Source organism: Montipora foliosa, chromosome 14, assembly GCF_036669935.1.
Source record: "Montipora foliosa isolate CH-2021 chromosome 14, ASM3666993v2, whole genome shotgun sequence".
In the NCBI taxonomy this organism is placed as follows: Eukaryota; Metazoa; Cnidaria; class Anthozoa; order Scleractinia; family Acroporidae; genus Montipora; species Montipora foliosa.
Genome location: NC_090882.1, coordinates 10,348,407 through 10,409,977, shown reverse-complemented (window position 1 = coordinate 10,409,977; position 61,571 = coordinate 10,348,407). Strand labels below are relative to the sequence as shown.

General features: G+C 40.5%; 4 protein-coding genes and 1 pseudogene across 4 annotated transcripts in view; 4 read left to right on the top strand and 1 right to left on the bottom strand.

Moving 5' to 3' along the window:
• Positions 1-2,432: 2,432 nt before the first annotated feature.
• LOC137984589 (death-associated protein kinase 3-like) lies at positions 2,433-13,877 on the top strand. Its single transcript, XM_068831758.1, has 9 exons — positions 2,433-2,604; positions 5,358-5,558; positions 6,199-6,337; positions 7,511-7,631; positions 7,964-8,039; positions 9,318-9,491; positions 9,786-9,831; positions 10,140-10,223; positions 11,245-13,877. The coding sequence occupies exons 1-9, from the start codon at positions 2,546-2,548 to the stop codon at positions 11,362-11,364; spliced, it is 1,020 nt and encodes a 339-aa protein (XP_068687859.1). The 5' UTR covers positions 2,433-2,545; the 3' UTR covers positions 11,365-13,877.
• A 1,232-nt stretch (positions 13,878-15,109) lies between these two features.
• LOC137984585 (phosphatidylinositol N-acetylglucosaminyltransferase subunit A-like) lies at positions 15,110-32,176 on the top strand. The gene is made up of 14 exons (XM_068831753.1): positions 15,110-15,179; positions 15,260-15,350; positions 18,512-18,577; positions 19,618-19,740; positions 19,842-20,017; positions 20,268-20,383; positions 21,393-21,500; positions 22,314-22,420; positions 24,292-24,374; positions 24,682-24,767; positions 27,074-27,201; positions 30,161-30,216; positions 30,311-30,410; positions 31,983-32,176. The coding sequence occupies exons 1-14, from the start codon at positions 15,115-15,117 to the stop codon at positions 32,118-32,120; spliced, it is 1,443 nt and encodes a 480-aa protein (XP_068687854.1). The 5' UTR covers positions 15,110-15,114; the 3' UTR covers positions 32,121-32,176.
• Positions 32,177-37,139: 4,963 nt separating this feature from the next.
• Positions 37,140-40,365, bottom strand: LOC137984771 (uncharacterized). Its single transcript, XM_068832045.1, has one exon. The coding sequence runs from the start codon at positions 40,150-40,152 to the stop codon at positions 38,413-38,415; it is 1,740 nt and encodes a 579-aa protein (XP_068688146.1). The 5' UTR covers positions 40,153-40,365; the 3' UTR covers positions 37,140-38,412.
• A 7,110-nt stretch (positions 40,366-47,475) lies between these two features.
• The window catches only part of LOC137985145 (beta-1,4-galactosyltransferase 1-like), a 35,803-nt gene continuing 21,707 nt past the window's right edge, over positions 47,476-61,571 (top strand). The window contains exon 1 of the mRNA XM_068832643.1: positions 47,476-47,539. The gene's annotated coding sequence lies outside the window, so the exon portion shown is untranslated. The remainder of the gene's footprint in view (positions 47,540-61,571) is intronic.
• On the top strand, positions 49,646-51,970 carry LOC137984420 (uncharacterized; annotated as a pseudogene).

Genomic DNA, 61,571 nt, shown 5'->3' with positions numbered 1-61,571 from the left:
TCATGGTTTACACTTTGTTTGATAAACACGCTAGTTTGCTCACAGAAAGCAACATCAGAGGCTGGACAATCTGCGAGCCAGCGAGTCATGCGAATTTCGCATTTAAGTCTAAGCACCCATTTCAAATAGCGCTGATAAACTGTTATTAAGTCTAAGCACCCATTGATTTTAAAACGGTTAGCTTTCAATACCTGTGTGACTCGTAATTGACTCGCATGATTCGCAGCCATGACTCGCATGGCCCGCTGGCTCGTACATTGCACTCAATCATGCTATTTACAAATTGACTTCAAAAGGTAAAAGAACTTGTTAAACTTAGTGAATGTCCAAGTTTAGGTCTTTTACCTTTGATAACAAGCCGGTTATTAGTCATCAAAAGATACTGAATTCTCAGCTGGCAAAGGCGCCAAAGATTCCATTCATTCTTTGTAAAATTTGGAATATAGGACTTTTTCAACCAACCTCTAGGGACACCAATAACAACAGAGAAATGTACGACTTCTGGTGAACGAACAAAAGAAGTTAAGGAGAGATCTTTTGTTTTCGTCCACCAACATGGCGGCGATGACGTCACTTTAAAACCTCCTATTTAACCATTGTCATTTCTCAGAGATTATCGGGTACATCGGGCTTAAATTTTCAGAGATAGCTCGTTCTGCAATGCACTTCAATAGTGAGTACTTTGCTCTTGGCTGATTAGAAAACGATTATCATACCAAGCCTTGTGCTTATGATCCACGTATAGACTACTTTAACGTAAACCTCACTCAGAAGAGCGAGATAACTTGGCATCGGCATAATGCATCCATAAATTCAAGATTACAACAACAACGACAACACACTGAATCAGTTTTACTTTTCTTCTGGAATATCCTATTTCAAGCTTTTCCTTTTGTCCGGCTTCACTACGAGTTCTGCTCGGTTTTGGTGAGAAAAGGGAGTTTCATCCAGTTTAAGCAAGGGCAACAGCCACTCCAACGAAAACGTCACTAAAAAGCCGATATAAATATATGGTTTAGCACTAACATACGTAAAGATCGTTTCACTGTCACGCACCAAAAAAATAAAGTGGAAACCGTTCAATGAAATAAGATACTTGAAAACTTGGGATGCTGTAGGAGACACATTTATAAATCACCTCACCAATTCTCAGGCCTGTGCCGTACACCGTTTCTGTGTATTTGCATGGAACCACCATGTTGGTTTTGCACTACCGTTGTGCCTCAATATGGCAGCCAGAAATCCACACGAAGATCTGGAATTCACTTTGCGATGAAAGCCCTTACTTTTCGCTCATGAGATAAAATACATGTGTATAAACACATCTCCTAACGTACTTGAAACGTTCAGACTGGTGAGATTCATAGGCATAGACATTTTGTTTCAACCAAATAACTTTGGATCATGCTGTCACGCAAGGTGACAATTCGGAACTTCAAAATGCTGTATTTTCGAAACGAAAACGTCATGGAACTCGAAACTTGAAGAAAGATATATATCTAGGTCAATCATCCTCTCCTCCTCCTAATCTTCTTCACGTTGTACACTACGGGTGAACTATCCGACGGCAAGCACAAGCGCAAAGCATATAAGAGCGCTTATGTCACCGCGAAAACGGGGTTGACGCTAGCGCAAGCACGCGCACAAGGGTCAAAAGTTTTCCTTTCCCTTGTGCTTGCCCTTATGCTTGCGATCGCTTGCGTCGTGTGAAACGGAACGCAGCATAAGCAAAAGAAAACTTGTTGCGTCTGGCCAAATTAAAGCACTCGTTCCAGATTCCCTGCGTCTGATCATTTGAACAAAATGGCGGTTGCCGTGGTTGATTTTGATGCTTATGCCGAAGTTCGTTTTCACTAGCATAAGCTGCGTATGCTTGGTGAAAGCCTAGTAGTAGTAGTAGTAGTAGTAGTAGTAGTAGTAGTAGTAGTAGTAGTAGTAGTAGTAGTAGTAGTAGTAGTAGTAGTAGTAGTAGTAGTAGAAAGTATATTAGTGCCTTGTGAAAACCAGGCTTTTCAGCCATCGACTTCACGATTATACTGTACTAGCTGTGGTTGCTCATTTTCGATTAAATAACCCGTAACTAGCGCCTGGATGACGAGAAAAAATATGAAGCATTATCTGAAACATGATAAACTGCACAAATCAATGAAGAATGCAAAGGAAAACACGCTAGACCGTCACACTGAGATATAATCTCGACTACCATGAATATAGGCATTGTTAGGGTTATATAAACGTTTGCCGGATCTCACATTCCACAATCTAGTTTAATTTGTCCTAAAAGGTTTAACACGTACTTGAATGTAAATAAACATGATTTGAATTTTGTGGATGGAAACTTTACCCTACTGATTGAGATCACGATTTATCTTTCTTTCGTCACTACTTCCCAAACGCTTATTGGATATAGCCAATAGCAAGTCAGTTGATTGATTTCAGTTCTAATGAGGTGTGTACAACGAAGACTGTTTTGTTAGCATCTGATCACGAGTGCCTATTAGAAGGACAAGGAAAACTCTTACCTTTAGGCATTAAACAAAACAATATGGAACTCATAAGAGAAAATCCGGAGAAATATTACACATTTGGAGACGAAATTGGAAGGTAAGGTTTCCCAATCAGGGTACGGTCTGTGTGGTCTAGAAACAGTTAAATGGACTAGACGTGTGATGTCAAAGAATAAGTTTGAGCTACTGCTCCAACTGCGGAACATTTTGCAGAAGCACCTTTTGAGTTTCTTGAGCATTTCACCCATTTCAGGCAGAAGAAGAAGTTTAATTTATTAGAAATTTTAAGACCCTGACATGGTCTGGGATCCGCGCTTGTAAGCATAGTCTATCGAACACTCAATTGAAAGGAATAAAAATATCGAGAAAGTGTTGGGAACAAAGATCAAGCACTTCCCACAAATGGTGCTTCTGTTATCTTTTCACACCTTAGTTACAGAAACCCATTTTTCTTGACTATTGAATTTTTCGTATTTTCAGGTGTGCATGCTTCGAGGGTCGACCTTTAATGACCGATAAAATATTCATTCTAGGCATTTCTATCAATAACGCTTAACGGATAATGATTTACCCTCTCGATGTCTTTCGCGAAGGCTAAGCATTACGTTTGAAGGGAAAGTAAGCTTACTCGCTAAAAATCAAAGAAAATTCAATTTTGAAGTCTTATTGTAGCCAGCTGCAAAATAAAGAAAAAAACATGTTTTGGTGACCTCGGGGTTGTCAGTTGATCCTCTGAATGTTTTTCCACTTAATTTTTTTCGTCAGTATTGAGTTCATTTGTTCCCAAAAGAGGAAACAATTAGCCAGCCTGTTGACATTCTATTACACTGGAAGAGCGCTTATCAGATAATGATCCAAACCTTCTTATCGTTTCTAAAAGCCTCGAATGTCCTTTCATAGTATCTCCTTTCTTTCCACTCCTCCTACAGAACTCGTTTCCTTTTACCAATATTTAAATCCTGTTTTACATTGCTGAGATCAGTGACGTTTGAGACGTATTAGCTAAGCATGCTTTTATTGCGTTCAGTTGGTAAACTTTTGATTCAGAGAAAATATGTTGGTTTCGTTGATTGGATTTCCGATAAAACAAATGGAAGCGATCTTAGCAAATTCTTTGCTGTTGAATATAATGAATACATCTTGAAGAAATATTTGTTAACGTAATGATAGCATCAAGGGGTGTCTTGGAATGTTAGAAGTGTTTTCCAGAAAAAACCCTGAATAACATGAAAGTTGAGGCACGCCGAGTATGTCGGTAACAGGATAGGCATCTGGTGATGTGGATGAAGGGGCTGGTTTCCCTGGAATTATGCCTGGACGCAGTATTAACATGAACGATTTTTGTTAAAAGGAGACAGTAATTTTCTGTATGTTATACAGAGTGGGCTAAGGTCCCCCATGGCATTCCTAGACACAATTTCAACCCAAAATTCCGAAACACAATACCGATCTGTTATTGTTATTTGATGGGATATGGCTGAAGGTAAACGAATATGAAGTAAGGCAGCGAGTCCCTGGAGAATATTCGAAATTTCAGATAATTGAACTGCGAAATGCACATGAAATATAAGTGGAATTTTTTTTAGATTGTACTCGTGCTGCGAAGGTTGTTTTGATTTGTTGTTTCCATGTCTGAAGCTGAGGTCCATTTCACCCTAACTGGCCAATAAGGTGTCGTACTTGAAATAACCACGCCCGTTATCGGGTCCTCCCCCGTCATTGACACAGAACTTGTAATATATTCCATTTCACTAAATTATTTTCATCGGTCAAATATGGCACATTCACTCTCGTTTGGTTTAAGGTTTATTGCTTCTGTTTTAAGATGTTATGTTCTCTCTTCATTTTTTTCTCGGGACCTCTCCATGCATTCCATGAGAAAGTAAATAACATGTCGTTTCGTTTCATCTCTCAGGGAGGCTAGATAAGCTCGATGAACTTATCTTTTATAGTGATAATCTCGTCAGAGGTCAACGCGATTTTCGAAGCACACACATCGTTTTCAAGGTGGAATCCGTCTCGAAACGACACTGATGTTGATAACTAATCGGTTTAGTGCTGTGAAAAGTAGTGCTGTTTTACTGCGCATAATACATAGATTTAGCCAAGCCCCGTACCCGCGTCGAGCCACAAAAAGCGCGCGAAAAATAATGTTTAGGCATCCTGATTATAAGAGGCTAACCTGGCTTGAGCTTGCGATCCAATCGAAAACCAGCACCTGGTCAACGGTCAACTTAAAAAAAACTAGCTGACCTAGATAAGCTCAAAACATGAGCCTACGATATAGTCACGTGATACTGGTCAGCGGATTCCTTGTCTTGACAGGTGCCAGTTGACCATCTAAGAGGTACGCTGTAAACGGCCGCCATGTTGGGCTTATTATTATTATTATTATTATTATTATTATTATTATTATTATTATTATTATTATTATTATTACAAAAAACCAACGACGGTCGATATGATTTCCCGCCAGAAAAACGCCAAAATTTCTTGCATCTATAGATTTCCCAAAAAGTCTTACCCATGGTGCTCCGCTGGCGGAGTTCGCGCGCCTGATCTCCGCTATGATGGTAACTTTAGAACCACTGGCACCTAAAAAAAGATACCTTTAGGGTCCTTTGGTCGAATCGAATGGAGCACTTTATGTCTGGTACACTTACGCTGGCCACCCTGTTCTCCGGCGACTTTTCTCAGCACCCTACCCCACCCCACCCCCTCACACACTGCCACCACCCTGGAGTTAGCTCCTGTTTCAGTTACGTTTCCCTCATGTCCGAAGAAGGTCAGGGAGGGGGGGTTTTGATATAAGGTGACTCCTTAATTAAAGAGAAAACGTCTTTCTTTCAGAGGTAAATATGCAGTTGTGAAGAGTTGCGTTGACAGGAAAACAAAGAAAGACTTAGCAGCAAAGTTGATTAAGTACGACCAAGAAACAGAAAAGAATGCAAAACAAGAGTTCGAGATTATGAAGACCATAAAACATGACAAATTATTGACTGCGATGGATGGATACATTGTTCAAAAATACATTGTCATCTTCATGGATAAGTGAGTATAATGAAGAAGAAAACCTCTTGGGATAAACAAGCGTGAAGGATAATTTGCGATCTCGTTAGCATATAGTGTGTTTGGTTTGTTTATCCAGTAGCTATATCACATTACGTTACCATTTAAAATCTTCCTTAATTACTTCATATGATATATTCCGTAAACTCGTTAGATCTCCAAATAAACCTGATGAAGGCTGGTATTGGCCAGCCGAAATATCGTTAAAAAGTACATTTTCGCGTTGTTTTATCAGTCGTGCAATAGTCTGCGTATACTTGACTTTCATAAATATAATGAAGAGTTAACAGGATGTGTGGTTCTGAGCCGCAAACTTGGAGAGAGTTAGAGGTTATGGGGTTACCAGTTTCTTGTTTCAAATCCCACTTTCCATACTACTCTTTTTTCTTCTCCTGCCTGATATGAAGGAGACAAGTAAACCGAAGAATACACCATCAAATATTGCCCAGCTCCTTTTCCTGCTAATAAACCCGGATAAGATCCAGAGTTCTCTGTTCTGTTTTTGACTAGCGTAAAGGCCTCGAAGCGTCACTGAGTGAAAACTCAGTTTACGGCCTGGGTGGCTGATTTATGTCATAATCAACGAATGCGTTTTATTTTTATGTTTGGTATTTGCTAAAAGGCTCGAAAGCAAGGAAGTGCTTGACTTCTTGTCGGAGAAAACTACAGCTAGTGAGGAAGATGCGTCTCTGGTTATCGCACAGCTCGTCGAAACGCTCTGCTACCTTCACAAACAGGATATCGTACACCTCGATATAAGGGTAAGGCGTAAATAGTACGTGCTTCATGCATGGGCGTAAATTAAAGGGCTTACCCAACCCCGTGTTAGTATTTCATGTCCTCATTGAAACTTTAAAAGATATTCTATAGGCTCACTGGCTCAGTTGGTTGCGTAATGGACTACTGTGCGGGGAGGCGGTGGGTATAACTCCGGCCGGATCAACACTCAGGGTCTTAAAATAACTGACGAGAAAGTGCTGCCTTTGTGATGACATCTGCAATAAGGGCGGTAAACCGAAGGCTCCGTATCACAACCCTTCAATGTGAAAAAAACAAATATAAATAACTTAACTAAAATAATCCACACACTACTTGCAAAGAGTAGGGCATGCAGTTTCTCGTGTTGTGGTCAGGATTCAAGGGTCGGGTGAGTTGGGTGAGATCGCTAATGGGCTGATTGCTGTAAAGCGCATTTGAATATGTCAATATAAAATGCACTATATATATATATTCATTGCCATCACAGGAGGAGCGAGCAACTCCCATAGTAAGCCTATGTCACAGCATTTTTACTGACAAATTTATTTTTGGACTACCTTTGCTGCAAAACAACAAAGGTAGTTCCGGTTCGGTGACGCTATGACGTCAAGTTAGTTTCCTTTGATCGATCATCGGGCTCCTGCGGGAGTCTCATTCCCGGGAAATTCAATCTAAATATAAATCGGTTTTGGGAAACGTCGTGACAGGGAGCTGCGCGCCCCTATTCATGGTCTCCTGACCATCACTATCTGTCAAGGACAGGAATCGTGCTAAACAAGAATTCTTGCACTTTCACTGATATCAGCTCAATACGTTGGCAGGAATGTCCGGTTGGAAATACTAACAATCACAAGTGATCGAAAGCCTCTGATTTTCAGAATACATTAAGTTTCGGCGTATTTGAAGTGACGAAATGGACTTGAAATGAAAGTTGGAAAGATCACAGTTAGATGAACAACTTGAGAGCAAGCCCGAAAAAATCGAGGCTTGAACGTTGAACGGGATTCGAGCCCAGGACCGCGCGATTACGCTGCACTGCTCGGCTATCAACTGATCTATCAATCCTGTTAGAGCTGGTTGACTTGCGGCTTTTAGTTTAAGTTTCATTTTCATACTCACTGGGTTATTCTCTAAATCTGAATTCTCCTCATTTTCATCTTTGATTATTGGAACAGCCCGCAAATATTCTCATTTCAAGAGAATTCAAGTTAACGCTGATCGATTATGGAAATGCCAGGAAGATAAAGGCTATTAACGGTCAATTGGTGGATTCAGTAGGAGTAACGGAGTTCACAGGTCAGAAACAAACAATATTAATCAAATAACAAGTCTCAAGTGTCAGTATTTCTTGCTCCTACACCTTAAACAACCTGCTTTGCCTTTCAACAAGGAAACTTTTCCATTGACTTACATTTATTCCTTTCATCTGAAATTTACTATCCCATGAACAAACAGTTCACCCAGTTTAACTCGTTTCTTCTCCGGCGTTTTCGGTTGATTTCCAATAAAACTGGAAAACGAACATAAGGTTTAGTCTAAAAGAAAAATGAACGACTTTACGTTAATAAAGAGAAGTAATGACGTTTTTGACCTATATTCCGTAAAATATAGTTTGCTCTTTATTCCAGCTCCGGAGGTTCTCAACTTTGAAATGACTCATTGGGGAGCAGACATGTGGAGCTTAGGAGTTCTCCTTTATATATTGTAAGTCCTTCACAAGATTGCTTTTCATTTGGATATTTCAAGCGAAATTAATTGATCGACAAAGGCCCCCTTTTCACCATTTATAAATGTTGCCGAGGGAAAATATAAACTAAAGAAACTAAGCTGGTAAAGAGGGAATAAAAGCTTGAAACTCACCGAAATAGGGAAAATAGAGTATAGTCGCCTGCGCGGGCTTTGCATCAAAGGACAAAAATTCAAGGAGGGGGGGGGGGGGGAGGGGGGCATTGAGACTTTCGGATTGGCGGATTGGCCCTTTTTAGCTCTGGTTTTCGGTTTTCCCTGTTTGGTGTACGGTTGAAGTTACCCTGCGAACAGAGCCTTCCTTAAACCTTCTCCCCGAGAAGGTTGAGGAAGGCTCTGTTCAAGCGGTAGGTTGAGGTTCGGCATTCAACAACGTTACGCAGACGCAGACTCAAGTTCGTATGCTTCTCGCGTGACCAATGAATAAGTTCGGTAACGGTCTTAAAAACTTGGTTTTGGTGGCTTTGCCTTCGGCTTTCGCTTTTGATCAAAATGCAAGCGGTTTTTGTGCGGTTTTCCGGTTTGTTAAAGGGGCAGTGTCACGCTATTTTAGTCAAACTTCAAAAAACTAAAAGACGTCTTTGCGTCAATTAAGAACAAAAAAATTATGCTGTATTCTTTGTTGGTTGCACCCAAGGATGGAGAGGATGGAAATGGATTGCAACTTGAAAAAATTGGCCAGTTATTTCAAGTTTGGAGACGATGTCTTCAGAAAGTCGCCAAAAATTAAATACGAATAGCTCTTTGTGCCACAAAGACATTAAATACATTTCATATCTCCTCAGTGGGTTATCAGGAATGTTGTACGTGTGTACTAAAGTGCTAATTTAGATTTTAACCCAGTTTTGACCTAAAAACTGCAAATTTAACATGACGGTGCCCCGGCCCTCCTTAAAACCCCAATGCTGCGGCCTCTTCAACGGCCGAGAGTAAGAGCGAGGTGCGCTTTCCATCAGCTTTGCGAACTCTTTTCCTTCAGGGCCTGCTAAACGCTTGCTATACAAGCTGCAGATCTATCATCCCGGGGGTTTTCTAATGCAATTGTGCTTGAGCAGTCCAGCTGTCGGTGTTTATAGATGAATTCAATGACTAACTGGCTGACTGAACGACAACCTCGAACCCAGGGTCTCTCTCCTCATCGATGAAGAGACCCTGGGAACGAGGTTGACTGAACGACCGTCTGATCGATCGTTATATCGTTTTATATGATTGATTGATTTGCTAATGTGACATCAGGTTAAGCGCAAAGCTACCATTTACTGTAGAAGACGCTGAAGCTGATGAAGACATCGATGAAAAAATCGCCGCTAAGGTCAGAGCTGCGAATGTCATTATGAAGGCGACAGATTTTCGTAACGCCACCGAAGAAGCTGAAAAACTCATAAAGAGACTACTCGTCCGACAGCCTGAGTAAGACCATATCAGCGTTTCTTTTCTTTTTCTTCTTGTAATTTGTTGGTTGATCATAGAAGAGATGAAACAATTGGAAAGTTGGGCCTTTAAAAAATTTCCAGAAATTGCAACAAAATAAATATAACTTCTTAACATCCTGTAGAATAATGTATTTTCTTTTATTAAATCTTGCTTCTGCAATTCGCGTGAATTGACCAACAAAACCCTCGCCGGTTCGAGTGACCGACCGATAATAATGCGTGTTAATATTAAGGGGTGAACGATCTGTTTTCTTCCTTTGTCCAATTTTAGGAGACGACCAACAGCAGCAGCCTGTTTAGATGATCCTTGGCTCTCGGTAAGCCAGCAGTAGTGACTCAATCTTTCCCTTTTCCTGCCGAGAGCATTACATTCCGCTTAACAAAGGGCCAGAATTCCCCCTTTGCCTTGTCTCGGAATCAAGTGTAGCCTACGTGTAGCCGTACTCTACCCCCCGAAGGAAATGCCCTATACCCTTCCTTCGGGAGATAGGGTACGGCTACACCTAGGCTAAATCAAGTGCAGAGATGCAAACCATACAGCCCCCCTAATTTATACCATAACATTCGTAAAACACACATGAGCCGTGCGTGGTCTTGCTAACTTGGTATTTGTTTATGTTCGCAGTCCGTTCATCTGACGCAAAAAAAGAAATCGTCGGAAATCCCCACGGCAAAATTCAAGGCCTTGAACGAGAAATTAAAAGAAGACGTAAGTCAGAAAAAAAATTCTTCCTCCCGATTCTACCCTCTAGATCTATGACTGGTATGTAAGTTACTGCGATACTGCTTGTCTATTCTAGTGCACCGAGTTCGACCCCGGCCGGACCAACACTCATGCAGGGTCTTAAAATAATAAACTAATTATCAATTAGACCCATAGGAGGGCAAAGGGTCTAATTGCTTTAGTATCACCCAGCTAGTCGCACAAAAAAGGCAACAATAAAGTTAGCAAATGCAAGTTAAAGAAATATTTAATCGGGAATTAAACGAAAGAAAGCGTCACGCTTTTCGCTACTCGACGACTCTTATTAATAGTCCTCTAATAACGTAGCCAATCAAAATGCAGGATTTGCATTAGTCCACTAGTTGAGTGATACTAATACTTGTTAGCATATATCAAAACAGTGGATGGCGTTGAACGCATCAATTTACATCATTTTGCACCATTTGCATACAGTGTTTTTGCTATTTTTTCTTTGTTTGACAATAACTTTATTCTGATTGGCCATTCTACACAGTGCGTGCTAAGTCGAAGAACTCGTGGCGTTCTAAAAATAGAAAGATACGCGCAAAGGTCATTTGACTCATAGGGCTTGTATCGGAGAGGCAAGTTCCTACTCATGGGTTCCTGGCAATATATCATATCATTTTAATGAAACTCCAAGTAAGGTTTGAACGTCTCTCATACGCAGTAGTAGATTTAAAGCTCAGTGTGCACAAAGTAACACATGAAATAAACCTAAAAGCATTAAAAACAAAAAGAATTTGGAGGTGGAGCATCTCCTTCCAAAGTGTATAATATGATGTTACAGATTAGTTTTGCTCGTGATAGTTTGGTTGATTAATTAAACTGTATTGTTGTGTTTCCATTAAAGGAAGAGTGGACCCCCGATGACAAAATCCACTTTGTAGTTAGAGCGTGCATCCGCATGCAAAACCAATGCTTTAACCAGTGGACCACATCACCCCGAAGAATGATTTTAATATTAGTGTCACTCTTGTTCTCATAGGAAGAAGACGAACTGGTGATTGCCTCTTGTATTTTGCGGGATTTTAGCGCAGAAACGTACGAATCTCCTGATGAGGAAGAAGAAGAAGAAGAAGCAGAAAAAGAAAAAGAAGTAGAATGAAACAAATCTCTTGTGGAATATACGTTCATAGAGGGGAATGGCACGATATACTTATTTTTATAAGAACGTCTAATTTTGGGCCTGAGACTGAACATTGGGAGTTGAGCCTTAAGACGTAATATGTTCTTTAAGTTGTGTGGCAGGCTGCAATTTTTTGCACTATTTCAACCGAGATGCCTTCAAAATGAGAAGTTAAATTAAGTTGACTGTTTACCCATTTTCGACACAATTTGCTTTAAAAGGCAGCTATTTCGCGCTCCAGCCCATCATTGGTTATGCAATTAAATGCGATACATAATCATATGAATATTAATGATGTCCGGCCATTCTGTGCCATGCTAAGTTCCACTCAACTAACTAAGGTGTGTCATGGAAATAGAGCGACTTTCATATGACCTTGAAAAATAAACGTAAAACAGGACGCAACAAAAGCAAACAAGCGCGAGTTTTCGTTGGCTTAACGAACGTGGATGCAAACAACGTCATCTTTCCATAGAACTTTCTGGAAAGTTTCGCTTTGACGTCACTTGAAATGCAGTAATGTGATTGGGCAATCGAACTGTTTACTGCCCATATTAGGAGTTTCCTTGGCGGGAATAAAGAGAAGCTTTGTCTTAGGGTGCGTTCGATTGTCCTTATATCGGAGTAAGAATACGTGGAGCGATTTGTGGCGTTTTGCAACAACAAGGATAATAAAGCTATGTTTAAAATAGCATTTTAGCAGATGTTTGACAATATTAATGTGAATCTCCGCAAAAACGAAGTATTTCTAACTTCTATTCCATGTACATATTCCTATTCCGGAATACGGTCTTTCGAACGCGCCCTTAATCTTGCCAAACATTGGTCCGTGAAACAAATTGCGAACACTTTTTCAAGGTCATACGATCACACGAAAGTCGTTCTATAAGAAAACCACATTTTTAATAATCAGTTTTAAAACGTTCCCAAATATTTGAGTTAATTAGACAACAATTTCGAATTTCTTTCACGTTTATTTTAACTACAAAAACAAAAACAAAGGAGCAAATAAAGACGTTCTTAGTATGTTCTTAAAATTTTGGTTAATATCGGCCTGAACGTTGTTATAGGAAGGGTTCTTATCTTTTAAAGAAAGTGTTGTCGTCACTTCCGTAAGTTAGAAGACCTTAGAAAGCTAGGTGTTTAGTCCCGGGTGCAGTGTTGCTTAGCTTCTTTACCATAAATAGCATTATGTTTAGACACTCAATCAGTAAGGCGGCAATAAATAGACGAAAGACTATTAATAACTAAGTTTAGTTAATAACTAAGTTATAAAACTATGAAGATCCTCAGTCTTATCCAAGTCTTTTTTTCTTTGGTCAATGCTTGCTCGACTGAATGAATGACAGTGATACCAGAGGTATCGCGAAAAACACAAGAGAATCGAGAAAACCATTGTTTTGCACTTGTGTCGAGTATCTAAATCAAAGTTAATAGAGGAGACTGGTTTTAAAGCTCGGGAAACATCAAAGGAGGAAATAAAGATGCCAAGATTTAGGTTGGAAAGTCCACGACAGTGCACAATGTCTTCTTTTGCGTTCATACACTATGCATGAATTACGTAACCAACACGTTTATATTCTCTATTTTCGAATTTCCCATAATACAATTTGTTTGCCCCCCAAATTTTGCATAAACTATTGTTTTCAAATGCTCTTGGGGACACTGCATTTGACACAGCATTTGAAAACAGTGGTTTATGCAAAATTTGGGGGGCAAACAAAGTGTATTATGGGGAATTCGAAAATAGAGAATTGGTTAGTTCCTCAGTAGGGAGTAAACAACTATTGTGTTTTGTGCACGGTCAAAGCCAAAAAAGAGAAAAAAAAAATGAAACAAAGAAATTTGTCGTGTTTCATAACCATTCCCCTCTCTTAACTATGTCTAATTGGAACATTACCTTGGTGACCTTGGCCCAACGCAGCAGATGTTCGTATTATAAAATAAATGTATTCATCTGAAGGGCGGGTTATAGAAAGGGAGAAGTTATTCTCACACTTATGTGTACAATTTAAGCAGTAGACAATTTCTGAGTTCACGTTTGCCTCCTCTTCAAAGCGAGTCTAAGTGCAAAGTTTTTGTTATGGTAATTAGTTCTACTTTCCATATGAATGAAAATTTATTTACATGAGAAAAACTTCGCACTTAGACTCCCTTTGAAGATGAGGCTATTGTCTCTTATAGACAGCTGAGAAATTCCTATGTACATATTTATTTCATTAATTGAGTCCTTTTGCGGGAACACTTGAGCCCAAAAAATTGACGTTCTTCCAAGTGGGTGGCTTCGCAGCGCAGTTGGTAGAGCATTTCTCCGGCATCGCAGACCTAACTGATAGGTTCGAATCCCGTTGAACCCACCTGGATTTTTCGGGTATCTATCTATTAATAGAGTGGTTTTCAAATGAGTGTCGTAAAACCAAAAACCAAAGTTATTTCTTTGGCCAATGAAAAGGACAGAGACAATCCAGTAAACCAATCAAAACTCGAACTAATTACACGTAGCTGACACAAAGCGCGGGAAAACGTAGACGCGAGAGCCACGATTGGTTTTGCTTTCACTTCTGATTGGTTGAAAAAGTGGCCTGAGAACTTTGCATTAATCACTGAGTGAAGAAGATGCAAAACCAAAGTAATTCGCTAATAACTTTCGACACTCAATTGAAAACCGCCCTAAGAGCGAGGATCACTATTCGTATTACATTTTGTGGATAGTGTGCGAGGAACCATGATCTTCGTTCTCCGATCTTTCCCAACAATAAGGGCCCTCGGGAATGCCAATGCATTTCGAACTTAGTGCAGCACATGTGTCGATAAATAAAGGTAGATTTAATATGCATATTTTGGCTTTTTGTTGGTTCAGTGATGTCAGGAATGGGGACACCTCGTCCCCAGGGTCTTCTCGGTCGCCCAGCTGAAGCTTTTGGAGCGTAGCCCACTTCCGAGTTGGTTTCAAAGCGAGTCCTGGTGCACAAACATTCAAATGGAAATGAGTGGTGTATTTTCATGCAAATCAAACTCATTATCATTTGATTGGTTTAGCACCGTGACTTGTTTTGAACCAGAGGCTAACAGCAACTCGGAAATGGCCTAATCTCTCGAGTGCGCAAAGAAGGCTCGGCGCTTCGTAAATGTCGAAATCAAACCTGATCAATCAGATTTGCCACAAGACTATTTTGCATTTTTTCTCATTTTGTCGCAAAGGAGAAACGTCAGAAATGAAAAAAACTTGCGTCCTGTTCTAAGACTGGGTAGCCCGTGGTAATCAGGTTAGTCAGTTAATAACTAACAAGATCGGGCAAGCTCCTTTTGTCCGGTTTTTGAGGACGGTGCCAATTATTGTTATTGCGCATACCTTCTGCGTATCTAGAGATACTCGGATTTCCTATCGGTGATGCTTACTAATACAGTGATATTTTTGCGCGGTTTAAAACTATCCGCAGAAAGTATATCTTTTATGTACTCTTGGTATCCAAAAAGAAAATTGGGGGTAAACATGCATTAAGCTTCAATTTGCGGTGCGTGCCCTATAACTGAAACCAGAAAATGTAAGCTGGAAGGTCCAAATGTTCCAGTTGATTTTGACCACTGGGTCTAGCTGTGCGATTCTGTGGAGAGAGAGACCCGAAACATTAATTTCACGTCATTCAGTAAGAGACTGGAAAACACACGGTGAAGGTCTGGTTCAGTGGTCAGCGGTTAACTACGGTGTGAAAGGTTGATAACCACTACATGACAAATACACCACGTATCTTCCGCGTGAAAATGGAGGAATCCCAACAGAAGTACAACATTTGGTAAAATAATATTTGTTGATAAATTTGTTTGATACGTAGAGATTGAGGCAAAATAGATTAAAGTCTCTTTTAATTTTTAGCATGGTTTCCGATTTCTTTTATCCCAATATGGGAGGAGTGGAAAGCCATATCTATCAGCTCTCACAATGCCTTATCCAGCGCGGACACAAGGTGAATAGATAGATAGATAGATAAATAGATAGATAGATATACCTTTATTTAAACACGATAATGTTTAAAGCTGTAAGCTTATGGGGTCGTGTGTTTACAAATAAGATAAGATTCCCTTAAATTACATACTATTATACGCCTAAACTAAAAATCCCTATGGTGTAAGAGAGCTAAAACTAAATGGCAATTACGATTGTATATGTAAGATACATGTCAATTAAAAGTATACATAATCATGGTCACTAAAATAATTATTGTTTAGATCGTCAATTTTCTCTATTTTTGTTTGAGTCGTAGAATAGTGATATCAATTAGTGTAAATGATCCCGTGTAAAAGGAAAGGCAAGGAAAGGAGCTTTATTTAAGTGTCTAGTCGTTCTAGCGCTGGAGCACTAATTGGGGACACTGTAAACTGAAATTAACAATGAACGCAAATAAAATGTTGGTTTTTGAGGAGAGGGGAAACCGGAGTACCCGGAGAAAACCTCTTGGAGCAGAGAAGAGAACCAACAAACTCAACCCACATATGACGCCGAGTCTGGTAATGCATCAGTCAATTCCAGCAGTGCCCTTCCCCCCCACCCCCCCCCCCCCCCGGGCTAACCCCCGGGCATAAGCATTTTTTTAAAAAAATGGGCAAATTCCCCAGGGTGGGGACACATAAGCTGTGTAAATGCCCCGGGGTGGGGACAAAGAAAGAGGGCAAATGCCCCGCCCGTGGGATCGTCGCCTTCCAATAGGCGCCTGTATTCGCAGGCTACTTTGTCTATCAAGAATCAAGACATCTTAAATGATCTTTCATCGCATTTTACGCTCGCAAGATCTGTCTTGAAGATCGCATCATTTGAATTCGCAACCCTTCAGTGTTTCATATAACTCCGCTTTCATGAATTTAAAAATTGCTAGGCTAGTTTTGAATGCGAAATGCGAAGTAGTCATGTTTACGCAGTCTTCACGTCAGTGATTGTTTTGTGATATTAGTTCACCTTGTCGCTTTTATATATTCATATGCTTACAAGTATAAATGAAGAAATACCTAAAATTGAGAAAACATATCTTTAAAAACATCCACAAGTTTTTCGAGTCTGTGACGGACAAGCCAGTCTTTAACGAAGGCCTCATCTTTTCCGATAAACTCTTCCATGTTAATTCGAAAACACGTGTGTCAAATGCCCGGGGGTCACCCCGGGGTAGGCTGGAATTGATTGATGCATAACTGAACCCAGGCCACATTGGTGGGAGGCCAGTGCTCTCACCACGGCACCATCCTGCCATCTCTGCATCCCATAAATAAAGTTACTATATCTCACTTTTGTGTCTCTGTGTGTAAATAATAAAACCACCACCTTCATAGGACAAAATAATAGTCATTTTGTCCTATGAAGGTAGTTTGCAACCAGTTTCTAGAGACACTGGAAATAGTGGTGAAATGAACAAATGACCTTTAGACGCAAGAAAGAAGGTATATCAGAGATCAATATTGTTTTTGTCCACCAACACGGAGGCAAATTCATTGGTAGTCTGTAACCAGCAAACCAGGAGCCCACGACTACCCGGGGTATCTAATGAAACAGTTCAGTAATCGAAGCCAATCGAACTCAATTGAACATGATCAAACTCACAATAAAATGTTGCCAATCGAACTCAGACAAACATTCGATTAATCTTGTTGAGTTTGTTTGGATTTTTGTTCGATTTTGTTCGATTAGGTACCCCGGGTGTAGTAGCGAATAACAACAGCGCCATATCCCTGTAACTGTGTTTTCACAGACTGATTTATTTTGAGATTGCATTTACCGCAACTCAATGACAAGGAACTAACTTCGTGTCATAGCGCCACCGAACCAGAACTGCCTTTGTTTTTTTGCAGAAAAGTTTAAGTCAAAAAATAGATTGGTCTGTAAAAATGCTGTTACGTACAGTAGGCTTAGTATGGGAGTTGTTCACTCCTAGTCAGGCAAACCAACACGTTGATTCATGAGAAAATATAGGCCCCCCCTCCCCAGAAAAGGTTGAGAGTTGACAAAAGTCTGAGTTGTTAAAGGTCTCTGGTACAAACGGTCTCTGGTATTTTGTTGCCTGTCTTTAAAATAACAGAATAAATACATCCTGTATCTCATGCCTTTAACACCAAAAAAGTCGGCTTCCTTGGGTATTGTTAACTTGCCAGGGAAAAGTATTAAACTTGTGTTCTGTCATTGGTACAACTATGACAACTTTAGCCTGTTCCAGTGAGTTTTGTCATGTTGCTTTTTTCTTAACGTGCCAATGTTTGTTACTTCATGAATTCTTGACTTATTAGCCGACAACTAAATCATGAAAATCATCAAAAAACACTTTGGTTGTTGTAATTCTCAATCTTGTTGATCAGGTTTTCACTGAGAACAGTCAAATGGTGTTATGAGGTTTTGCTACCTTAGGTATTGAAAATTAATTTGCAGTTAATAAAATTCAGTGGGCTCCTCTGATTGACAACCAACTACATGTACTAGAACAATACATGCCCTTGTTTCAATTACACTGGTTGACACATCACCAAGTCGTAACCTCGTCCGTGCTTTTATTTGTTGCAAAAGCCTATGACTTTTTTTGTTTGTTTTTTGCAGTGCTAGCTGCCTTGATTAACACCATAATTGTACTTTTACGTAACAACTTCAAGTGAGAGCGTTTTCATTCTCAGGCTAAAATGTTGTCTGTAATCATATCTTAATGTGCCTTGGGTGCTAAAATTTAGCACATTTAACGTCAACTTAACCACTATATATCAATGACAATAACTTGTGTTTGTATCTATCCAACACAATCCTTTCTGAAAAAGTAATCTGTTTGAATTCAGCAAACTGATAGGTAATTTTTTTACTGGGGTTTTTGTGTTTTCTTACTGTATGCAGTTACTGGTGTTACGCAGTGCCTGAGTAAGAATGCAAGTGAGAGTGCATGTAATAGCCCATTTCCGAGTTGCTGCATGCCTCAGTTTCAAAGTGAGTCCTGGTGCACAACCATTCAAGTGGAAATGAGTTACATATTTTTATTCAAATCAAACTCATCTCCCTTTCAATAATTTAGCACCAAGACTCACTTCAAAACTGGGACTAACAGCAACTCTGGACTCATTTTGAAACTACTGGTGTAATAATTTGTTCATTATTATCTGATCTCAGGTAGTGGTAGTCACTCATTCGTATGGAAAGCGAAGTGGAGTTCGATATGTAACAAATTACCTGAAGGTACATGTACTTTGTATTCATTGCTTGAGAGGCTTCAAACTTGATTAGTAGACCATTTACATGTACCAGACCTTGTATGGGGTGTTTAGGTGCATTACTCCAAAACAGGCTTTTTGATATTCAATAACAGTTGATTAATTTCCCAGGCATATAATTTTGGGACACGGTAGTTATGTTGAAAGGTCACTTTGATCAGAAAGTTTTTTTTTTTTTCATCACTTGTTCTCAAGAGTGCATCTGTTCAACACATGTTTGTGCTTTTTTTTTTTGCAATTGTGTGCTGATGATTATTTTTGAAACTCAGTAGTAAGATCTCAAAGAGTTGTAGAAGGAGAAATGTAAATGCATTTTTTTAGCATGCAAAACACAATTTAACCCTTTCACTCCCAATAGTGCCACTTATAGATTTTACTCTGTCTAACGCCAGACGATTTTACTTGTCAATGGGGAGCCCCACGGGGCTGAAAGGGTTAATAGGCAGGTACAAAAGTTGGACTGGATCAACTAAGATCGCTTACCTTGGATCTAGTTAAAAAATGATAAGGTCTCGAGAAATCACCCTAGCCCTCATCTTTAAGCTAACCTTGGTGAAATCAGGGCAAACCGAGAATCATATGCCGTTAGATAGAGTAAAATCTATCAAGTGTCATGCCCAGGAGGCCATGGGTTGACCCAGCTGCATATTCACATTCACAAGCTATAACAGCGGTCATGCCAAAACGCAGACTGCAGACTGTGCTGACCGCGCAGGCAAGGGGTAAAATATGGCGTTACCGTCACTATTATTGAGAGGTAACCGTAAAGAGGCTAACCTGAAATGTTATTTAGGCCTAATTAGGCTAACCAAATGTTATTTAGGCCTAATTCAGGCTAACTGAATTTTCATTTTACAGATGGTCTGCACAGTCTTCACAGTCTGCAGTCTGCGTTTTTTCAGTGTCCCCTGTAACAGGCACCTTTTGCGTAATGTAGTAGTATGCCAAACAGGTTTACTTGCTTCTTATGCTTTGTCTTGTTTGAACTTGTTGTTATAATTGCAGGTGTACTACTTACCATTTGGCACTTTTCATAATCAGTGCACATTACCAACTCTTTACACAACACTGCCCTTGATGAGATGCATTTTCCTGCGAGAAAAGATTACCATAGTTCATGGACATTCTGTAAGTTTAAAGAACATTTGTACCTTTTTTGAAGGTACAGTTTTTTTGTTGGCAATCTTATCTTGGGCCTCCTCATTTTGTATTTTTACCTTTTTTGCAAGGCTTTTTCTACTTTTTGTCATGATGCCATTCTCCATGCTCGCACCATGGGACTGCACACAGTGTTTACTGACCATTCCCTGTTTGGCTTTGCTGATGCAAGTTCTATTATCACAAATAAATTTCTACAGTTTTCACTGGCAGACATTGATCATGTGATTTGTGTTTCCCATACAAGGTTTGCACATTTTTTTTTACATTCTTTGAGTTACTGGAAAATCAAACAGATATAGCAATAAACTGCAGAATGTCCATCCACTTACGTATTTGCGGATGAATAGTGTGTATTGTTACAATAATTATTTCTTTGGTCTTTGAATTATGCCACTACATTGAAACACAATTAAGTGGCCAGGTATTCTGCAGTTACTCCAGGTTATAATTTATGAAAAATTAAAATTCATTAATCACAATTTTTTTAATTCAAGCAAGGAGAACACAGTGTTGCGCGCTTCAATGAATCCTCAGATGGTTTCAGTCATTCCTAATGCTGTAGATGCAAATGTTTTCACTCCTGATACTTCAAGGAAAACTCTCGGTAAAAGTAAGTGTTATGTTTTTTGCTGTCATATTTTGAAATAATGTTAAGTCGGATTGTCATTAAGTAAATAAATTATTTAATGTATTTTTTCAGCAAGTGGACTTCAATTGGATCCAGAATTCGTGACATCAAAATAAAACCTAATAATTTAACGTGCAAGAAATATATATCAAACTGTAAATCATAATGTAACAGAATTCCATTCTGGGGTGAAGAATGTATGGTAATGAATATTATAACTAATAATAATAATAATAATAACAATAACAATAACAATAACAATTTTAACAATAGCAATTTTAACAATAACAATAACAATAATAATAATAATAATAATAATAATAATAATAAAATTATTATTAAGTTCTTATTTAAAATTTTTAGCTTTGAAATTCACTTACTTTCAGCAGTCGTAATTAGCTGCTTCACCCATGGACTTCCAGGAGTGAGACTTGATAGATTTTACTCTGTCTAATGCCAAAATCAATGATTTTACTGTTCGACAGTGGGGGGTGGTCAGGAGTCAATGGGTTAAATTTGGGGACCGTACGGCTCATTACAGGGAGGCGCGGTGGCCTCATGTTCAGTGTGCTCGACTCCGGATTGAGTGGTACGGGTTCGGGTCCTGGCCGGGGACATTGTGTTGTGTTCTTGGGCAAGACACTGTACTCTCATGGTGCCTCTCTCCACCCAGGTGTATAAATGGGTACCGGCGAAAATGCTGGGGGTAACCCTGCGATAGACTAGCATCCCATCCAGGGGGAAGTAAAAATACTCCTAGTCGCTTCATGCTACAGAAACCAGAGATAAGTGCTGGCCTGGTGGGCCTTCTAGGCTCGTAGTGGACTTTACCTTACAGCTCATTACACAATAATTTTTTATGTCACTAAATCGTTACTTACATGTAGGTCACAGTCTGTCATGAATAGACCATGAAACGATCATTATTAGCAATAAGAATTCAAAGAGAGCACAATGTTGTTATAATTTATGTTTACTTTGTGGCTATTAGTCATTATTGTAGTTGTGAGCCGCCTGGTCTATAGAAAAGGCATGGATCTGTTGGCTGGAATACTGCCAATCATGTGTGCCAACCACGCAGATGTACAGTTTATTATTGGTAAGCACAGTTATCAATAATATTAATGCAAGTCTTAATTTGACTTTGATTGTCCACATGGTTGCAGCTCTGTAAATAGTTTTAGAAAACAGTGCTAAGAAAATATGTGCGCTGATTGGTTAAAAATCGTGTTTCTATAACTCGATGGCGACACAGAGCTAGCACGAGCTGCTGACGTAGTGATGGCGCAGGCAAAGAGAATTTACATTTCTCGTTGCGTTGTTTTCGAAAAGAAATAGACAACATGTACTCCGTGTTTCTATGGAGTTATAGAAACACGAGTGAAAGTTTGGGAGAACTCGAAAAAGCTGTGGAAACACTCGCCTGCGGCTCGTGTTCCCACAGCATTTTTCGTACTCCCAAACTTTCACTCGTGTTTTTATAACTCGATAGAAACACGGTACATGTTTTCTATTTCTTAAATGTGAACTGTAATCTACCTTGTCATGAATGCACAGACCAAGGTAAGGTGAGTGACTTGGACAAGTTGGTCAAAGAAGGAAAAATGACAAAGACTGTTTATTTATTTGTTTATTAGATTTAAAGTGTTTAAGAACTGTAAAAAGTCACTTTGTTGCACTATATTTCAAAAATGTGTTTGTGTAGTCAATGTATAAAGCATTTGATTTACCTGAGAGAAAAATGGGAAAGTTGTTTTAATCAACTCAGCCGTGGATAACTTTGCAACTGATAACAGCATTGTTGTCTTTTTCCTTTGAAACTTTTGGAACATTGACTTAAGTTAAAAAGGTATTTTGTTGGTTTCACTGAATCCTCTGAAGTTTGATTATTATTGTTATTATTGTTTTAAAGCTGGTGATGGCCCAAAACGTGCGCTCTTAGAAGAGGTTTGTGAGCAGTGTAAACTGGGAGACAGAGTTAAATTTTTAGGAAAGTTGGAACATGAGAAAGTCAGAGATGTAAGTTCTGCCAGGGATGCATGCATCATAGTAACTGAGTCGAAATTGTAGGGTGTCGTATTTTTTAAAATAATGACTCCTCTTCCCCTAAGAGAAACCTTTTTTGTGTTTTTTTCTTCAGAGATTGAGAAATTCCACATCTTTCCTGTTAGTCTGTTAATTTGATTTTACTGAAAGCACCTTATCTTCTTATCTCATACTTTATTTGTTTTCACACATCGGGCAGCACTAAAAGCTAGAAACCAGAATCCGGAATGCGGAATCCGGAAACCAGAAACCAGAATTATCCACAAATCGGGAGAACTACAACAACTTCCAAACTGGATAAATCACTATCCACTGGATAACTCAATTGGTTTTGCTAGTGTTTATCCGCTGGATAGTAATTTATTTTGAACAACCAAAGCCTACTTTCTTGTGCATCTTGATTATCATCAATATTCTAAGTGGAAAGCCCTGTCTCAAAGCAGACATCACGTAAACTAATCAATGATCATAATCGAAATTTGTTATTTTACATATTCAAGTTTAAACAAAAGTAATAATGTTTGAAATTTATCAAATAAACAAAGTTGTGTTTTACCGTCTTTCCTCCCTTTGATTATATTCTAACAAAGGGGCTATGCCACGTTATTTTAGGGTGTTTAGGGGAACTCGCATATCTTTAGTTAATCTCGAGTTTAAAACTCAAAAATGGTAATGTGGAATTCCTTTACTGATAAAATTATCCTTACATCACACACATGATTGTGAGCAAAAACAACTTTTATCCAGGTGATTTGCCATAAACTTGAAAAACGTCGGGCGGACTTTTTTCAGTTTAAGATTACCCAAATGCAATCCGTTTCAATCTTGTCCATTTGTGTCCATCCATGGTTCTCGTTCTTTTTGCTGTATTTCTTTTATGTTTTTCAACAGTTTTAAGAGGTTATTGCAGTGTTTCGTTCTACTTTTTGGACATTTTGGGTGTCATGTGAAATTACAGCATTCTGAAACCCAGGTATGTTCAAACTGCGGAAACAGTACGGAGGCAAAACTTTCTAACCGAAGCCAACCATATCATCAGTTGTCGACCTTGAAGCGCAATATTCATCTGCCTTTCGGCAGAATCTTCAAAACTTGCTTGTTTCCCTTAGTATTCAATGCTGGTGGGACGTCTCGAAAGAACTAAACTTCGATAAACAATGTGAATTATTGTATGTTTTTGCTGAATCAACAGCCTCAGTCGCACTCCGTTACTTACGCAACACATTCTCCAGGCGCCTTGTTCCTTAAAAGAGGCATTTTTGTACCCAAAAAGCCAGGTGAAAAAGCAAGGAAAATAAATTAAACAAGTTTTAAGTTTCCTTTATTGTAATTTGGACTGAGCTTGATGATGCCATCACCATTCTCAAGTCTTTATATCCACTGAGAATAACAAGGTCAGATCCATTTTACAGTTTACATGTTCTCAGAGTTAAATACTTGACTGTGCGGATTATAGCAGAGCGTACAAGGAGTGGGTAGGTTGTTGTAGTTCTCGCGAATTGTTTCTGGTTTCTGATTCTGGGTTCTGCTTTCCGGGTTCTGGATTCCGGATTCCGGATTCCGGCTTTTAGTGCTGCCCATTGTGTGCCCGCCTAAACGTTTTTCCTGAACTGTTTAACGGATGGTGGTTTTTTTTAAGCGTTTAAGATATGCATCGAAACGTTTCTAGTAAAGCGTTAAACGGATACTAACTTTTTTGAAATGGATGAGATGAGAGCTTAAATGGATGTTTTAAGCGGATGATAGACGGTTTTTCCGTTACACGGTATAGCGGTAGAGTACGTTTTCCCTTTCATGGTCACGTATGAAATCTTCTAAAATCATAAAATCATTCTCAACAACAGGTTCTTGTTCAAGGGGACATCTTTCTGAACACATCTTTAACAGAAGCTTTTTGTATTGCAATAGTTGAAGCTGCAAGCTGTGGGTAAGTTTGTGCAGATTTTTCCCTTCAATTAGAAACTTTGCATAAACCGGTAAAAAACTTGGAACTGATCAGCCCCCGTGTGAAGCTACTGTAGTTAGCGCAGTTCTATTGGAGATTGTTAAGCTCAGAGTTTATAGGAAACCAAAGCAGAATTTGAGAGCTTATGAAAGTAAGCATGGAGCCATGCGAAATAATAACAGCGGCGCACCGTTAATGTCATGTACAATAATATAACTCTACAAAGAAATGTGCCGGGCAAAATTTAACTCCCTAGTAAAGGGATTAATTGTCTTCATTCTCTGTTCAGTCTTCAGGTTGTTAGTACCAAAGTAGGTGGAGTCCCTGAGGTTTTACCAAGTGATATGATTAAAATGGCTGAACCAAGCATTAAGTGTAAGGTGTCTAATATAGTAAATTAACAATGATTATATTTCTTTGAGGCTCCAGATTCAACTCCAGGTTGTTTTGAGTAGTCACTGTTGACTCTCAAATGCATATTTTGTAGACAACCAACTTGTCTGCCCCCTTTCATTCAGGGGCCAGTTGTTCAAACAATGGATAGCGCTATCCGCCGGATAAATCACTATCCCCTGGATAAGTCATAGCGAAACCAATTGCGCTATCCAATGGATGGTGATTTATCCAGTTGATAGCGTTATCCATCTTGTAAACATCTGGGGCCAGTATTTAAATTTGCACCATTTATTTCAATGCTTGGCCATCGAGGAGATTATTTAATTCATTAAAAATTTTGATTGTATTTTCAAACCAAGATGCTAACCACATTTGTACACCTTATTCCAAAATGGCCACCATCTTAATATTCTTTTGTTGGTATCAAATTAGCCCTTCTTGCCTCGTTTTTAAGCTCAAAAATCAAAACAATATTTTATCTTGAACGAGGCAACAAGGGCCAATTTGTATCCGCATAAATCAGGGGCCATTTTGGAATAAGGTGTATTACCTACATACCCTGGGTGCTAGAGGATTTTTTTCCAAGGTCCGAGGGAAAGCCACTTGAGTGGAAGGCAAAAGAAAATACCTCTCGTAGCCCAAGCCTCGGAGCCTCAGTTCCATGCGGAAAGTCAGTTCAGATTTCTGGTCAAACCATTTTTGGCCTACTATATATTAAAGCTGACACTGCTACTCACACAATGTAATATAAGTAATAAAGTTGGATTTAATTGAGGGTAATTTGTTTCCGAAAGGCAAAACGTAAGTGCCAGATATGTTTTAAACAGGATTTCATATTCATCTATTGCAAAATACCCAGCCACCTATAGCGTATACTTGTGGCGGCATCCTTTAAAGAACGAGGCATATAACAAAACTCGCTATTCATATGCAAATTATTTGGCCGTGTATTCTGCAATCTACAATTTTGGACAAAAAGGGTTGAGAATATTAAAACCAGAGGTTATTTTGCGCACTACGTCCTCAATATCGCACATTATTAATAATAATAATAATAATAATAATAACTTTATTTATATAGCGCTAAAATCCAATAATTGTAGCTATCCCCCTCCCCCCTACAACCAATGTTGATAAGCCCAGGCAAAAAGAGAGCTTCTTTTTATACTTGTGATCGGAGTTTAGTCCAAAAGCAGGGTTTTCTCAACAATTTTGTCCAAGATTGTAGCCTTCATGGAGCAATTATTAACAACGAGAAAGTGCAGAAGGGGAAAATTGGAAATGTGAGGAACTTTGGTGTGCCCCTTACTGAGTTTCGTCACTAAGTCTTGCTTTCCCTGATACCGTTGCAACAAATGTTGAGAAGGCTTTTTCTCGCGTATTCCAAATGAGTTCCCTTGTCCGCGATCAAACAAGCTTGAGTTCCACTATTTACTGTACAAGCTCTGTCATATGCGAATCGATAAGCAAATTAAAGAGACAAACTGCGACTAAAATAGCTTTTTTGCATCGATAGAGGTGGTATAGTGCGTGGAGCAGTGCACGATTGGAAATACATTCCGTTTTAAAAAATATCATAGACTTCCTTGTCCTGTTGAAATTGTTGCATCAATGAACCAAGGCTGAAGCTTCCCCATGTGGCTTTGGGTCCAGAATTTGGCAGAATAATAACCTTTCCCTCTCGGGCCGAAGTCACACAACGATGCTTGTCGCATTTGTTGAAAACCTGTTTTTCCGTTTATCCTGTAAGAATTTTCCTGAATCAGTGAACTACAGTGTAGTTTAATTTTTGAACTGATTTCCCACTTTGAACTGCCAGGCTTCGGTCTTGTGCTACCAGAGGTACTCTTTTTTCAGTCCTCGATCGTTGCCCTAAACTCACGTAGCATTCTCACAGATCTTGGAAACGAAATCCTCTGCCACCCTGGGTATTAGTTTAATATGTCACTGCTAGACAGATTAATGGGTTACAGTATTCAAACAGCTATGTGGGGAAACTGAAAGGCATGAGAAAAATTACAGACATGTGGCCACAGCAAACCGTTCGCTTAAAAACCTGACATCCTTGGGATATGATGCCCTTCTCTGTCAAAGAATTTTACAAAAAAAAAAGGTAGAGGGTTTTTGAGGCACCAGGCATCATAAACATAAACATAAAACCTGCAAAAAATGAGTGGAAGGCGGTGATGTGTTTTCACCATTACGCTAAATCAGCCCCTTCAGCTTGTTTTAATGCCAAACCAGAGAAAAAGATGACATCAGTGCCTTACTTGTTTATATTTCAGCCCTTGTGGTAGCGCTAGACAAAGCTGTTCAAGATGCGCGAAGCAAAACAATTTTAGCACCCGAAGAAGCACATGCCAGAATAAAAACAATGTACACTTGGCAAAATGTGGCAAGACGCACAGAAATAGTAAGTATCTCATGAAAATTTTAGCGAGTTTTTAGGATGACAAACTGGTACAATGCTACCATTCCGTAACCTTAGATATAATTCCTGTAGACTTCCATGTATGAGCGTGTATGCGTGGGGTAAATTCGACCAACCATGTGCTCAAGTATGGTTACTGCAGCATACAAATATTATACTTCCCAATAATGTTCCCCAGCCCGTTACATGGCAACAAATTTTGTTGGTTTTCAAGTGAGACAAGGTGAAGCAAAGGTTTTTATTTATTTAATAGCAGCAATTGAGAACCTTCCAACAGCAATTGAGAACCTTCCATTTCAAGTTCTTACATCCAGAGATTGCCTCAAACCATTTTTGTTAAGAATTAATCTAGAGAAATCCCATAAATGTGTCTTTTTCTGAATTAATCAGTGGAAACAGAGACTATCCCTCATCTGTTTTTGAGCCGTTCTATTACACATTTGTTTTTGGAATGATGTCAAACAACTCGTTCTTCAAAAGGGCATTGCTTTGGCTCTTTGACGAGGCTGTCTAAAGTTCCGAGTTTCACAGCCATTGATCTTGTTCTTTTACGTGCGTGATATTATCCTTAACACAACAGGTAAATGAGTCCGTTTGCAACAATGTTTGGAGTTGTTGGCCAACAATGTTGGGCCCGTTTGCAAACGGACTGAACAGGTAACACCCGACAATGCTGGGAGTTGTTGGCCAACAATGTTGAGTCCGTTTGCAACAATGTTGGGAGTTGTTGGTTAACAATGTTGAGTCCGCTTGCAGCAATGTCGGGAGTTGTTGGCCAACAATGTTGGGTCCGTTTGCAACAATGTTGGGAGTTGTTGGCCAACAATGTTGAGTCCGTTTGCAGCAATGTCCGGAGTTGTTGGTTAACAATGTTGAGTCCGTTTGCAACAATGTTTGGAGTTGTTGGCCAACAATGTTGGGTCCGTTTGCAAACGGACTGAACAGGTAACACCCGACAATGCTGGGAGTTGTTGGCCAACAATGTTGAGTCCGTTTGCAACAATGTTGGGAGTTGTTGGTTAACAATGTTGAGTCCGTTTGCAGCAATGTCGGGAGTTGTTGGCCAACAATGTTGGGTCCGTTTGCAACAATGTTTGGAGTTGTTGGCCAACAATGTTGAGTCCGTTTGCAACAATGTTTGGAGTTGTTGGTTAACAATGTTGAGTCCGTTTGCAACAATGTTTGGAGTTGTTGGCCAACAATGTTGGGTCCGTTTGCAAACGGACTGAACAGGTAACACCCGACAATGCTGGGAGTTGTTGGCCAACAATGTTGAGTCCGTTTGCAGCAATGTCCGGAGTTGTTGGCTAACAATGTTGTGTCCGTTTGCAGCGATGTTGGGAGTTGTTGGCCAACAATGTTGAGTCCGTTTGCAACAATGTTGGGAGTTGTTGGTTAATAATGTTGAGTCCGTTTGCAACAATGTTTGGAGTTGTTGGCCAACAATGTTGGGTCCGTTTGCAAACGGACTGAACAGGTAACACCCGACAATGCTGGGAGTTGTTGGCCAACAATGTTGAGTCCGTTTGCAACAATGTTGGGAGTTGTTGGTTAACAATGTTGAGTCCGTTTGCAGCAATGTCGGGAGTTGTTGGCCAACAATGTTGGGTCCGTTTGCAACAATGTTGGGAGTTGTTGGCCAACAATGTTGAGTCCGTTTGCAGCAATGTCCGGAGTTGTTGGCTAACAATGTTGTGTCCGTTTGCAGCGATGTTGGGAGTTGTTGGCCAACAATGTTGAGTCCGTTTGCAACAATGTTGGGAGTTGTTGGTTAACAATGTTGAGTCCGTTTGCAACAATGTTTGGAGTTGTTGGCCAACAATGTTGGGTCCGTTTGCAAACGGACTGAACAGGTAACACCCGACAATGCTGGGAGTTGTTGGCCAACAATGTTGGGTGCGTTTGCAACAATGTTGGGAGTTGTTGGTTAACAATGTTGAGTCCGTTTGCAGCAATGTCGGGAGTTGTTGGCCAACAATGTTGGGTCCGTTTGCAGCAATGTTTGGAGTTGTTGGCCAACAATGTTGAGTCCGTTTGCAGCAATGTCCGGAGTTGTTGGTTAACAATGTTGTGTCCGTTTGCAGCGATGTTGGGAGTTGTTGGCCAACAATGTTGAGAGTTGTTGACCGACAATGTTGAGTCCATTTGCAAACGGACTGAACAGGTAACACCCGACAATGTTGGCAGTTGTTGCACGGCAATGTTGCGTCCGTTTGCACCGATCTTAAGATCGTGTTATTTGTCAGTGTATATTAAAACCACTGCCCCGAAAGGGAAGATAAAAGCCGGTGAAATGTTTCTTAGCAAGTGGTTACACGGAAATTTGGTTAGTATTAAACGCGTACGAGCTGATAACGGTCAATTTCCCATCGTAAAAAGATAAGAAGCTGACATTTTGAGTGTTTCTACATCTTCATCTACATGATCCAGCATTCGGCAAAGTCTCCATTGACTTTTGGCTGTTAATGAACTGTTCGTTAGTCCTTCGTCAGAGCGAATTGACGCTCTAACGAAGAGGCTAACGCTCTTTCAGCTCCCGCCAACGAGGAGCTTAGTTTTTTTTAGAAACGTTCCGGTAAGGACTTGAAGGGAACAACAGTTAATAATTTTTTAAAGAAACTTTTAATTTTAATGAGTTATTGCGCGTTGTAAAATAAGCTTGGAATATCGATATTGTAAATAGTAAATATTTTTAGTTTTGGTTTTCTCTTTCATCTATTTTTTACATATACCTCTATTTTATTACATATACATTGTATATTTGATGCTGAAAAGTCCTTTTTCGGGACGCTCAATAAAAACTAATCCTTTCATTCAGTCCTGAAGGGCGGCTGTTTGTCGTCTTTGGCTATCAAGGGATTCTGGGTTTCTGGAATTTTTTCGCACTGAGTCAGGTCAGTTATCAAAACGTGGATTTTCACTTTTTCGCATTTTTTTTTAGGTCTATGATGTAGTTGGGACTGTTCCTTGTGTGTCGTTTGATGAAAGACTAAAACGGTGATAACAATGTTACATTCACAGCTGTTGTTTAGATTCCCCAATATCAAGCACACACATGCTTATCATAACGCCTTTTGCCTGACATTTTTAGGTTGTATCAGTGTGGCCGCATAGCTGGAAAAATCTTCTGCGTTTTAGCTGTCATCGATCTGTTTCTACTATGGTTTCTTGATTGGCTTTTTCCGAGAAAGGTGAGTAAACACAACGATAAACAACAACACAACTTTAGTGTTCTTTTTGCTGTTTACAAGGTTTCCCATTAACAACTTTATCAATTTACAGTACTAATGGTTACTGACTGCCTTGAATGACAAAAAGGTGAAAGTGTCAGGGAGCCACATACAAATATTAAGTGTGAAAAAGTTGAAATTATATTTAATCTGATTTGCAAACAGTAGGAAAACAGCGAGAAAGACCCTATCCAAGTGCATGGCTTCGGCTGGTCATCGCCTCATTTGCCTTTTGTGTTTGCATTATTTTCTTTAGTAACTACTGATTAAATGAAAGGTGTTACAATTGAACCCACTGGGAACTCGGAAAAATCCGAGCCCCAGATGGGATTCGAACCCACGACGAGACCCTCCATGATCTAGTACGGATGCTCTAACCACTGAGCTACTGGAGACTCTATGGTGAGCAAGGGTGAAATGTGGGTATTTGACTCGAGCTGCATCACGAAACCACAGAGTCAAATATCGACTGACAGCATAGCTCATAACTGCATCGCGCAGTCACATTGAGAGCATCATTGAACGATGCGGCGAACCAACCACCAAAGTGAGCGAATGTGAGAGAATGTTAGCTATAACTACCTGCTATAACTACCACTGGTTCGATCAATCGCTTGTGGTTGCAAGGAGAATTTGGTGCTTAGCGCGTTGATGGTGGGATGGTTTCCCTGATCTTAGCCTAGGCCTTGCACATAAATGCACTTGAATCGTGGGCATATACGCTACATATATTTATGGAGAAGAATCATATAAAGTGAATTTTTCAAAATATCAACTTTTTCACGAAGGGAAAAACATGCTGCTGAAGCAACGATACCTTCTTTCTTCCATTCATGTTTACGACATGGTACGTTTTTGGTCGAAATGCCTTCGTAACAACAACAACAACAACAACAACAACAACAACAAATCACCGGAAGCAGGGAATTGAACAGATGGTCATTGGTATTGTGACTTGTCACGCAATCCATCAGTTAATTGGTTAACTTGAACCAGGTGGTGCAAATACGCAGATAACAGCGAAAATCGCACCTGGAACGCGATAATTGGAGGGTACAGTCGATATTTAACAAATATTTATGTAAATCTCATCGTTTTTATCATGTGGTTTCAATAAAAACAGTCATTTTTCAAGGTCCGCAGGTTCCGCGGTCCACAATTCCTCAACTTTAGTCTCAACCGTGTGGGCGGCACATTTCAAGTGAAAATGGCAAAATTATTTTCTTGTAATAGCCCTTTTCACGGTCAGGTTTTGTCATTTGCATTACAATATAATGTAGCATGTATGTGAGGCAATTTCGGGATATTTTGTAGTTTTAACCCCAAATTGCCTCGCATCACGTTAGATTACATTGTAATGCAAATGAGAAAAAACTAACCGTGAAAAGGGCTATTGGCGGACAGAGTTATGTTCAATAAACGCTTTACATGTCGCGTAGAATTTTCATAGAAGCCGGACGTCTTATTAAGGTTTCTTTTGCGATGTTTATTTGTCACATCTGATTCATGTTTCCTTTTTTTTTTCAATTTTAGAACATTGACATTGCTCATACTTTCCACAAGCATCACCACCGGTGGAGATCCAATGATACTCGGCTACCGAATAAACAAGACAACGTCGCTGCCTCTGCCTCTAGAAAACGAACTACTGATTGCTCTTCAGTGACATAGATATCTTCAAGATCTCAACTCGCGGTTGTAAATAAAAAATGCAAGCGTAAAATTCTGATCAGTCTGAAATGATAGAACGGGTGAGATATAATTAATTAATCTTTGTCTTGAAATTCACCTAATCAAATGCACGTTTTTGTTGATAAGTGCCCCAAAATGCCCCCCCCCCCCCCATCCCCACCTTTTTTCCTCAACGTAAGCATCATGTACCCAAAAAAATACAGGCAAATAATGTCACTATTGTTTCAAGATAACCCCAGCCTAAAACAACCCTTAACACGAACGCTTACGGTATTGATGTAAATCGTTTGCCTTGTAAAAATTCAATTGTTTCCCACAACCACTTTTCCCAGGTGGAAGAGTTGTTTAAAAGATTGGACATGCCTTTCTGTGCACGTCTAAGAATGGACCATATTATAGTTGCTAAATTATGTGTACCTGGTCTTGGAATGACCGTATTTTGATGCAAAATTCTGTGGCAAGGCTGCACCCTGCTGATTGTCCTCCTCCGCGCAAGTCGACTACACTTTGTTAGCTCTAGTAGAAAGACTGATAACCTTCATCCTTCATGAATTTTCAAATTGTTTCCTTAAACTCCAGGGGTTACAGTAAACGTTTTTAGAATTCTCTTGTTGGTAATCTTCATACTTCGTAAGATGTTTTTTGTTTTCAAGAAACCTTCATTACTGATCCTCAAGTTTTTCGCGCCTTTTCTAAAGCCTGGCGTGGCTCTTGTTTCTGGTCCCCCGCTGTTGGCGAGGGAGCCGGTGTTTTGACTTGATTTTCTGATTCCTTCTCGGGTATGATTTGAAATTGGAAAAGTGATGTGTCTGGTAGGGTTATTATTAGGCCGAGGAGAAGGAGTCCATTTTGGTTACTGTTACCAACGCCTTGTTTGCCGATGATATTTTCTCACAGGTGGTGGTCTCTTCCCACTCGGGCGTTGAAGTCGCCGAGTAGCAGAAGTTTGTCTCTTGGAGGAACAGAGTAAATAGTGGGGCTGGGTTGATCATAGAACTGATTTTTCACGTTCCTATCTGCATCGAAAGAAGGAGCATAGGCAGATAGGACAGTAATGAAATTGTTCTGGGGTGGGGAAACGCGTGAGGCCATGAGTCGTTCGCTGATAGCGGAAGGAGCTAGTTGGTGCATGCGTACAAGGGTTGTTTTGATGGCAAAGGCAACTACATGGAGCCGATGCTCGCCTTTCTCTCTCACGTTCCAAAAGATGATGTACCCGGGGCCGACTTCTTCCATCCTTCACCTGAGAGGCGTGTTTCACTCGGGGCAGCAATGTCGATGTTGAATCTCGCCAGTTCTTTGGTGACCAGTGCTGTTCGGCGTTCCGGTCTTTCGGGGAGGGGAGGGTTCTAACGTTCCAAGCACCAAAGCTCATGGGGACTCCAGGGTGACGAGGTCGAGTTTGTTTAGCACCAGTTTGATTCTGAGTTGTTCGACCGCGAAAGAGAGGTTACTGGTTGGATGCGGTTTTCCAACTTGGTTTATCAGGTAGCTTCCGATATTTAGCCCAGCTTTTATAGGGCTTTCCCCATGGGGGGTGGGCAGCGGGATTCCTAAATAGGCCCGCCCAAACACCAATGTAGGACCGGATTCCCAAGTAGCCATCAGTTCGTGGGAGGGCGGCCATCACACATTAGGGAGCTTAAGCAACGACAACGGCGACGGCAACGAGAACGTCACAAATTTGCATATTTAGTAGGCAAAAACAGTAGCTTTGCACCCCCTGCACGTGCGTTTTTCACTTTTGTCCATTTCTTTGCCGTCGTCAGCAAAACTACAACGTGAAATAGCCAAATTTGAGGTTTTATGGACAACGTCATTACTTGAGGATAAATTTTCATTTTCTGCCCTAAATTGAGCGCCGTTCCTACCAGCGTCATTTTTGAGGAACTACCACACCCCCGTCATGTTAAAAAAGTTGAAATAGTAACGAAGCGATTACAATAACACGAATTTATATTTTGAGATGACGTTCTCGTTGCCGTCGCCGTTGTCCTTGCTTAAGCTCCCTATTGGCTGCCAACGTGCAGGATCCAGACTAAGAGCTTCCAGTTTCACCAAACGTTCTCCCGTCATCAATCACCCGTCGCCGCTGGACTTGCATAAGTTTCGGGTTGAGGAAACATTAGAAGAAAAAGCCGTTGGCGTGGATTAGTTTAAGATGGATCGAAGCTCGCCACGCAATGACCCACACACTTGGCTTTAGCAGTGTCCCCTGGGGCACATGGGGGATGAGGCAGGCAGATTCGACTGGCGTAGCCCTCTTCCGCCAGAGTCAACCGTTATAATTAAGAGCAGCATGCTGTTCTACATCCGCTTGTTCTGTGTTGGGGTCTTGAGTCTTCTTGGTCCAGGTCAAACCAGCCGGTGGGACTGCATCCGAGGGTGTGTTAACACTTGCCCAAGGTCTCCAACCAAGCTAGTGAAGGGTACATAGTGTACATATTAACGACAGCAACAACTCGCCACATTTTACATTAGAACTAGACGCTCTGTGAGCGTAAACTGGGCTGCCTGTGCTACGTGTTACACAAAAACAGAAAGCACTGAGTCGGGTGGTATTGAACTGCAGCATGCCAGTTAATTTTTTCAAGTGGGGAGTTATGTAGACCGTTTGAGGGGTCACCCAGACGTCGTGCCAGCAGAGGCCCTTGGCTCACACGTTGAATTATTTTGCAATGTCTTGTGCCGTTTTGAGGTCTTTTACTTTTTTAAGCTTTGGTAATAAATTCAGTTCAAAGATAACAAAACTAGACTGCAATTAGGCTCTTTTGTTGAAAATGGCGCGCGGTCGAAATATAGGGGCTTGGCTACTAGTTCGATAGAAACTCGTTTCTTCTTTAAGTTAAATGGTCTGCAAAAAATACTAACTGCAAATTGCTCTGAAGGACGTTTTCCTGCAAGTTTTGCAGTTGCTCTATAAGCAAACGTTTATTCCACACACTAAGGAAGGACTAAACATGTTGTGTCCGTTTTATAATTCCTCTTCTTTTCAGTCTAAATTTATTTTGGCTATTACAGTAAGGACTTTTGAACCGTGAACACTTGACATTTTTGTGTACATTGTTTTTTTCGACGACAAAGAAATAAAGGCTCTTCCTATGATGTATAGTGTTACATGTATAGCATTTTGTAAGTGTAAAGGCACCAAATACTCTTGTCAAAAGGACAAACCCACATTCTATAGTTAATAAAAAAATGAACAAAAAAATAACAAGTGTTCATGGTTCGAGTGTCCTCACTGTAAGAGTAAAAGGCAAGCAAAAAAACAGAAGAACGAAAACAATATAGTTTTTATACAAAACTCTAAATTTCGAAATCTCAACGAAAGATTAATGACAATCGATCGTAAAAACACTAAACTTTCTGCAGTTTCTGACTTTTATGAATCAAGGGGAAGGTCATAATATTCTGTCAAACGGAAGAAAATGATCAAAAATGCAACCATAAGTTAAGCAATACAAATCCAATCTAGTTTTTCCTTCCGTGAGGATTGCGGTATCCCTGAGATGAGAAAATGATTACAGCAAATTTTATGCACCAATTAAAGGCGGCACACCCGATCACTTGCTTTTATCAGGCGAAACACCCGCGATAAGAGCACTTGCAGAAATTCGCTTAAACATTTTCTTTCAAATATCCTCACGCGGTAGAATTTGTCACAAAATGGCTTAATTTAGCGAATTAGAGTTTCGCCAGCTAACTAAGCACACTCGCGGACGTCGCTCTTGGCAATATGCAGTGTCCCAAGAGCATTTGAAGACAATGGTTTAGAGCGGTTTTCAAATGAGTGTCGTAAAACCAAAACCAAAGTAATTACTTTGGCCAATCAAAAAGGACGGAGACAATCTAGTAAACCAATCAAAACTCGAAGTAATTACACGTAGCCGACACAAAGCGAGCGAAAATGTGTACGCACGAGCCACGATCGGTTCTGGTTTTACTTCTGGTTGGTTGAAAAAATGGCGCGAAAACTTTGAACCAGTCACTGAGTGAAGTAATGCAAAACCACAGTAATTCAATAATTACTTTCGATACTTAATTGAAAACCGCTCTATGCAAAATTTGAGGGGCAAACAAAGTGTATTATGGGGAATGTGAAAATGGTCAATAAAAGGAAAATCACGGAGAAAGAAGACGTTCAACGATGTAAAACAAATAGCACAAAGCACATTACCGCTTGATTGGAATTCAAAGTATTCACATATTCTTGTGACCTCATAATTCCGGCGGATCACTGCAGATCCTTGCCGCAGATTTGGCGCGCATTTCGGCTGATTTGGCGCGCATTTCGGCTGGTTTGGCGCGAACATCATCCAAGAAGAATGAGTGGAGCAAAAGGAGTTCTTCTGCGTGCCCGTAAGAAGGCCAGCTTATATGAACGATGTGACGACGTATACGTCCGAATCTAGAGTAGCTTTTTGATTCCTGTGGAACCAACCCACACACAATAAATTTCTGCCGAACTCAGTTCTGAGTTGCGGGGAGGTAGTCTTCGTGATCTCTTCAGGGAAATAGTTAAATACTACTCTTTGCGAAAACTTGCAAGGCTTACAGAAAGGTGTTTTCAAGACGTACCAGTGCTTTGCTTGAACCAGAGTGGGAGAAAAAACGCGCAAGTACTCCATTGCGTGGATATTGTCGGTTCGCGTGCCTTAGCATGATTTGAAATGATCGCGCTAATGCAAAGTCACGACAACAGTCACGGCACGACTGGATTTTGTTTCCTGTTGTGTGGCGCGATGACAATTAGCAGACAGCCGATTTGACCCCGGCTATACTGGACTAAAAAAAAACCGTCACTCCGGTTTAATTGGCTTAAAAACTTCATGAGGCTCCTCGTGAAATGCCGTCAAATAAAAAGATATATATTTTCGGGATTAAGCAATAAGGCATATCAAAGGTCTTATGCGCAACGGCCTGGTGTAATGATTTATGCGGCAACATGCATAGGTCGCCTTACAGGCACAGAAATAACAGACCATTTAAGTAAACAAAGAAGGAAAATTTTGAGTCACGCTTTGTCGCTCAATAACATTGATTCATAAGTTAAGGATATACAACCAAAGCATAATTATGAGACCGCATGGCAAGTAACAGAGTGGAGAAGCATTTAATTCTTTATTGCTCGATCATTTTTGCGTCTACTATGCAGGATTCATAAGAAAAGGTACAAAGGATGAAATACAAGCCAAAGGGCATAAATGAGCAAATGAATAAGTACCAAGTGGCTTAGATAAAAACAAATCTGTGCATTACCAAACGAAGTCATATTACATGACAAAACTATTATATTTTCATTAGTGGAATCCTCAGAATTGAACATGCAGTAGCAAATGTAGGTCTGTATCGATACCCAAAAATGTAGCCTTTGCACCACTCAAAACAAAACAAAACAAAAATATCTCTGACATTTTAATATGGATTTTAATTAATTAACTCTTATGCTACATACCCCACCAAACCGTAACAAGATATCAATACAAAGAAAGATCTCAGTGTAAGCCTTGCTTTGAATTCACTCAAAACTCTAAAGCTGGTTGCCAAAATTATGTTTCAAAGAGGCAGTTAGTCCGTTATTATATTTCACACGACTACAGTCTCTACACACCACGAAAAATTCAAATGAAATGGTCATTGAAACATGGGCTCTGTGAGCAGACTCACTCACATGCAGATTGTTCCAAGTGATTCTTTTAGTTGTGTTGTATGTCCAAAAGTATACCACTGAAATGCAGTTTTACTGTGAAAAATGTAGTTTTACATTTTGAAATGCTGTTTCATTGCACATCGAGAGGTTTTCTTTAGGTGCTTCTACTTCGGTTCTCCTCTCCTCAAAAACCAACATTTGACTTGATTTGTGTTAATTGTTAATTTGAGTTTACAGTGTCCCCAATTAGTGCTCCAGCGCTAGAACGACTAGACACTTAAATAAAGTTCCTTTCCTTTCCTTTGTCTTCGAAGAGCCTGTAATAAAGTTAAGTGTTCCTATGACACCATAATTTTTATGGTTATTTGGCGCTCACGGCGCTCACGCTCACGCTCACGGTAAGACTATTGCATAGCGTTTGTACGCGGTCTTCCTTGTTAAGGGGTCGTGCAGGTTGAGGTTAATTCAACTTGCCGTACTGCACAATAGATTCAAGTAGGCCTCAGTCTTTCTTTTTCATTACAAGGAGCGCTATCTGGATCAGCCAGGAGCGTCGTAGAAACGTATTTTCTTTTTTTTTTTTTTTTTAATATGGAGTTATAATCCGAAATCCTGCAGGATTTAGAGAACGATTACCTTTGCGCCGACGCACTCATTCTGGCAGGTTACGGCTAAGCGTCCTTCTTTACTGATTGCAACTGAAGGTGATACAGAGCCGTGCCATTCCTTTTCATGGAGTATAATTTTCCGATAAAACACGCTATCTTTAGTGTACATTTCCACCGTCAGTCTGCTTCCATAAATCTGAACTCCCACGATAAAGATATATTCATCCGATGGATGAAAAGCCAAACTAAAAGGCCACTCATATTTCTCCCCGAAGACTGTGAACTGGTGCTCCTTTTCACCGTCCTTGTTGAATACAATGCAGACCATTTGAAAACGGTCCAGCACAAAGATCTGTCCACCAGGTCCAACGGCGATATCAGATGCATCCTGCAATATCCCATATCCAACGCCACGCTCATATCTTCCACTGACATCGTACACATCGACAACAGGTCGTATCCTTTCGTTTATTGATACCAGCACTTTGCCATTGCCGACTGTCAGTTTGCTAAGCAATTCTGCTACCCTCCGCACAGGAAACGTCGTGAGCAGCTCACCTCTGTTGAAAACTTGAACTTCCGATCTAATCTCATCAAGTAGAACCAGGACGTAGATGTTGTTACTCTCATCAGTAGCTACAGCAAATAACTTTGCACGAGCGTCATCAGTTTGTACACGTGGGTAAAACTTGTAAATAAATTTCCCACTGTTATCAAACACCTTGACAGTTTCGTAATTGTCTCCTATAATGAATTCTCCATCTGCGTTTGTTGCAATCCCTATGGCATTCTTCAGCTTGTGATCATCTTCGCTGTCCTCACCAAATGACCATCCAATAGAGCTCTCATGTTCGATGCCAAGTTTTTGTAAAACTTCCGCAACGCGTTCGTCGCTTCGTGGGTCGATTTTCTCATCTTCGACGTCAATAGTAGGATAGTAGCAAATACCTATATTTTCACGGGTCACTTGAAGAACATCGTTAATAGCGCGATTCACCTGCCAAACAGCAGAAATAATTTCCCTTCGATCTTCCCTTTTAAATCGACCCCTGATATTTAGTAGACCTTTCTGTAGCTCCACTTTAAAGTTGTTCTTAACATCTGGCAGAGAGTGGAGTTTCCGGAGACATTGTTTGCACTCTGGTAATGCACCTTTCAGGGCACTCTTCACTGATAAAGACGACAACTTGCTCGTGGCTCCCAGGATTTCTGCTGCTGACTCTAGGATTGCCGCCATCATTCGATACCGAATAGCAGTAATGGGGTCAAGTGTAATCAGAGATTCATTGCTGAAGGCTTTGGTTGCCTCTTCGCGAGCCATTTTGAATCTCTCTTTTCCTTGAGAAAGCGCTCTTTTGGCTTCTCCTCCAAGCACCGTCAGCTCCTTGTTTTTTATTCCAGCGGCGAGAACTACTGACTTAACTGGAGTGGATGAAGTCGACAAGTTCACTGTGTCTTGGAACTGCTCTTCGTCTATTCTCTGTCTTGCCCATGTTGCTGCATCAGACAATATACCCATTGCTTCGTACAGATAAGCAACTCCTGTTTCAAATGCATCCATTGCTGCAAATAGATCTTTTCTTGATAGAGCATCCAATTTTGACTTGACGTCTTGAATTTCTCTCGTGATTATGTCTCGAATTCTCTTATCCACTACATCCCCATCTTTGAACTTTTCGGCTGCCCAATCTCTAGCCTTGCTGGTCAATAAGCCGATTGTGACCTTAAGTAAGGATGTAACAATCGAAGACATGGCTTCCAGTAGAAGAAAACTAACAAGTTTAAAGACAACTGAACTTAGTTGGCTGAGTCAAGTTGTTACTGAAAAGGGAAGAGCAATACACAGCTTGGATTAGATTTCACGAGATGGATATAAACTTCTCTCTTGGCCGAATGCAAACCGTGTTGTTGATGTTTTGTCGGCGGGGACAACTGTTTTCCTTTGGGCGCTTCAGCTCAGAGGGATAATTGACAACCGCATGCGACACACCCCTATCCTGTATCACCAGTGTTACACAATCTAAATGGGTAATACCCATATAATCTAAATTTAGATCAGTGGGTTCAAGCCATCTCAGATGATCATCCGAGTCATCCAACCATGCATGCACCGTATTTAGGTCTAAGCACCTATTTTGAATAGTGCTGATAAACTGTGTTTAAGTCTAAACGCCCATTCTAAGTAAGCACCCATCTTATATCGATTAGCTTTCAAATTAGCAATGGGTCTCTATTTAAATATTATATAAATTCGCCTTCATTCAGCAGCGTGCTTCGATTGTGTGGTGGTTATCGATGATTCCTTACGCGTGGCTAACGGACTAGGTTCAACCTTTTTGTCATTCATGTCCGTCGGATCATCTTAAACAAAAAATTTCCTTTTTTCCCTTTTTTTTTTTCCTGACGAGAAAATTTCTAAGTATAGGGTAAACTTCATGTAATTGAAGTGAAAGAGGAAACGCATGTTTAATGAGTTGCTTGGATGACTCGGATGATCATCTGAGATGGCTTGCACCCACTGATCTAAATTTAGATTATATGGGTATTACCCATTTAGATTGTGTAACACGGGTTCCTGTATTGTTGAGTACATCGATAAGTGAAAAGTTCCTTATTTAGCCGTAAATTAACAACTTCGTTTGTCGTTTGTAATATACAAATTCCCTTAATTAGCCGTAGACGACAAACATAGCCGTTAATTTACGGCTAAGTAAAGGGCGTTGTATATTACAGACTCCAAATTTAGCCGTTAATTTACGGCTAACTAAAGGACCTTCAATATTACATCCGACAAACTTTGCCGTTAATTTACGGCTAAATAAGGTGCCTTGTATATTACAGACGACAAACTTAGCCGTTAATTTACGGCTAATAAAGGGGCCTTGTACATTACAGACGACAAACTTAGCCATTAATTTACGGCTAAATGGAATGTCTATTTTAAATTGGGAAATTGACCAACTATATAGTAGCTGCAGGTCGGGCTCCCACATGGCAATCTTGTAAAACAGTGCAGTTAAACAGTGCAGTTGTAATAAATCATTTCATTGTAATATATACTGAAGATTTTACCGTGTATAAATTAAATAAATAAATTTTCCCAATGGTCTTGATGGCACAAGTGTTACTAATATAGAAGCTCTCCTTGATTTTGAGAAGAGATAAAGACTAGGTAAGAGGTATTGTAGTAAACTAGCATTTAGCACGACACACAAGATGGCGTGTTTCAACCACTTTATTACCAAGGCATCATGGATAAAACCGCATCCAAATACTATTATATTACACTGCTTTTTCCCACAAATGGGATAGAAAACAAAACAGTACTGCGACATAAACAGGAATCTCAGCTACAAATTAAGTCGGTCCACTGGTTTCTTGATTCTAGACGATCGCCTTAAAACAACTGGCGATGACGTGCCTTCAGCCCCTTGGTCAAAACCAGGCTCAAATTTAACATCTGCAGCACTAACGTTTGGCTGGCATATATCATCAGAAACTGCATCACTACCTAGAACTGGGGGCGATTGCTGACATGACTCAGGAAGAAGTAGTTCAACCTCACTAGTCTCATTTGGTTCTTTATTTTAAGCCCTAATTAAATGATCGGCATGCACAAATCTGGTCTTATATCCCGTCGTGACCAGATAATTTATAGGTCCACAAACCTTTACCACCCTTCCCAGGATCCACTTTTCACTATTGCCATTAACTTGCATGTTTCTTACTCGAACTGTGTCGTTTTCAGAAAATTGCTTCTCCCTGTGATTGTTTTAATCCTTACATTCTTTTTGCTTTTCCTGTTTGGTCTCTATCAATTGGGCTAAAGTCGGTTTTACCAAGCTTAGGCGGGTACGCAGACGACGTTTCATTAACAGCTCGGCTGGACTGATACCTGTGGTGCTGTGGGGGGTGTACGATATCTTAAAAGGAAATCACCTAGCCTGTGCTTTGGGCACCGAACCCTGTTGCCCTCTAAAACCTGCTTCACTTCACCATCACCATTAGATTGAGGATGGTATGGTGGAACTTGAGTACGTTTGACCCTGTTTTTGGTCATAAACTCGGAAAATTCGTTAGAAAAAAACTGATGTCCATTATCGGAAACCACTTCTTCTGGCAAGCCATGCTGGGCAAATACAAGACGTAGTTCATCCACGGTACGCTCTGTATTAGTTGACGACATGTGTTTTACCTCCAGCTATTTTGAATGGCTACCAACCACTACTGGGAAATGATCAGATCCCTGCTGACAAAAATCGAGGTGAATACGTTGGAAAGGGCGTGGCGGCCATTTCCACGGTATTAACGGAACACTAGGAGGAGAACTCCTTACGTTCTGGCAAACCGTGCATAATTTCACTGCTCTCTCAATTTCGTCATCCATTTTGTACCACCGTACACATGTGCGGGCAATAGCTTTCATTGCACAAATACCAGGATGCTCCCCATGAAATCCCTTTAAGATTTTCTCTCTGAGCACATATGGAATGATTACCCTAGAGCCCCATAGAACGTAGTTCTGTTCACAAGAAAGCTCCCACCTACGATTGTAATTGGGTTTGAGTTCTTCCTCACCACATTTTTCGGGCCATCCCGTCAGGACGAAATCAAGTACTCGACTAAGTAACGGGTCCAACCGGGTGGCTTTCCCGATATCTTTGGCTGTTATTGGAAGTCCCCATCGATAGCACTTACACTGTATATTTCACTTTCCGCCCAAATCTTGGAGTCTCCATGGGGTAATTGGGAGAGCGCATCACAGTTCCTATGTTGCTCCGACCATCTGTATTCAATACAATAATTATAAGCAGAGAGAACTATGGCCCATCGTTGCATGCGGGCAGCTGCAAACGTGGGAATTGCAGCCTTTGGGCCCAAAATAGCTAACAATAGCTGGTGATCGGTTATTAACGTGAACTTTCGTCCGTACAAAAACTGAAGAAATTTTTTCACTCCATACACAATCACAATAGACAGAGCTTCTCGTTCTATTTGTGCATATTTTCTCTCGCTGGGGGTTAGGGTACGGGGGGCATAGGCTACTGGCCTCTCCCGCCCGTCATCCATAACATGACGTATTACAGCTCCTAGGCCATAACTTGATGCATCACAGGCCATCCGTAACTTCCTATTCAAGTCATAGTGAACTAACAGTGAATCACTCGTAGGACCTTCCTTACAGCCCTCGAAAGCTGTTTGACATTCCTTTGTCCAATCCCACGGAACATTATTTTGCAAAAGCTTATGCAACGGTGCTGTTGTGCCTACACCTGGCAGGAAAGAATGATAATATTGGACCATGCCCAGGGAAGACCTTAATTCACTTACGTTAACGTTCCGAGGAGCTGGTGCTTTCTTTACTGCATTTATTTTCTCTTCCACTGGTTGGAGACGTAGTGCGCTTATTTTTAGACCTAGGTAAACCACTTCAGGTTTTAAGAATTCGCATTTTGACAGTTTTAGGTGCAAATTGTATAGCTGCAGCTTGTCCAAAACCTCTGCGAGTACTTTAAGATTCTCTTGCCAATCATTGCCTCCCACCAATATATCATCCTGCTTACACACACATTTCCCGATTCCCTGGATGATTTGGTCCATTTTGGCCTGAAATATTTTTGGGGATGATTTTACCCCATAGGGTAGTTTCTTGTAGTATTCTTGACTTTCTTCGTCAATATTCAGCTGTGCGTATGCGTGGGATAGGTCAAGGTTGCTAAATACCTTTGAACCAACAAGGGAAGCATACAGATCCTGAGTGGTGGGTAAATATATGGCTCGTCCTCCACAGCCTGATTGATAGTCGCTATTTAATCACCGCAGATTCTCACTGTGTTATCGGACTTCGGCACTACCACGATTGGGCTCGCCCAACTCGACTTGTCAGTTTTCTTGATCACCCCGTGTTTTTCAAGTTTGTCTACTTAGCTCCTTTTCTACTTGTTCCTTCAATGCATACGGAACTCGACAGGCTTTTACAAAAATTGGCTTTACATCCCCTTTCATAGTGATATGTGCCTCAAGCCCCGTCATGCCTGCATAACTGTCACTGAACAAATCATTATATTTTGACAGAAGAGCTTGTAGTTGACTCTCGGAACTGGCCTTGTTTTCACTGGGGACACTAAAAATCTCACCCTATGCCAATTTGATTTGACTCGGCCATTTTTTGCCACGTAGAGTAGGCTTTCCGCTGTAATTAACTACTACTACTGGTAGTGAATAGTGTTTGTTCTGATAAACAACATCACACTACATTTCACCTGACACATCAAGCCTTTCACCTGTGTATGTCCAAAGCACTACCTTTGATGCTGCTAAGGGTATGTCTGCAAACTTCTCTTGGTATAAACTGTGTGGCATCATGGAATAGTCTGCAGCAGTATCTACGACCATTTTACAAGATTTCCCATTGATTACCATGTCTACCGAGTAACCTTGGGTATTGGGCCTGTTTGTGTCAAGTGAGTACAGGGAATATATTCCTAATTAATCTTCGCTACCTGATTCAGATCTGTGCAATTTGTGCACTACCCCTTTCTTGGTTTCATTTTTTGTTTCAACAAACAGACGCTAAATGACCAATCTTAGAACACCGACAACATTTTGCAGACTTAAATTTACATGACTGACCTGATTGTTTACCCCCACACCTAACCATTGTTCATTGTTCTTCATGCCCTTTGTTGTCAACTGGTTCACTTGCGAGCCCTCGCTTGTCGTAGGGTGTATCCGGAACTCCTGGGTGTTTCTCTCAGCCATCTCCATAGCTTTGGCAATCTTACAAGCCTTCTCGAACGTCAAATCCTCTGTGTTCAGCAATTTATTTTGTATCTTCGGGTTGCTGAATCCACAGAGAAATCGGTCACGTAGAGCTCTATCCGAGAACTCACCAAAATTACTCTGAATGGCCAACATCTTCAACGCCAGCACATAATCCCCGATCGATTCTCCAGACTTTTGATTTCGGGTGCCAAAATGGAAACTCTGTGCAATTGCTAAGGGTTTTGGATTGTAATGTTTCTCCAAAGCACGTACAATCTCAGTGAACGGAGTATCTTTGGGCTTCACAGGTCCCAATAAATTACTTGAGTTGAATATACCTCCGCTCCCAACCCTGTGAAGAATATTGCACGTTTCCTCTCGGCCACCACTCCATTGACTTGAGTGCTGCCCTCTCCTGTTGTTTCCACGATGTTATTGGCCGTGAAGAACACTTATGTTGATTAATGAAAGATAAAAAATTCAGTTGTTTAAAAACTCATATAATTTTCACGAAATTAACCAAAAATATGTAAAAGACCGTTTAAAATAATTTACACACTTAATATCTGCTATGATGTAATAATTTGTAAGTGGACCAGTGTAAGTCTTTTTTCGAAACAGAGAAGTGATACAAGAACATTCATGGTTACTTGATCTCGGCTTGGATAACAATACAGCTAGAAAAGGCAATTTGCCTTCTGTTCCTGTTTCCATTGTAACTTTAATGTTGGGATTGCATTTCCCCATTTCTACTTGCGGTACTTGTAACCAACCTCATGTGCTACTTAAATTATACATTCATCTAGTTAGACCACATATTGAATTTGCCTGCCAGGTTTGGTCTCCACGTCAACAGTTTTTGATTAACACAATTGAAAGAGTCCAGCGAAGAGCTACAAAACTGATCATAACGGACAGGTCTTATGGAGAGAGGCTTAAGAAACTGAATCTTCTTTCCTTGGCCTCGAGGAGACTTTTATGGACTTGGTTTTCCTTTTTAAGTGCTTTTTGGGATCTGTCTTATTATCTTGTGACAGCTGACAGTTCTAAATACAATCTCAGACATCCTAATTAGCAGTTCAAAATTAGATATGCAAGGACTAATATTTGAATAGTTTCTTATTTCTTTAGAGTAACGAAATCATGGACATCTTTGCCTTTACATCTAAAAAAAGGTGAATCTTGAAAAGGATGGATTGCACAAGAGGGATATTTAGAGGGATATTTGCACAAGAGGGATATTTATACATTCTCTTAATTTATTTTTCTTACTAGTTTAATAATTAATTTTGTCTCCAGTTTATTATTGTACATAATTTCCACTTGTCTATGTATTTATGATTTTATCTGTTTAATTCTTACTTATTGTAACTTGAGGTAACCCTTCCGTGAGGGAAGTATTTCCTGTTGAGGGTTCCCCTATCAATACTTGTAGTTCGATTAAAAAATAGCACAAACAGCGGTGATGAACATTGTATTCCAACGCATTTTTATAAAACGTGACGTTTCGTATGCTAGTCAACACACATTTTCAAAAGTGACCGTTACAATTTTTGAAAACTATATATATATCGTAAACATTAGGGGTCTGGAACCTAGACTTGTAGTCTTTTGTATTTCTAAACTTTAAAAGAATAAAGAATAAAGAATTTTCTTTGTATTTGGAGGCTTTTAGCTGGGGGTGAGATTTCAAATTTAGCGCTTCGAGCGTAAATGAGGTTCCGGTTGTGTCGCACCATTCTGCGCGACGTTACTCCTAGACTGAGTTTTGGGGAGTTGATTTCTCACTCTAAATTACTTGTGGACGAAATCCTGTGGTTTTTTCATTGCTAATATTTTCCTCTCACATTTTGAACCTTTATTCGGACTCCCGAAGGACACGCTTTTCCAATTTGTGGAATGGTTTTGAAGCCGTTTCGAAAACTCACAGCACGTGTTTTATCGTATCTAAAAACACTCGGCTACCGGCGCCGCTGCTCGTTGTTTAAATATTATATTTAACAAAGTAGTGTATGCATAATTAATTAGAGACCTGTGCGGAAGTGTTTCTTGTTTGATTGGCATGATTCAAACATCTGAATGGATCAACTCACTTACTTAAAGCAAAACTAGCTGACGCTTTCGCGGATATTGCTGATTTACTTTAGGCTTAATCGTAAAGTTCCTAGGTCCTGGTGATATCATATTTCTATTTTATCTCTTTCGCTTGCATTTTACTTAAGTAATATGAGACATCTATCAGAGAAGTACTAGCATAGCACTTAGCAACAGTTCATTCATTCAGTGGCAGTAAAAAATATTATAATGTTAAATAAACGTGTCAGATTGGCTGGCCTTCAATGTGTTGTCACGGTTTTCAGCAGTCGAAGGTATTGGTAAGTTTTTCATTATTATTATTATAAAAAATCTTTTTCCAGAGGAATCCTAGGTAAGTTCAGGGCCATGAAATTGTCGCTTTGACCAGTTAGGTAAGAAAAGATTCGATTTTTAATTAGAATTTGATGGTGATATCATTGCTCGTTGTTACGAATATTAGATTAACCGATACAAGATATAGTTAGAAATCAAAGGTTCTTAGTTATTTCAAAAGGGAAACCAGCACATACTTCAAAGACGTCTACCAATGGAAAATAAAGCGTTTGAAGCGATATTAAATTTGCACTTTTCTTGAGCACGCTTCGACATATTGATCTATAAAACTAAGGAAAGAGGACACAGACAATAAGACAATAATCTGAGTCCATGTCCTCATTTCTGAAATTGTTACTTCTCAATGCAAAACTCCAGGAATAAATAATCCCTTGAATAAATCAATTGCTTGGAGCGTAGATTATACTATAGGGATCACTGTCATCTTTTCTTTGACAATTTGGCCTGAATAAACTATTTTTTGAGGTCACGAAATCAGTAACGCTCATTTCAAGTTCATTATAGAAAAAAACGGGGAAGAAGTTAACAAGGCCACTGTAAAACATCACCTTTCGCTCTGTAGCGGTATTGATTGTAAAAATGTTATTGGTATTGTGTGATAATTTAACTCGTCGTTTCAGTATTTTAGTGTTTCCGTGAAACTGATGATTTATTCAGTCCATAGATCTAATTGTGCGCTTCTTCAATATTGAGTCTTCGAAAGTTTACTTTGGTCTAGACGCAATTTTGAGGGATCTACCAAAATCAGGAAACGTTCGCCAGCTTTTTTTAATTTTTCATACTTTCGTCGGTAATTTTAGTAGAAAAAGTCCATGTAATGAGATATTTAAAACTGTAAAAGTTTTTCGATTTAGATTCCTGAAATGGTTCAGGAATGATCTGGTTTCCCAGGAGAACTTGAAAAGACACGACTGCCTTATTTTAGTCCCGCAAAAGGACTACCAGAAAAGTCATGCCGTACGAGTTCAACCTTCTTTCGTAATTCAGTCTTACAGGTATGATTACCAGCCCAAAGGGGGCGATTTTCATTCCACCAAAAATTCAAAGAACATTTAGCGGCGATAAAACATATCTAGATATTCTTAAAAATACTAAGAAACACGAAATTTTGTTTCGTTTGCTCCACCAAAACTGAACTTTCTTGATTCTAATTTTAAACTGGAATTCTTGGTCAACATTTAACTATAAAAACTGCGATAGAACATATCTAAACATTCTTTACAATACTAAAAATTTGGTTGAAAACTTTGTTAAAAAACGACAACGTTTCGACGTTAGCTAAACGTCATTATCAAGTCAAAGTTAGTTGAAAATACTAAAAGAGCAATAGTTGATAAGGAGCCTGCGACTGCAGCGTGTGCTGTCAGCGGAAAACTGTATGGGTAGCCGCGCCTTCGTATTGTAGCTTCCCGCCATTTTGGTAGTCTATTTCCATCATGAAAGAAAGTCCCCCGTGTGTTTGAGCTTCGTCATGAAGAAATCTGGTTTTTGGATGTAAACCGTGGGTTATTGTGCCGCCAAAACGGTAAGCAATATTGCAGGAACATTTTGTAAACCTTTTATGGATAAACTCGTTGGTCACAGTTTTCACACTACGCGTATTTAGTTCATGTATGTTTTGTCACAAGATTGTTATCTCAGACTTAGAACAAGGAGCTCAAAAACACGTCTCTAAGAACAAGGAGTTCAGACCAAAGGCGTTTAGCGCGTACAACTGGGATTTGTATGCCAGAACCTGTCTGTGAATAAACAACGTTTAGATGCAACTCCTTACATAATGTGCGTAAGGCCAGTCACAATAGACGAGTTCACGCTCTTGATTGCATCATGGGTAATCAGGGCAACATGGCGGGAAATTAAAAGTTTGTATGGAAATTCTAAGCAAAATATACTGTACGTGACTCTACTTTTATAGACGTTCGCCTTCATAAACCAAACAAATAAGTTCATGTTCACAACTGAGATGAACTAGACTTGGTATCCGTTCTTTGGAATTCCTAAATATTGCTTTTTTTTGTCACAATACGTTGTCTGTAATTGTTACGGACAGTATGGTGTTACCCGTGACATCGGGTCACGTGAGCAACACGTCTTGCGAATCAGGTGAGTTCCGGCGTAGTTCGTTCTTGTTCGAGTTGTTGTATGTACAGTGAGTAGTGCGTGTTTTGATATTAAATCGATGTGAAACCTCAAGATTTGAGCCTCTGAAACGCCGAAACGCCCAATAGCGTTGCCTTCTCATACAGTACATTTGTGCCTTTGGAATTACACGAGATGTATGGCAAAAACTCTTTTTAATAAATTAATTTTTACAATAGTCATTCTCTCCAAATTTATTCTGCCGCACCTTTGAGCGCATATCTTCTGTTTTGGAAAATGAAAAACCCAAAATTGCATGTCATGAATACTTTTCATCGTTTTGAACTTCCTTACAAACCTTTGAATTTCTCTCCATCTTTCCCTGATTACCCATGATGCACTCAAGAGCGTAAAGTCGTCTATCACAATCGTTTGCGTTTGATCATCCTTGGTTGCAATGTCCTTTTCGAAGAAAGAAGCAAGTTCCGAAGGTTCGGAAGCCGATGTGGCATCGAAACACGTGGAAGAGAACGTTCTCGAAACTGATGTTGGATGGAAACGATTTTTGAGAGAAAAGGGATACTTGTACCAGCTAGACCAGAAGAAAAGCATGAAGGGGTAGTTTCTAAAGAAACTGTGGTGCTGCGTCGGTGGGGAAGTAGTATACAAAAATTTGGTTTATCAACGGAGTTGATAATGTAAATTGACCACCGTACAGAGATTCTAAAAGCTGACGTTTCGAGCGTTAGCCCTTCGTCAGAGCGAATCCAAAAGCAGTCTGACAGCGAAGAAATGTGAACTGGTTAAGCGAATACGAAATCCTAAGGCGAGGTCAGTCCACTAATTTAGTAGAGTTTAAGTAAGACCTTAGTAAGACTCACGTTATCCATTCCGAATTTCAAGACATAGTCTATGATATTAAGTTGTTTATGAAGAGTGGTGATGACCTACGGGGTATCGAACGGACAGTCGAGCAAGTTGAGAGAGAATGGTCGAGTTTCATAGTGGACATTAGAGCAGAAATTAAGTAATTGGAATTTCTCGACCAAAATGTGAGTGACTCGTGCTCTGAATCATGTAAGAGGTCAAGTCGTGTTTCCAGGAAATTAAGGTGTTAATTCAAAATTGACCGCGATTATTGTTGTTAAAGAAGACAAGTTACATCTACAAAAGGAAGAAGCTACCTTAAAGGCTAAACAGGCCTTTGCCGAAGAAGGGAGGCTTAGATTAGAGCAAACAAAGACTGAGTTGCTCAAGTTTGGGCAGGAACGAAAATAAGAGGAGCTAAGGATTAAGAGTGAACTTGCACAAAATCAGGCAAAAGTGAGTGTTTGTATGACAGCAGAAAAGGAAGAAATGTTAGAATATGATCAGGATCTAGACTTGGTTCCTCCACCTGACAAGGGTAAAGACATGGAGAAGTTCCTTAGCTCTTCCCCTGTAACATGTAGTGGTGATATTTCTCCGAGTCAGCAAGGTCCTATATACTCTTCAACCCAACTGAATGGGGCCCAACCTGCATATAGTCTGCCTCCTGTTGACCAAGTAGTTCATCATTCACATAGCCCACATGCCACACCTTTCTTCCCACATTCAGTAATTTTGGAAAAATGTATGGACAAATTGGTAGAAACAAGTAACAAGCTGGTAACAGCTACTATTGAGCAAAGTCTAGTTAACAGACAACTAGCGATTTTAGGTCAATTACCTAAGATTTCAATCCTGTTTTCACTAGAGACCCACTGGAGTATCCCACCTGGAACAGTTCTTTCAGTGCCCTCATTGATTCCAAGCCTATGGATGCACAGACGAAATTAAACTTCCTTAATCAGTACATTGCAGGAAAACCTAAGCAAGTTATCGATCAGTATATGTTAATTGGTACTGAAGAAGCCTATCAGTCTGCAAAGTCAATGTTGTAAGAACGATATGGCAACTGCAATGTTGTCGGATCAGCTTTCATACACAAGCTTGAAAACTGGCCGCAAATTGGTGATAGAGATGCTGAGCCCCTAAGAGATCTGCCTGATTTCCTGCAAAAGATCAATGCTGCTAGGGAAACTACTTTCCCTACTTCTTTTGGTATCTTGGACTTTGCTAAAGAGAATGTCAAGATCCTGAGCAAGCTACCATTTCAAATTCAAAATAAGTAGAGAGGGATTGTACAGCAGTGTAGAGTGACTAACGGAAAAGAGGCTTATCCCACATTTTCAGAGTTTGCTGCATATGTTCTCAGAGAGCAAGCAGGGAGGAAAGACCTAACATGTGTCTGTTTTGCAGAGGGCAGCACTATCTAGATGAACGAACGTAAGACGTTTACAGAAAGGCCCCACGTTATCAAAGTTTGTCGTAAAGGTTCCAGCACAAGTTCTCAGAGAGCAAGCAGGGAGGAAAGACTAACATATGTCTGTTTTGCAGAGGGCAGCACTATCTAGATGAACGAACGTAAGACATTTGCAGAAAGGCCCCACGTCATCAAAGTTTGTAGTAAAGCTTTTGGAGCCCTTTACACGATAAATGAGATCCAAAAATTTCCTACCCAGGAAACAACAAAAACTCTCATCCACGCCTTTGTCTCATCTCACTTATATTACTGCAACTCCTTACTGTATGGAATACCTCAGTACCAGATGAATCGTCTTCAAAGAGTACTCAAAGCTGCTGCTCGCGTCACTTGCCGTCTACCTCGTTTTTCTCATGTGTCTACTGCTTTGTTCCGTCTCCACTGGCTACCTATCAAATACCGCATCTTGTATAAAATCGCTCTACTCACCGATAAGGTTTTGAAAGGGATGGCTCCATCTTACTTATCAGACTTACTTGTTGTACAGACTAAGAGTCACTATTCACTCAGAAGAAACAGCCAGCTATTACTCAAGCCCTTATCCACCAAATGTAAGACCTTTGGAGATCGTGCCTTCTCAGCAGCCGCCCCTAAGGTCTGGAACACCTTACCAGAGGACATTAAGAACTGTGAAAAACTCGAACAATTCACGAAAAGTCCGAAAACTCTTTTTTTAGTCTAGCTTATAATTGTTCATAATTTTAAATTTATTTCTTTTTATTTTCACTTTTAGTTCACTCCATTTAAAGGATCTCAGATCCTCTATATAGTATTTTATATTCACACATATATATTTTCTATTAATTGTATATATAAATGTTATTTTTTGGCGTTTTTTTAATATTATATAGTATGAGCGCTATATAAATTATTATTATTATTATTATTATTATTATTATTATTATTATTATTATCGTTATTATTATTATGACAAGGAAAAAAAGGACTTCTTCTTTAAGAAACTCCTTTGTCTTGGATGTGCCTCCAGTAATCAACATCACGTAGCTGCCTGTAAGAACAGACTCAAGTTCCGCACATGCTCTGGCAATCATCCCACATGTCTTCATCTTCCGAAAGCTGCAGAAAGTGTTACTAACTGTGTAAACATTTGTTCGAGCCCTGAGCAGGAAGGTGGCTCAGACCATGCTCTGATTGTGCCAGAATGGGTCAGACATATTGACCAACCTTGTAAAGAAGTTTTACAATATGCAGTATTGGACGATCAGTCCAATGTAAGCTTTGTATCGCAACGTCTCTGTGAAGAACTAGCCTTGAGTGGCCCCCCAACTGACTTGCTGTTGACAACAGTTCAGGAGAGAAATGTTCATGTGACAAGCAAGTATTTGTGGACTTGGAATCTTGGATTTCAAGCGAGAACATGCCATGCTGTTCCAAAGAAATGTCATCCCTTCAAAACGTTCGCAGATTCCAAAGGCAAGTGTAGCACAGAAATGGAAAAATCTTTCTGCTATTGCTGACGAGATTATGCCGTACAACCCCAGTGTGGAGATCTCTTTGTTGATTGGAAATAATTGTCCCACGATTGTCAGGCCAAGAGAAATTCTGATTGGAGGGGAAGACGACCCCTATGGTCAAAAATCATTAATAGGATGGGGCATAATTGGCAAGGTGTGCACGTCTGTAAGTGAGAATGAAGACAAGGGAGGATTATGTAACAAAGTGGTAGTGAACAACGCTCATGAACATTTTGCTTTCACAACAAAGGTGAAAGAAATTATCAACCCTTAGACGATTCTGAAGATTATTGAGTCTGAATGGCATCCTGAAGAGAACAAATGGTCATTATGAAATGCCTCTTCCTCGTAAGTCTGAACGACTGTCTCTGCCTTTCAATCGTGACTTAGCTATCAATAGATGGTACCAGCTTCTAGCAAGGTTTAAAAAAAAAATCAAGTTCTTTGAAGATTATCGGTCATTCATGGAGGACATGATCGCTTCTTGTGCTGAGAGAGTGCCTGAGGATCGACTTGAAGTTTAGGATGGAATGATTAACTATGTGCCACACACCGGTGTTTACCATCCTCGAAAACCTAATCAAATAAAGGTAGTTTTTGATTGTTCCGCTCAGTTCGAGGGAGTGTCCCTAAATGACTATCCGTTGCAAGGCCCGGACTTAACCAATGGTCTTCTGGGAATCCTGTGCAGATTCAGACAAGAAGAAGTAGCCTTTATTACAGACATCAAGAGTATGTTCCACCAATTCATGGTATCAGAGAAGCACCGAGATCTCGTACGTTTTCTTTGGTGGAGGGATGGAGATCCCACTAACGAAGTGAGAGTACAGAATGAAGGCGCATCTTTTTGCGGCAGAGAGCTCTCCAGGCTGCACAAATTTCGGACTCAAGAGAGCAGCCGACGATGGAAAGGAAGAATTTGGTGAAGAAGCAGCTGAGTTCATACGAAGAGACCTTTATGTTGATGATGGACTCAAATCCGTCCATAGTGTACAGCAGGCCGTTGCTTTGATTAAGGCGAGTCAGGGTATTTGTGCTAAGGCTGGACTGAGATTGCACAAGATATCATCAAACAAGAGGGAAGTTCTAGAGATGATCCCAGCTGAAGACCGTGCCAAGGGATTGAAAGAGTTAAATCTGAAAGTTGACCCCGGCCTCTGGAGACCGCATTAGGAGTGGTATATGGTGTATAGAGAATGACAGCTTTCACTTTCGCATTGAATTGCGCGATCATCACTTCACACGACGTGGTGTCTTATCGACAGTGTCTTCAATTTATGATCCCAGTGGATCTGTCTCACCAGTAACTTTGAAGGCTAAACAAATCCTCCAGCAAATGTGTCGGGAGAAGCTTGACTGGGATAGCCCAATTCCAGAGGGTCTGCTTAGTCAGTGGGAGAAATGGCGTCATGATGTTTTCAATCTGGATAAGCTGCTAATTAAGCGCTGTTTCAAACCGGAGAACTTTGGTCAAGTCATGGAAGCTGAACTGCATCACTTTTCTGATGCAAGTGTTGAGGCCTACTGGGAGTGTTCGTACGTGCGTCTTGTCGATGTCGAAGGTCATGTGCGTTGTTCATTGGTTATTGGCAAATTCCGAGTGGCCCCGTTAAAGCAAATCACCGTGCCCAGACTTGAGCTAGCTACAGCCGTTATTTCAGCAAGGACGAGTGCCTTCCTTCGTCAAGAGTTATCCTACGTAAGCATCAAAGAGTGTTTATTATACAGACAGTAAAATTGTGCTTGGCAACGTTAGCAACGAAGCCAAAAAGTTTCAGGTGTTTGTGGCAAATCGTGTTCAGCAGATCCGAGTTCTCACCGACCCGGGTTCTGTTCTGGTTCTACGTAAACACAGAAGTCAACCAGGGAGATCATTCTTCACGTGGTCTTACAGCAGCACAGCTTTTGCAAGGAAGTACGTGGCTACTTGGACCCGATTTCCTTTGGACAAATGGAGCATTTCAGCCAGAGAGAACGGAAGAAATTGAACTAGATCCAGGTGACCCGGAAGTGAATTGCTTTCAAGTCCCTTGAAGGTCAAACAGCTACCCAGCCATCTGCACCACTTGAGTCGAACCGCTTGTGCCGCATATGTAATTTCCAGTCTATGTTAAGAGATGTAGTGCTGTGTCTACGATTCAACAGTATACTGGTAAACAAAGAAGTAGCACTGAAAGGAAAGGTGAGTGGTCAAAGAGCTAAACCATTAACGTGAATCTCAATCACACTAGAAGAGCTACAGGCTGCTTAGATAGAAGTTTTCAAGATTGTGCAACGTGAACAACTCCATAAGGAAGTTGAGGTTCTAAGGGAACTTAGAGTTTCAGGAGAATTCATAGCGAGAAACCTGACAAGGGAAAGGAATGTAGCCATTAAAAGGTCCAGTTGCCTCCATCGTTTAGATCCATTCCTTGATGAAAATGGTCTTATTCGGGTAGGTGGACGAATCAAACGGGCTACTCTTCGATACGGAGCAAGGCATCCTGTTGTGTTACTGATTTGTTGATCCGGTTTGGTCATGTTAAAGTGAACCACATGGGACGAGGAATTACGCAGAATGAGTTACGTCAAAGAGGTTACTAGGATCCTGGGTGGATCGTCAGCTGTTTCAAATTGTATTTCCAGGTGTGTTACCTGCACGAAATTACGTGGACTTCTGCAAACCGAGAAGATGGCAGATTTACCTTCCGATCGAATTGAACCCTCCCCACCGTTTTCATATTGTGTCGTAGATTTCTTTGGACTATTCCTGATTAAAGAGAGGAGACGTGAGGTTAAACGTTATTGGGTCATTTTTGTTTGTATGGCGTGCAGAGGTGTACATTTGGAGACAACTAACTCATTGGACACCAGTTCCTTTATCAACGCTCTAAGGCGTTTTCTGACCCGCCGTGGCGCAATCAGGCAGCTTCGCTGTGGCCAAGGAACGAGCTTTGTTGGAGCGCGTAACGAGCTTAAAGTTGCGTTGAACGAGTTAGATCAAGACTGTTTGCGAGATTATTTGTCAGAGAATGGCTGTGAGTGGATACCTTTTCAAAGGAATGTTCCCCATGCAAGTCATAAAAGTGGGTCGTGGGAGAGGTTAATTAGGACTGTCCGTAATGTGCTGGAGACGCTGCTCCAGAGTGTTGGTACCCAGTTGGATAACGAAGCGTTTAATACCTTCATGAGTGAATCAGAGTGCATTGTCAACTCTAGACCCCTGTCTACGAGAGACCTAAATGACTCAGGGGGACCAGGGGCCCGTTTCTCGAAAGTCCCGAAACTTTACGGGCCATTTTCGGGTGTCACAATTCCCGTTGTAGCTCAAGAACGGAGAGGATTTAAGTCATCAAACTTCACAGACATGTTTCTTTTAGTTAACTTGAAAACATGTTAAAAGACCGCATTTTCCAGAACAAGAGGTTGGCAGTTTCACAAATGGCTATTCGGGCCCAAAAAGTTTTCGGGACTTTCGAGAAACGGGCCCCAGAACCGCTATCTCCCAAACATCTGCTCACCCTAAAATCAAGAGTTGTACTTCCCCCGCCTGGAAGGTTTCAGAGAGAAGATATCTATTCCGGCAAGTGGTGGCCCCGCGTGCAGTATTTGTCCGATCAAGTTTGGCAAGGATGGCGTCGAGAGTATCTTCAAAGTCTGCAGAATCGGGACAAGTGGATTCGTTCAAAGAGAAACCTAACAGTTTGACACGTGGTATTATCCAAGGAGGATGACAGACCGCGCAATCAATGGCCACTTGTCAAAGTGATTAAAGCTTATCCAAGTGAAGATGGACGCGTCAGGAAAGTCTGCATTCTGAAAGCTGATGGAAGTCTCGACATGCAAGGAAAACGTCAAGTTCACGGTTTTTGCGGTTGTCAAAATCAATTATTTCATTAATTTAGCTGCTGAGATGCCGGAAATTCTTATTCACACGTCTTCGATAAGAAGCGAAACAGTTCAGGTTTTTTGTTCAGTTGTAATCAAGAAAGTGAGCGGCGAGTGAATAAGTTTTTTGAATAAATTATTTCTTTGCATGTGACTTGTGGAAGACTCATTTCATAAGGGGGCGAACATTTTCCACATTTCGCCCGCACTGGACTCCAAAACAAACAAATGGTAAACAAAATGCACCATCGAGATATTTTGAGTATACTAGTCAGGGAAATCTTTTTACTCAGTTATACACAAAATGACGGGTACAGTTCGTATATTCCACCAACGCTGGGAATTCAAATAGCTCACCTGGTTTCCACCTTGGTTTCCACACGTTCTCTATGAAGTAACTTGAGATTGTTCTAGTCCGAATATGAGCTGGTTTCCTTGAAAACCAAGTCAATATCGTACTGAGAACAGTCCTTCCGACAAACTGGATCGCCTCGAATCATATAGTTTAAAAGTCCTCCTTTATCTCCGTAGCTAGTCCTCGACATGAACAAAAACACTAGAGCAAAGCAGGGACTTTCTAGGGGGAAGGCCTCCCTCTATAAACGATTGTCAGTAGTTTGCACGATAGTTTGCGGCCTGGATAGCCAAATCAGAACCGTGTTTAAGTAGTTTGCAAGACAATGCAAGTATTTCTAGCTAATCGAAGCGGGTTTTGAATGATTTGTGAAAAGATTCATATACCGGCCAGTCCCAAGCCGCTGCATTTGCTCTGGGCATGGTAGTGTGTACAAATTTTTTCCCGATGTTTTCCGAAATGCATCGACAAAGGACGAGAACGAGCGGCCGGAGACTCAACGCTTCTGGGGGGTGTCCTGTGTAGTCGAAAAAATACTACTCTTTGTTTCTTTGTTTCATTAAAAAAAAAAGTAATACAAGAATGATAATTGATTCCTTGAACTAAAATAAGGAACCAGAAAACATTTGAGTGATTTCTGGAAGTCTGGAACTATTCTGGATCCAACCCCATCATGATTTTGTTTGGTTCGTTCAGTTATAGTCTCAATCCACATCTATCGTCCATTTGTTGTTCGTAATCTTCATTAAATTGGTGTGTGTCTACGTGTTGCCGTAAATTTTCGGAGTCCTATTAGTCCCGTCCTCGACAGAAAAACAAAACTCACACCTTCTGTAGTTAAGCCGTTGAAAATTGGTACCCGAGATATTTCGTTCAGACACCATGAACGTTCCAGCAAGGCAGTTCGCCGAGCCCATTACTCGTCGACCTGGAGTACGTTTCAGACGGGCAATTAATGATCACGTTGGACCAAGAGAGGGTTGCTCACGAGCGACTTCGCTCGAAAAAGAAGTCAAGGCCAGGCCACCCTTCTTTAGTTTCTGGGAAGTCAAATGACGTAATCGGCTGGTTACGAAGCGAACGAAATCAGCAAGAAGTAACTTGGGAGAAGCTCCCCTCCCTTGAAACTGGTAGAAACCCGAAGAGATTATGCCAGCGAGGTTCGCAGCGATGCAGATTGAATTACGCAATGTATAAGCTTTACTTGGACACTGAGGTGACGAAATTACGAGTCCTTCGCCATAGAATCATTGATTGGATATCAACAACGTGAAATGACCAAATTTGAGGTTTTAGGGCGAACGTGAGCGCTTGAGGATAAATTTTCATTTTCTTTCCTAAATTAAGCGTCGTTCATTCTGGTTTCGTTCTTGAGGGTTTGCCACACCTTTGTCACGTTAATATGCTTGGAATCGTCGCGAAGAACTCATTTAACGACGTCGTTCTCGTTGCCGTTGCCGTCTTCGTTGCAAAAGGTTCTTAAGCAAGGACGACGGCGACGGCCATGAGAAAATCACTCAAGGCGCGTTGGCTTGACCCTATTCCGGAATAAGAATACGTAAAGAGATGATTAAAACGACATGTTTGGGGCGTTTTGAAGCAGCAAGGATAATAAAAATATGTTTAAAATAGCATTTTAGCAGATATTTGACAATTATAATGTGAATCTCTTTAAGAACGAAGGATTTCTAACTTATATTCTATGTATTCCTATTCCGGAATACGGTCAACCGAACGCACCCTTAAGCAATAGAGGACGTTTTCCGTGTTCAGTTCCATAGCCTCATCGAAACACTCGAGGGAGTTGGGAGAATTCTCGACAGTTATGGAAACCCAAGACGCAGTCGAGGGCATAATTCGACAAATGAAGGAAAATGCTGGTTTTTTACTTCTGTATATATTGAAACAGATTTTCTTGATACACGCTCATATATGCTACCAGCCAATCAAAACGTGCGTCTGACAACACATAACCAATCAAAATTCGTGTGATGTCACAGCCGTGTTTCCATACTCTCATCTAAACAGAGCTATTGACCAATGAGAGTGCGCGTACTATCCTAATTATTTTGCAAAAAACAATAACAAATACAAAAACAATAGCTCTGCACGCCCCGCACGTGCCTTTACATTTTGATAAATTTTCTTGCCGTTGTCGTCCTAACAACGTCGTGAAATGATCAAAGTTGAGCCGGTAATGTGGAGGACGCAAGCATCTGACGATAATTTTTCAATTTTTTCCCTAAACATCCACACCGTTCATATACCAATTTTGTTTTTGGAATGTTGATACACACTTTCTATGGCGAGCGACTTGCAATAATCGCGAAATTATTACAATAGCGGGAATAATATTTTTAGATGACGTTCTCGTCGCACTCATCGTCGTAGTAGTCCAGTGCCGGTCCTGCGAGAGAGTCACCCCCTTGCTGATTGCTGATTGCTGATTTCCCCACGCTACGATGGAAGCCATACTCTAACCACATACAGTTTTTAACATCAAATAAGCTTCGCCTGCTACTTATCAAGTTAGCACATTTGCACACGTAATTGCCTCCAAAGGAAAATTTGTAAGGTCACCAATTGCACCAGAGAAGCATGCATATATCCATGGTGTATGCCCGCCTTCGAGTTTTCTCCACATCCGGCATTGGCACTAGTACAGATGACAAAACTGGTCCTCGGTTCCGGCGTTGTAACATGGCGAGAACAGCCGAAAACGAAGAGAACCCACCCAGTTCACGCCATAGAACAGGTATGGCGATGATAGCTGTAAAAGCATGACCGTTAGGGGGCGAAGTAAATCCATTATCAAATATGCCTTTCTTGACAATAGCAGCAATGCTGTTTTTTCACAGAGTCATTCACAGTCATTGGCGTTGCAACTTGGACTGAAAGGCCAGAGAACCACGATATCTCAGTTTGTCAACTCTAGAACACCAGAAAAGATAGCATGGACGTCGATAGTCTCATCATTCGCGATCTCCTTGTGTCTGACCTTGAGGAGAATAAACCTGTTCATCCGCTAATACCAACGTTATACACCAGACCCGAGATACCTGTCAGCAGCGACGACATCATTACCCAAGACATTGACCAATGGTCTTATCTTCAAGGCGTTTTTATTCCCAATGACTGCGCTGAAGTGAGTCTATATACTCATTGCTACTGATGTACCTGAACCTCTCGATCCACTTGAAATTGCGCACGGTCAAGATAGTAGCCCCTACGCCACAAAAACACGCGTTGGTTGGGCTGTCAATGGACCCTTGGGCCTGGGTGCCATCGTAATCGATCAAATACGGTACCTCATGTTTCTTCCTTAGAGCTGGCATTAGATTCGCCACATGGTCGAAGAATTTCACAATCGTGAGTATTCAGAGTCAAGACGGAGATGTCACAAGATGAGCTGCGATTCGTGCAATCTGCCAAAGAAAGAGTGAAGCTAGAAAATGGTTGCTGTTAATATCTGCTTGTAAATCAATTACAACCGAATTTAAGCTAAACACAAAAACTCTAATGCAAATCGAACCCTGATCCTTTCCCGTTCTCCTCAATGTGGATCACGTGACCGACACGATCCTTTACAGAATGCAAAACGTATTTCTTAGTAGTCAAACACGACACAAACGCCGAGTTCGAATCAGTCAGTACGTCGAAGTCAGTTTCTTAGCCAAAAACTTAAGACATTTCTCAGATTATACTACTTAGGCTTTGAAATAACTTGACAGTTCAACCTTTTACACTGTTCATCGTTGCTCCCATTCACCACAGCTAACCGGACGTAGTTTGTTTCGTTGTGGTCTTCCGTGCACGTGACAATGATCCTCCAGTGTTTCTTCTTAGTGGTCACTAGC

Excerpts from the sequence above, each read along its gene's own strand:
- LOC137984589 (XM_068831758.1), top strand. The coding sequence starts at position 2,546 with ATGGAACTCATAAGAGAAAATCCGGAGAAATATTACACATTTGGAGAC. Across the intron at positions 6,338-7,510 it reads TCGTACACCTCGATATAAGG|CCCGCAAATATTCTCATTTC; the intron begins GTAAGGCGTAAA and ends TTATTGGAACAG. Across the intron at positions 8,040-9,317 it reads GGAGTTCTCCTTTATATATT|GTTAAGCGCAAAGCTACCAT; the intron begins GTAAGTCCTTCA and ends ATGTGACATCAG.
- LOC137984585 (XM_068831753.1), top strand. The coding sequence starts at position 15,115 with ATGACAAATACACCACGTATCTTCCGCGTGAAAATGGAGGAATCCCAA. Across the intron at positions 24,768-27,073 it reads GGCTGAACCAAGCATTAAGT|CCCTTGTGGTAGCGCTAGAC; the intron begins GTAAGGTGTCTA and ends TTTATATTTCAG. Across the intron at positions 30,217-30,310 it reads TTTGATGAAAGACTAAAACG|GTTGTATCAGTGTGGCCGCA; the intron begins GTGATAACAATG and ends TGACATTTTTAG.
- LOC137984771 (XM_068832045.1), bottom strand. The coding sequence starts at position 40,152 with ATGTCTTCGATTGTTACATCCTTACTTAAGGTCACAATCGGCTTATTG.